The following is a 72,089-nucleotide window of genomic DNA, read 5'->3' as shown; positions in this document are numbered from 1 at the left end:
AAACAAAAAGCAAATATGTATGAATTTGATATACACTATTACAGACGATCTTATAATGTTTATACATATAATGCAAAAGAAATATATAACATGGTTGTGTACTAAACTATAATAAACTATAACTATGCCTTTTTAAAGTGTCATCTTGTGTTTTCTTTTCAAGAAACAAACATCTTGTTATAGTGGGGTATATTACTATATCATGGATGTCACCTATTATTAGAAAGCTACAATTTGCTTTTATGAGAGAGTAGAATTTGTGCCTGGGGCTGTATAGGAATACCAGGATACATGCATTTTTTAAGATTGCCATTTGGTGAAAATAGGGTTCGAAAACAATACATCACATAGTTACCAATGCTCGGAGGAGCACAGGAGTTATAAAGGAACAGCAGAGAGTTACAGCAGGGGAGAAATTGTGAGTTTGGCAGGATTGGATTGGGCTGCAAGGTCTTGAAAGCTGTGTATTTCATAGCAATAATGGAACACATGGTCAAATGTTCTCCATCAGATACAGAAAGCAATAAGATTTTATTGTAGGAGCTATAAGGTATGAATGCCTGAAAGGTTTGTGTTAATCAAGTAACATGACATGAACACTTAAGTGTTAGCTGGGAGAAATCGATTTTTCAATTATGATTGCAAAATCTTAAACTTTTACACCAGAAGTCCCCATTTATAGCTATAGTCATTAGTGTGATTTATTAATACCCCCTAGTCAATTACACTGTCTTGTTGGAATAATTTTTTTAAGTTTCAAACTGATTACATTTGCGAGCTGTGTTATACTCTGTCTTTAGCTGCACTTGTATCCCTGTTATTGTACATGCACAGAGTACATTCACATTCATTCATAACAATTTTAACAAAGCTGTTAGGGACACAGGATAAAGAGTGCTGCTATGACCTGAGTAAAGAGGGTAAAAACCTCTGTGACTACTTGGGATAGGAAGGAAGCATAAGGGCTGATTCCCATGACCATGATCAGCCCAGGAAACATAGTCCAAGTATCGGCCACATTTCCTGTGCTGACCACAGCTCTCCTGACCTAAAATGACTGTATGATAGCAATTTATCTGATTATGGGGCTATTGTACTGTAATAACATGATTGCAATAGCCCCACAATCTGATAGCCTGGCTGTATCATAAATTACTATGAAAGTCGGGTCAGGGGAGCTAGGTTCAGCCTGGGAGATGCAGCCGACACATGGACTGTGTTTCTTGGGCCAATCATGGTCATGTGCATAAACCCTTACTCTGACTATTGGGCAGAAGGTACACTATATTGAGTACTGGGAGAAGAGCTGTGTCCTGTAATTCACAGGAATCTTCAAACATATAATCAGTCAGTTTGCCTATTTAAAGGGTGAATAGTAGTCACTGTGCTGTTGTAACACACTGAACATGGACAAAACAAAACTAAGGAGAGAGTTGTTTTAGTAGATTAGAAAGAAAATGATAGACAAACATGTTAAAGGTAAAGGCTATAGGATCATCTCCAACAGCTTGATGTTCCTGTTACTACAGTCGCACATATTATTCAAAAATGTAAGGTCTACTGGACTGTAGACCACCATGGATGTGGCTGAAGAGGAAAATTGATGACAAATTGAGGAGATATCTAATATGAATGGTAACCAGGGAGCCTTGAAGAAATTTTAAATAGATTAGAGGTGGACTCCAAGGTCAAGGTACACCAGTGTCAGATTGCACCATCCATCGCTGTCTTAGCCAAACGGAAGATGACCAAGGTGGAAAGCAAATCATAAAAAAGCAAGACTGGAATTTGCCAAAATGCATATTGACAAGTGACAAAGCTTCTGGGAGAATGTCCTTTTGACATATGAGACAAAACTGGAGCTTTTTGACAAGACACATCAGCACTATGTTCACAGATGCATCTGGCACAAGGTGTCTTGAATCTGTGCAGGGTACAATGAAATCTCAAGACTATTAAGGCATTCTGGAGTGAAATGTGTTGCCCGATGTGAGAAAGCTTGATCTCAGTCACAGGTCATGGGTCTTCCAACAGGATAATGACCCAAAGAACACAGCTAAAAACATCCGAAAATGGCTAAGAGTAAAGCACTTGACTATCATGAAGTTGCCTTCTATGAACCCTGATCTAAATCCTATTGAACATCTTTAGAAGGAGCTGAAACATGCAGTCTCCCTTCAAACCTGAGACAGCTGGAGCAGTTTGCTTATGAAGAGTGGGCCAGAATACTTGTGGACAAGTACAGAAGTCTCAATGTGAGTTACAGAAATCGGTTGATTGCAGTGATTGCCTCAAAAGGTTGTACAACTAAATTTATTTAAGGGTACCATCATTTTGCCCAGGCCAATTCCATTATTTGTTTCTGTTGAACCACAATTCAAAAGCAATGTCTGTTATACATTAGTTGATTTTCAATACATTTTTATAATGCACTCATAAATTTGGATTAAAAAATATTTTAGAAACTACACAGATAACTGCACATGTGCCCATATCTTGAAATTATTGACTTAATTTAGTGCACAAGCAGACTTGGCTTATAACACATGCAATAAAATGGAATATAAATAGTTGCCCCGGGCTCTAAATGTACAACACATTTAATAGATCAGTGCAGTGTTCCATGGGTAAGATTTCCCTTACCATCTTCATCTGGCATTCCTAGCTCTGACCCCTACTGCACTAATTGCACACTAATCACAGCACTCCAAGGGGGGAATTTATCATGAGGGGAACTTTAGAAGGCAGTTTTGCTTAAGTTTGTGTTGGAGTACTTTTTACCACATTTATTAAATGTCCCTTGTCTGATAAATGTGTCTCATCCTTAAACCTAACACTTTTGTCTAGAAATACTACTTTAATTTTTCTACTCCACCATCCTTCTGGCTTGAGATTGTGACTTTTTGAAAAATCTGGAGTGAAACTCATTAACATAGCTAATAACACCTACTTTTCAACCCATACTTCAAAACTGAAGTAAGGGCTCTTTCACACTTGCGTTGTCCAGATCCGGCGTGTACTCCATTTGCCGGAATTACACGCCGGATCCGGAAAAACGCAAGTGAACTGAAAGCATTTGAAGACGGATCCGTCTTCAAAATGCGTTCAGTGTTACAATGGCAGCCAGGACGCTATTAAAGTCCTGGCTGCCATAGTAGTAGTGGGGAGCGGAGGAGCAGTATACTTACAGTCCGTGCGGCTCCCGGGGTGCTCCAGAATGATGTCAGAGCGCCCCATGCGCATGGATGACGTGTCCATGTGATCACGTCATCCCTGCGCGTGGGGCGCCCTGACGTCACTCTGGAGCGCCCGGGGAGCCGCACGGACGGTAAGTATACTGCTCCCCCGCTCCCCACTACACTTTACCATGGCTGCCAGGACTTTAGCGTCCCGGCAGCCATGGTAACCACTCTGAAAAAGCTAAACGTCGGATCCGGCTATGCGCCGAAACGACGTTTAGCTTAAGGCCGGATCCGGATTAATGCCTTTCAATGGGCATTAATTCCGGATCCGGCCTTGCGGCAAGTGTTCAGGATTTTTGGCCGGAGCAAAAAACGCAGCATGCTGCGGTATTTTGTCCGGCCAAAAAACTTTCCGTTCCGGAACTGAAGACATCCTGATGCATCCTGAACGGATTTCTCTCCATTCAGAATGCATGGGGATAATCCTGATCAGGATTCTTCCGGCATAGAGCCCCGACGACGGAACTCTGTGCCGGAAGAAAAGAACGCAAGTGTGAAAGGGCCCTAAGTGGTGTAAAAATGCAAAAAGTTGAAAAAAAGTTTGCACAACTGGACCCAAAAAGTCACAAAAGCCCCATTTTGCGATTTTTTTTATTTTATTTTATATATATATATATATATATATATATATAAAAAAAAAGAAAAACAATGGCGGCACCGGAAGAACAACACAGAAAGGGTGCTATGTCCAGGGATGTAGCAGCTTACCCCGTCAATAGTAGATGAAAAACGGACAGCACTCCAGGTAAAAGTAGATGGTGTTTATTCACCCATGTGGATGGCAACGTTTCAGCTCATACAAGAGCCTTTGTCAAGCAATGAACACAATACAAAAGGGGGTATATATAGGCCAACCCCTATGACATCACAATGTGATCAATTATCAGCCAAATACAATAAAGTGCAAATAGTGCATATGTGATACATAAAAACATAAGTATATCAGTGTACAATATGTCAATAAATCAGTGGTATATGTCAAATACATTATAAAATCAATGCGTAAACGCAATAAAGTGCATAAAGGTAAATTGACGAATCAATAAACATCAGGTGTATCCTGGAATATATAATAAGTGGGAAGGACAAAACGATGCTGCCAAAGGGAGGAGGAGCAATGACCTACCCGATGTCGCTCGATGCCACACATGTCAATAGCCGCCACGTCCGGCGTTCAGGTGGATACAATGCGCAGGCGCCAAGTCGCGTGAGGAATAAGATGTAACTTCCTCAAGTGACGTAACCGGCGCATGCGCATGAGTATCAAAAGCTGTGTCGGCCATTTTCAAGATGTCATTGCTCCACCGTAGAACCAACTGTGTCCAGAATCAACAAAACCAGAGCTCAGACCAGCAAATTTTTTCGCAGAATCAAGTTAAAAGTATGGTTCAACACTAGGGCACGGATCGCGGCGCCTGAGGCTAGCGAGTTCTCCCTGAGACGCCTCGATCTGTCCATTAAGAGCCATTTTTCCCCCATTGTCAATGAGGCCTCTGTTGATGCATTTATTTCTGCTGTCACTGCTGACATTAACGTGTATAAATTGAGTTGTAAGGATCATGTTTTTAAACATCCTAATGTCTCTAAGGTGGAGATTGAAGCACTTGACCAACTCAGACAGGACCCTTCTTTGACAATTAAACCTGCGGATAAGGGTGGCGCTGTCGTCGTCATGGACACCAGTAAATATATCAGTGAGATTCTACGTCAGCTGGATGACAAGGATGTTTATTCGGTCCTTCAGGCTGACCCCAAATTTGGCATAGCTAGACTTATCAAGGAATGTTTGGCTGAGGCCAGATTGGCTGGCACTATTGATGAGGACTTGTGCACTTTTCTTACTGTTGACCATCCGGTCACACCTGTTTTTTATATTCTTCCTAAAGTGCACAAGTCGCTTGTTGATCCACCCGGACGCCCGATTGTGTCCAGTTCGGACTCCATCTTTAGTTGCATTGCCATCCTTCTTGATAAGGTCTTGCATGATTTTGCTACAGGGGCGGAGTCGTATATACAGGATACGACTGATTTCCTGTGTAGGCTGGATAATATTGATTTTACTGGTGTCCATGAGGTCCACCTGGCATCTTTCGATGTCACCTCATTATATACCTCGATTGATCATGATTTGGGTATTGGTGCCATTGAACGTATGTTAGGTTCTTCATCTTATTCCACGGCGGCTAGACAGTTTATCATTGATCTACTACAGATCATTTTAAGATACAACTATTTCCTTTTCCAGGACACGTTTTTTCAACAACAAAGGGGCGTGGCTATGTGATCTAACGTAGCACCTACGTATGCGAATATCTTTATGAGGTGCTTTGAGGAGGATGTCGTCCTTGTATCACACCACCGCAGCCATTTGCTGCGGTGGTGGAGATACATCGACGACATCTTCCTCATATGGACAGGCAGTGTTGCCCAACTTGATGATTTTCATCTATTTCTCAACAGTGTCAATAGGGACCTTCAATTCACCTTGGTACACTCTGAGACTGAATTGCAGTTCCTGGATACCACGGTCATTTTCAATCAGGGCAAGCTACATACACGGTTATACACCAAGCCCACAGATAAAAACACCCTTCTTTGTTTTAACAGTGGGCATCCCCGGAGTATGCTTAAAAGTTTGCCTTTTTCTCAATTTCTCAGAGTTAAACGCATTGTTTCTGAACCTGAACAGATTGATCTGGCCTTGGACAACATGTCCAAGAAATTTCAGAATAGGGGGTATCCCACCCAGCTCCTGGAGTCTCACATACAAAAGGTCCGTGGTGTAGACAGGAGCAGCACTTTGGAGAGGAGGGTGTCCGATAGGTCCGTCAGTCGGATACCCTTCATCTCCAAATATACGGAGCAAAGTGAGGCCATCAATCGCATTATCAAGCGCCATTGGGGTATTCTGGGTGGGTGTCACAGTGAGATCGTAGAATTTAGATCCCCTCCCCTCTTCTCTTTCTGTCGATCTAGGAATCTACGTGATCAACTTGTCAGAGCGGACATTGGGCCTAGGTCCAAGTCTGTTCAAACTTCTTTAACTACACATGGCAAGGGTAGTTTCCCTTGCTTGTGTTGCATTGATTGCAAATACATGGGTAGGGGTTCTACCTTTGTCCATCCTATCACTGTAGTTTCTTACCCTATCCGATTTCACCTTACATGCAATTCAAACTATGTAATTTACGTTTTGATCTGTCCGTGTAAATTATTATATGTGGGTGAAGCGTCGACGGATCTCAGAACGCGGTTGAATAATCATCGATTGTCAATACGCAAAAAAAGAAAGGACCTCCCTGTTGCCAAACATTTTACGGAGCTTCAACACTCCGAAAGAGATCTCAAATGTTGGGTCATTGACCACATTCCCATGCCCAGACGTGGGGGTAACAGGGTGTTGATCCTGAGAAAAAGAGAGCTCTTTTGGATTTATACCCTCAACAGCTTGAGACCTAATGGTCTCAATGCGGATTACAATCCGGGGTTATATGTTTAGTGGAGTAGTTTGCCCCACAATTGTTATATATGCGATATGTGTCTTTTTGAGGGTATTTAGTGTATTTTGAACACCATTAAGCCAGTTTCTTATTTTTCTTCTTTTATACACAGACAAGAATGATGCTGCAGGTTGGAGAAGTGAGACGTACCCGAGATGCTCTGTATTTGCCTACATGTTTTCATATAGAGTTTTTGTTGTTTTTTGCTGTGATTATACTTTTTTTAGATTCTTACAAAATTGGTATATTGCGTTGTACACTGTGTGTCCTTCATGACATGTGTGTCCATGGGGAACCGTGGGCTTTTTTGTGGCATGCCCGCAGCATGATTGCTGCTGGGTGTATTGCTTCAGATGGCTCACTTGGGGAAGCATGTTGCATTTTCTCATGCACTTGTTTCTCTCTGTTCCTTATGGATACACAATTAGGTGAACGGCACTGTTTCCGTTTTGCGCTATTCTGTTCATTGTCAGGCTATGCGCACACACAGTGATCATCACTAGTTACCTTTTTTCTATTTGATTTAAGTAGTGTCATTTTGCGCATGCTCCCACTGTGACTTGTGAGGAGATCACATTATATCGCGTTCTTGTTGCGGTCTATTGCTTGCGTTTCTTCCCATGTGTGGTTTTTACCACTTTCAAGATGGCCGACACAGCTTTTGATACTCATGCGCATGCGCCGGTTACGTCACTTGAGGAAGTTACATCTTATTCCTCACGCGACTTGGCGCCTGCGCATTGTATCCACCTGAACGCCGGACGTGGCGGCTATTGACATGTGTGGCATCGAGCGACATCGGGTATGTCATTGCTCCTCCTCCCTTTGGCAGCATCGTTTTGTCCTTCCCACTTATTATATATTCCAGGATACACCTGATGTTTATTGATTCGTCAATTTACCTTTATGCACTTTATTGCGTTTACGCATTGATTTTATAATGTATTTGACATATACCACTGATTTATTGACATATTGTACACTGATATACTTATGTTTTTATGTATCACATATGCACTATTTGCACTTTATTGTATTTGGCTGATAATTGATCACATTGTGATGTCATAGGGGTTGGCCTATATATACCCCCTTTTGTATTGTGTTCATTGCTTGACAAAGGCTCTTGTATGAGCTGAAACGTTGCCATCCACATGGGTGAATAAACACCATCTACTTTTACCTGGAGTGCTGTCCGTTTTTCATCTACTATATATATATATATATATAGATAAAGAAAGACACCGCGGCACATCCGTTTAGTGAAAAGAGTGAGACCCTTTATTCACCCATGCGACGTTTCGGTCCGCTTGCTGGGACCATTTTCAAGCAATACAATACTGTGAGAATTCTGGGTATTTATGCAGTCATAATCAGTGCACATTCATAATTGACAATTAGCAAAACTTTACAAAAAACAAAGTATCAATACATATCATAAATATAGAAATGTGTTCAGCCCGGAGGGAAGCAAGAATCAAAACCATAATCGATATATGCAAAACCTCCAGGTACGTATAAATATTAATATTACAGTGAAAAACATAAGTGGCAATCAATAGTGAATCAATATCACCTGTACATATGTGAGGATAACAGGACCGAGCATGGAATCAGGCGTGCTCAATGGAGGGAGGAAACAGTGTAGCGAGTTGCTCCACATGGAAGCGGCGTCCCGGAACTGCGGGTGCGCATGTCCGTGACGTCACTGGAACGTCTCACGTGACTTCTCGGAGAGGCGTCACATGACAAGCGGCAGGATGTTACAATATCATACAGAAAAGTATAAGGACAAGCGTCCTAACAGTAAATTCAACAAGTAATACAGCGATTCAAGGATAAAACACCCAGGGTATGATGTCAGGTGGCGTGCTATCATGCGATGCACCGTCACTGGATATCTACGGGCAAAAAGAGGGAGGGGACAGCGGCAGCCATCACCCTCCCACAATGCTCGTCACAATTTAACCCTTTGACAGGTGAAAAAAATCCTCCACAGTAGCAAATGCGCTTGTTGCAGTAATAAATGTGTGTGATAATAGGCAGTAATCAGGGAATAAGCCGCACCAATCCAAACAGTGAGCATCTCGCCTCCCGTTGAGCTAAGCCCATCCAGCAAAGGGTCCTGAAAGTGAAATAATAAAAGAAATATATTATCCAAATATTTTCATTAAAAACAGAACAATTTTTTTTCAACACGTACACCGACAGGAACAGAACCGGGGGAAGTCATATGAAGAGCCATGGCCTGTATTCTACATTCAAGCCCATCGGTCGAATGGTTTGTAGCTTAAAAATCCATTCAGACTCTCGTTTTTTAAGCATTTTGATGCGGTCACCACCAGTTCGCGGTAACGGAACATGATCAAGGATCATAAACTTAAGATCACCCTCTACATGGTCCTTGTCCGCGAAGTGGTGTGAAACAGGCAGGTCCTTACGCTTTTTGCGTATGGAAAACCTGTGTTGATTGAACCGTGACTTAAAGTCACAGGTGGTTTCACCAACGTATAAAAGTTTACAGGGGCACCATAAAACATAAATCACAAAACACGAGTCACAGGTCAAATAAAATTTCAGTGGGTAAGAGATCCCAGTTTGAGGGTGGATAAATTCACGTCCCTTCACCATGTATTTACAGTTCACACAGTGAAGGCACGGATAACTGCCACAATTTTTAGGTGCCAAAAGTAATTGACGGGTGCTTTTTTGTGAGCCTATATCGTTTTTGACTAATTTGTCTTTTATGTTACGAGCTCTCTTGTAGGAGATGAGCGGCCTACTGCAGAATTCAGAGATATTTTTGTGTTCCGTTTTGAGAACTGGCCAGTGTTTATTGAGAATCTTATTGACAAATGGACTCGCTTCACAAAAAGTAGACACAAAGGGTATTCTCTGGAATTGCTTCCGTTGTGTACCCTGAAATAATTCGCTTCTTTCTTTTTGTTTAATGCGTTCTAGTTGTTGCTGCAATACAGCGGCTGGATAATGTTTTTGTCTAAAGCTTTGTGTCATAGTTTCCAATGTAGTATTAAGCAATGTGGTATCACTGACTATACGTTTAGCTCTGATGAACTGGCTATAAGGTAATGACCGCACCATCGTCCGGGGATGAGCACTGTCAAACCTCAGGACGGTGTTGCGGTCAGTAGGCTTAGTATAGACCTCAGTGCTAAGTGCACCGCCAGTGCATCGTACATTGACATCTAAAAAGTGTAACGTATGGGTAGAGAATTCCAAGGTGAATTGTATGTCAGGAATAAGGCTATTTAAATAGTCATGAAACAGGTGTAGCTCAGGGGCGGTGCCCGTCCAGATAACAAAAATATCGTCTATGTATCTCCACCACCCCAGCACATGGCTGAAGTGGTGGGACACATAGACGTGCTGTTCCTCCAAATGGGAGACGACCATGTTGGCGTAAGTGGGGGCCACATTCGTCCCCATGGCCGTCCCTCTGATTTGCATATAATAATCATCTCCAAAGAGAAAATAATTATTATATAAAATCATACGTAATAAAGCCAAGAAAAAAGTTTGCGCTTCAATGGTGTAATTAGAGTTAGCTAGAGCGGATTCCACAACAGACATCCCTAAATTATGTTGTATAGAAGTATACAGACTGACGATGTCGAAGGAGGCCAATATGGCGTCCTCCGGCATCGTCACGTCTGATAACTTAGATAGAAAATCAGTGGTGTCACTTAAATATGATCTGGAGTTGATCACATATGTCTGCAAAATCTTGTCTAAAAAAATGGAAGCATTGCTGAGTAAGGAGCCACGGCCAGAAACTATAGGTCGGCCGGGCGGGCATTGCAGGTTTTTATGGATTTTAGGCAATAAATAAAATAAAGGGGTGACTGGATGTTCTATCTGAAGGAACTCGCTCAATTGCTCGTCAATGAGGCCAATTTGTGTATAGGTGTTAACTAATGACTTAAATTCACGTTGTATGTCAAATCTGGGATCCCTTTGGAGTTTAACATAAACTGCAGAGTCAGATAACTGGCGGGCTGCCTCTGTCAAATACATAGCAGTATCCATGACCACTACCGCACCACCCTTGTCAGCAGACTTGATGGTGAGGGAGTGGTCATGGATTAACTGTTCAAGTGCCTGTAGTTCCTGTTTAGAAATATTGGGGTGCTGGATGTGATCCAGGAGCCCTGATTGTTTTAGCTCCTGTATATCACCCAGCACCGCATCTGCGAAAACATCAAAAGCCTTGGAGGCTATTTGAGGAGAGAAGTCCCTCTTGATCCTCAATCCCCAGTCGGATAAACGCAATTCATGCATAGCCTGAGTGGCAGAGCTGTGTGCATTATGGAAATGGATCTTAAGTTTGATTAATCTAAAGAAGTACAATAAATCAGCTTCCAACTCATACCAGTTGGTGACACTAGCTGGACAAAAACTTAAACCCTTTTCAAGTAACTGTAATTGTACCGGAGTCAATATATGAGATGATATATTTACCACCGTTTTTTCAGTCAGGCGTTGGTCTTTCTCAGCATCTTTTGGCTTCTTGTTTTTACGGTATCGGTTTCTATTTCTACCGCCCCTTCTTGTAGCTTTTTTCCGTGGACTGGTGGAGGCCCTAAAAAAATAGCTGGATTATTGGTATTGGAATCCTCACGTTTTTTCGTTTTTTTCTGACTCAGGTTCGGATTTGGTCGATTATTTTCATTCCAATTATAGACGTGACCCGTGGTGTAATCCGTTGTGTCCCTTTGCCATTTGCCTCGCTTGGTCTCTTGAATATCATTTTTGAGTTTGTTGAGATGGGGTTGAAGCTTATTGTAGTAGTCGTCAAAGTCCTGTGGGGACAAGGTTGCCCTTAATGAGGCCTCATCTGCGGTCTTGTTAGCTGCTGTTGAAAATAAATCTTTGCGCATAAACTCAATGTTTAGAAGCATCAGATCTAAAGAATATTTGTTGGAAATTTGTTCATATTTCGACCGGAATTCTAGGTCATTGGAGTACATGGAGGATCTTGGTTGTACACGCATCCCCCTGGGTATACGATTGGTTTTAATGTATTCCACTAGAGTGGTAGAATGTAATTCCAAGGTGAGGCATTTTTTTGTATCACGTTCATACCTTTTTTTAATATCAAGCAGCGAAGGAACCGTAAGAAAGTCCACATTACCTCCACATGCTCCCACGATTCTGTCCCTGTCGGCTTCAGTGTATGAAAAAGTAGCCGGTGAAGGCTGATTTAACAGCGGATCCATTAATGCGTATAAAGTAGATGTTGCTTACTCTCAAAGGGTTAAATTGTGACGAGCATTGTGGGAGGGTGATGGCTGCCGCTGTCCCCTCCCTCTTTTTGCCCGTAGATATCCAGTGACGGTGCATCGCATGATAGCACGCCACCTGACATCATACCCTGGGTGTTTTATCCTTGAATCGCTGTATTACTTGTTGAATTTACTGTTAGGACGCTTGTCCTTATACTTTTCTGTATGATATTGTAACATCCTGCCGCTTGTCATGTGACGCCTCTCCGAGAAGTCACGTGAGACGTTCCAGTGACGTCACGGACATGCGCACCCGCAGTTCCGGGACGCCGCTTCCATGTGGAGCAACTCGCTACACTGTTTCCTCCCTCCATTGAGCACGCCTGATTCCATGCTCGGTCCTGTTATCCTCACATATGTACAGGTGATATTGATTCACTATTGATTGCCACTTATGTTTTTCACTGTAATATTAATATTTATACGTACCTGGAGGTTTTGCATATATCGATTATGGTTTTGATTCTTGCTTCCCTCCGGGCTGAACACATTTCTATATTTATGATATGTATTGATACTTTGTTTTTTGTAAAGTTTTGCTAATTGTCAATTATGAATGTGCACTGATTATGACTGCATAAATACCCAGAATTCTCACAGTATTGTATTGCTTGAAAATGGTCCCAGCAAGCGGACCGAAACGTCGCATGGGTGAATAAAGGGTCTCACTCTTTTCACTAAACGGATGTGCCGCGGTGTCTTTCTTTATCTACATTGTACACCTTGGTAAGGTGTTTCCACTGCTGGCACCCCAACTTCTTATACTGAGGAGTGCTGCCTTGAACTTTCCTTTCTATATATATATATATATATATATATATATATATATATATATATATATAAAGACAGAATTCTGGAGTGAAGGCATGATAAATCAGGGCCTATGTCTTTTTCAAAGAAATGGGTGATATTTTACCCATTTCTTTAAAAAAGACATGATGTGCTGTGGTGTTTCTTACCACTATTCCATTAAAAATGCAGGTCCATTAATAAATATTTGTGTTTACCAAAATCCTTTTATCCTTCTCAGATTTCCCTGGGTATCTCACATTCCCTCCAGGATTTCTTCTGTTACAAGCTCACAATATATTAAGGGTAAGTAGTATTCATAGGAAATTAAATTTGCAACTAAAGATTAATGAACTAATTTGCCAAGTTTCTTCTTTCTTTTACACAACAGACGAACAGCATATAATTAAAGACATTGCTATTGTTTCATGGTATCCTAGTTGCTTTATTGTTACTTAAATTAGTGTTAATTGTTCATCTTTGATGGTTTTTTTTACATGTAGATATGCTACTTTAGAGAATTGTTGTTTGGCTTCATATTTTTAAATATCTCTAAAGCTATGGCTACTCATAGACATGTTGCTATTGCACATGATAGTACACTGATGGCAAAAAAAGACACACTTCCAAATAGTATAAACATATAGGTGCATCATTATTATATATCCAATTAATAAAAGACTAGAATATATCAGATAATCATCAGACACACACCCATACTAAAAGTGCTATAATGTAAGGATAATGTAATTATATGGAATGCTCAGTATATACACATCTGTAATTCTAGATTTCCTATTTAATGACCATACCAGTGCTTTTTAAGATCTTTCACACACTTACTGTTTTGCACCCTTATTCAAGGTCAATATCTCTACTACCATGCCAGTTAAATGGATCTCCTACAGACTCTTTGCACCCATCCTCCTAGTGTGATACCACACAATACATCTCCTTCTGACCCTGTACATGATTTACCAACAGACACCTAGTAATCCATAATTGTATATAAATGGATAAATATGTGCGAAATCCCTATTGGGGTGTAGTCCAACTGTGCAGTTAATGCCAGAGGAAGCGACTGTGAAAGACATGTAGGAGCTGCTTGGTGCCATCTATTGGTCAGTAATACTGTACTGTGTCTATGTATGTTGATGATTGTCCTTACTGATACATTTTGCACTAGCTATTTGACTGTGTTACAGTACGACCACATGGTCAAGTTTCCAGATGCAGATTTGGAAGCCAAAATAAGGAGTGGATCATAAAAAGAGAGAAAGTACTGTATATAAGACAGATACAACATCTGGCATTGGTTTCACTCCTGGCATTGGCTTTCAAAGCTGCATCAAGAAACCTAGCCATGTCAGCAGTCTTTCCCATGATTGTGTGGCCACCTGAACCCGACTGAGGGACCATTTAAAGTTTTAGGAAACCTTTGCAGGTGTTTTGTGTTTATTAGCTGCTGAGTGTGACTTCATGAGAATACAATATTGAACATTTTCACAATATTCTAATTTTGATGCTAACTTTTGGGTTTGCATTAGCTATATGCCATAATTGTCAACATTAAAAGAAATAAACCCTTGTAATAGATCACTCTGTGTGTAATGATAATGAATGTATAGACTATGTGAGTTTCACTTATTCAATTCAAATACTTAAATAAATTAACTTTTTGATATTCCTATTTATTGAGATGCATCTGTACTGTATAAAGGAATGATATTGAATTCTTCCTGTATCCATTTCTGGCTTTGGCTTAAAAAACTGTATAAAAAACTTCCACTTGACACCACCTTAAGGCTACCTGCATATGAAATAGATTTATATGTAGAAAATCTGCCTGAAATCCACACCAAAACCACATAAAAACACATAAATATGCACTATTCATTGTGTTTTTGGAGCATTTTTGTGTGTTTTTATAATGTTTTTGTTGTGGATTTTGGTACAGATTTTCTGTTTATGTTAACAACTAGAGATGAGTGAAGTTATGAAAAATTCTATTCAGCTGCTTCACTGAATTTCATTTGTGGTGAATTACTTAGTCATGAAGCACATTCTTCTGTATGTAGTGGGCGCAATGAGACGGAATGGTGATCACGCCACCGCCTGTCATTGAACCCCTCAGATGCCACATTCATCAATTATTGCCACATCTGAGGCTACCATTTAAGCCTTTCAGGGGTTAATCAGGGTAAAAATAAAAATTCCTTATCCATTTGCTCGCGTAGAGTCAGTTGTGGAAATCTTGATTGAAGACACCATGCAAAATCTAGTGCAGTGACATGATGACGTCATTAAGCTGGTCGGACGTGATGAGATCATCACTGATAACATCAGTGCTCCCAGCCAGTGGTGACGTCATACATCACCCCACGTGAGATTTCACATTGCATGTGACGGCCTCTTCGCATGCAAATGGATGAGGTGTATATGGGTTTTTTACTGCCATTTGAGGGGAAATTGATTTGTTACCACAAAGTGCGAGGAAATTCGGCTTTGTGACAAATCTAATTTGTCCTGAAATTCAGATCAAAGTCATTTTGTTTGACTTCAATTTGCTCAACAGTATTAACAACCCCATTAAAGTCGATGGGGAAAACCTCTACATAAGGTGTGGAATCAAACAAACAATTGACATGTTGCAGATTTCAAAATCTAACCAGAAGTTCAATCACTGCACAGAAGTAAAAAGAAAAGTGTACATGAGTAGAGTTGAGCGAACACCTGGATGTTCGGGTTCGAGAAGTTCGGCCGAACTTCCCGGAAATGTTCGGGTTCGGGATCCGAACCCGACCTGAACTTCATCCCGAACCCCATTGAAGTCAATGGGGACCCGAACTTTTCGGCACTAAAAAGGCTGTAAAACAGCCCAGGAAAGGGCTAGAGGGCTGCAAAAGGCAGCAAAATGTAGTTAAATCCCCTGCAAACAAATGTGGATAGGGAAATGAATTAAATAAAAATAAAATAACTAAAAATTAACCAATATCAATTGGAGAGAGGTCCCATAGCAGAGAATCAGGCTTCAAGTCAGCAGAGAATCAGTCTTCATGCCATAGCAGAGAATCTGGCTTCACGTCACCCACCACTGTAACAGTCCATTGTCATATATTTAGGCCCCGGCACCCAGGCAGAGGAGAGAGGTCCCATAACATAGAATCTGGCTTCATGTCAGCAGAGAATCAGTCTGCATGTCATAGCAGAGAATCAGGCTTCACGTCACCCACCACTGTAACAGTCCATTGTCAGATATTTAGGCCCCGGCTCCCAGACAGAGGAGAGAGGTCCCATAACAGAGATTCAGGCTTCATGTCTGCAGAGAATCAGTCTTCATGTCATAGCAGAGAATCAGGCTTCACGTCACCCAACACTGGAACAGTCCATTGTCAGATATTTAGGCCCAGGCACCCAGGCAGAAGAGAGAGGTCCCGTAACAGAGAATCTGGCTTCATGTCAGCAGAGAATCAGTCTTCATGTCATAGCAGAGAATCAGGCTTCACGTCACCCAACACTGGAACAGTCCATTGTCAGATATTTAGGCCCAGGCACCCAGGCAGAGGAGAGAGGTCCCGTAACAGAGAATCTGGCTTCATGTAAGCAGAGAATCAGTCTGCATGTCATAGCAGAGAATCAGGCTTCACGTCACCCACCACTGTAACAGTCCATTGTCATATATTTAGGCCCAGGCACCCTGGCAGAGGAGAGAGGTCCCGTAACAGAGAATCTGGCTTCATGTCAGCAGAGAATCAGTCTGCATGTCATAGCAGAGAATCAGGCTTCACGTCACCCACCACTGGAACAGTCTATTGTCAGATATTTAGGCCCAGGCACCCAGGCAGAGGAGAGAGGTCCCGTAACAGAGAATCTGGCTTCATGTCAGCAGAGAATCAGTCTTCATGTCATAGCAGAGAATCAGGCTTCACGTCACCCAACACTGGAACAGTCCATTGTCAGATATTTAGGCCCAGGCACCCAGGCAGAGGAGAGAGGTCCCGTAACAGAGAATCTGGCTTCATGTCAGCAGAGAATTAGTCTGCATGTCATAGCAGAGAATCAGGCTTCACGTCACCCACCACTGTAACAGTCCATTGTCATATATTTAGGCCCAGGCACCCAGGCAGAGGAGAGAGGTCCCGTAACAGAGAATCTGGCTTCATGTCAGCAGAGAATCAGTCTTCATGTCATAGCAGAGAATCAGGCTTCACGTCACCCACCACTGTAACAGTCCATTGTCAGATATTTAGGCCCAGGCACCCAGGCAGAGGAGAGAGGTCCCATAACAGAGAATCTGGCTTCATGTCAGCAGAGAATCAGTCTGCATGTCATAGCAGAGAATCAGGCTTCACGTCACCCACCACTGGAACAGTCCATTGTCATATATTTAGGCCCAGGCACCCAGGCAGAGGAGAGAGGTCCCGTAACAGAGAATCTGGCTTCATGTCAGCAGAAAATTAGTCTGCATGTCATAGCAGAGAATCAGGCTTCACGTCACCCACCACTGTAACAGTCCATTGTCATATATTTAGGCCCAGGCACCCAGGCAGAGGAGAGAGGTCCCGTAACAGAGAATCTGGCTTCATGTCAGCAGAGAATCAGTCTTCATGTCATAGCAGAGAATCAGGCTTCACGTCACCCACCACTGGAACAGGCCACTGTCAGATATTTTTAGGCCCCGGCACCCAGACAGAGGAGAGAGGTCCCATAACAGAGATTCAGGCTTCATGTCAGCAGAGAATCAGTCTTTATGTCATAGCAGAGAATCAGGCTTCACGTAACCCACCACTGGAACAGGCCACTGTCAGATATTTTTAGGACCCGGCACCCAGACAGAGGAGAGGTTCTTTCAACTTTGGGTTGCCCCGCAATATAATGGTAAAATGAAAATAAAAATAGGATTGAATGAGGAAGTGCCCTGGAGTACAATAATATATTGTTAAGGGGAGGTAGTTAATGTCTAATCTGCACAAGGGATGGACAGGTCCTGTGGGATCCATGCCTGGTTCATTTTTATGAACGTCAGCTTGTCCACATTGGCTGTAGACAGGCGGATTCGTTTGTCTGTAATGACGCCGCCTGCCGTGCTGAATACACGTTCAGACAAAACGCTGGCCGCCGGGCAGGCCAGCACCTCCAAGGCATAAAAGGCTAGCTCTGGCCACGTGGACAATTTGGAGACCCAGAAGTTGAATGGGGCCGAACCATCAGTCAGTACGTGGAGGGGTGTGCACAGGTACTGTTCCACCATGTTATTGAAATGTTGCCTCCTGCTAACACATTCCGTATCAGGTGGTGGTGCAGTTAGCTGTGGCGTGGTGACAAAACTTTTCCACATCTCTGCCATGCTAACCCTGCCCTCAGAGGAGCTGGCCGTGACACAGCTGCGTTGGCGACCTCTTGCTCCTCCTCTGCCTTGGGCTTCCACTTGTTCCCCTGTGACATTTGGGAATGCTCTCAGTAGCGCGACTACCAACGTGCGCTTGTACTCGCGCATCTTACTATCACGCTCCAGTGCATGAAGTAAGGTGGGCACATTGTCTTTGTACCGTGGATCCAGCAGGGTGGCAACCCAGTAGTCCGCACACGTTAAAATGTGGGCAACTCTGCTGTCGTTGCGCAGGCACTGCAGCATGTAGTCGCTCATGTGTGCCAGGCTGCCCATAAGTAAGGACAAGCTGTCCTCTGTGGGAGGCGTATCGTCATCGTCCTGCATTTCCCCCCAGCCACGCACCAGTGATGGGCCCGAGCTGCGTTGGGTGCCAGCCCGCTGTGAACCTGCTTCATCCTCATCCTCCTCCACCTCCTCCTCATCCTCGTCCTCCTCATCCTCCAGTAGTGGGCCCTGTCTGGCCACATTTGTACCTGGCCTCTGCTGTTGCAAAAAACCTCCCTCTGAGTCACTTCGAAGAGACTGGCCTGAAAGTGCTAAAAATGACCCCTCTTCCTCCTCCTCCTCCTCCTGGGCCACCTCCTCTTCCATCATCGCCCTAAGTGTTTTCTCAAGGAGACATAGAAGTGGTATTGTAACGCTGATAACGGCGTCATCGCCACTGGCCATGTTGGTGGAGTACTCGAAACAGCGCAACAGGGCACACAGGTCTCGCATGGAGGCCCAGTCATTGGTGGTGAAGTGGGGCTGATCCGCAGTGCGACTGACCCGTGCGTGCTGCAGCTGAAACTCCACTATGGCCTGCTGCTGCTCGCACAGTCTGTCCAGCATGTGCAAGGTGGAGTTCCACCTGGTGGGAACGTCGCATATGAGCCGGTGAGCGGGAAGGCCGAAGTTACGCTGTAGCGCAGACAGGCGAGCAGCGGCAGGATGTGAACGCCGGAAGCGCGAACAGACGGCCCGCACTTTATGCAGCAGCTCTGACATGTCGGGGTAGTTGTGAATGAACTTCTGCACCACCAAATTCAGCACATGCGCCAGGCAAGGGATGTGTGTCAAACCGGCTAGTCCAAGAGCTGCAACGAGATTTCGCCCATTATTGCACACCACCAGGCCGGGCTTGAGGCTCACCGGCAGCAACCACTCGTCGGTCTGTTGTTCTATACCCCGCCACAACTCCTGTGCGGTGTGGGGCCTGTCCCCCAAACATATGAGTTTCAGAACGGCCTGCTGACGTTTACCCGGGCTGTGCTGAAGTTGGTGGTGAAGGTGTGTGGCTGACTGGATGAGCAGGTGGAAGAAGAGGAGGAGGAAGCTGAGTAGGAGGAGGAGGAGACAGGCGGCAAAGAATGTTGCCCTGCGATCCTTGGCGGCGGAAGGACGTGCGCCAAACAGCTCTCCGCCTGGGGCCCAGCCGCCACTACATTTACCCAGTGTGCCGTTAGGGAGATATAGCGTCCCTGGCCGTGCTTACTGGTCCACGTATCTGTGGTTAGGTGGACCTTGCCACAGATGGCGTTGCGCAGTGCACACTTGATTTTATCGGATACTTGCTTGTGCAGGGAAGGCACAGCTCTCTTGGAGAAATAGTGCCGGCTGGGAACAACATACTGTGGGACAGCAAGCGACATGAGCTGTTTGAAGCTGTCTGTGTCCACCAACCTAAATGACAGCATTTCATAGGCCAGTAGTTTAGAAATTCTGGCATTCAGGGCCAGGGATCGAGGGTGGCTAGGTGGGAATTTACGCTTTCTCTCAAATGTTTGTGAGATGGAGAGCTGAACGCTGCCGTGTGACATGGTTGAGATGCTTGGTGACGCAGGTGGTGGTGTTGGTGGTACATCTGCTGGGCGGCAGGTGCCAACGTTCCTCCAGAGGCGGAGGAAGAGGCCGAGGCGGCGGCAGCAGCAGAAGAGGCCGAGGCGGCAGCAGCAGAAGAGGTAGCAGGGGGAGCCTGAGTTCCTTGTTTTTAAGGTGTTTACTCCACTGCAGTTCATGCTTTGCATGCAGGTGCCTGGTCATGCAGGTTGTGCTAAGGTTCAGAACGTTAATGCCTCGCTTCAGGCTCTGATGGCACAGCGTGCAAACCACTCGGGTCTTGTCGTCAGCACATTGTTTGAAGAAGTGCCATGCCAGGGAATTCCTTGAAGCTGCCTTTGGGGTGCTCGGTCCCAGATGGCGGCGGTCAGTAGCAGGCGGAGTCTCTTGGCGGCGGGTGTTCTGCTTTTGCCCACTGCTCCCTCTTTGTCTTTTGCTACGCTGTTGGCTCGGTCTCACCACTGCCTCTTCCTCCGAACTGTGAAAGTCAGTGGCACGACCTTCATTCCATGTGGGGTCTAGGACCTCATCGTCCCCTGCATCGTCTTCATCCCTGACCTCCTGTTCAGTCTGCACAGTGCAGAAAGATGCAGCAGTTGGCACCTGTGTTTCGTCATCATCAGAGACGTGCTGAGGTGGTATTCCCATGTCCTCATCATCAGGAAACATAAGTGGTTGTGCGTTAGTGCATTCTATCTCTTCCACCCCTGGGGAAGGGCTAGGTGGATGCCCTTGGGAAACCCTGCCAGCAGAGTCTTCAAACAGCATAAGAGACTGCTGCATAACTTGAGGCTCAGACAGTTTCCCTGATATGCATGGGGGTGATGTGACAGACTGATGGGCTTGGTTTTCATGCGCCATCTGTGCGCTTTCTGCAGAAGACTGGGCGGGAGATAATGTGAACGTGCTGGATGCACTGTCGGCCACCCAATTGACTAATGCCTGTACCTGCTCAGGCCTTACCATCCTTAGAACGGCATTGGGCCCCACCAAATATGGCTGTAAATTCTGGCGGCTACTGGGACCTGAGGTAGTTGGTACACTAGGATGTGTGGCTGTGGCAGAACGGCCACGTCCTCTCCCAGCACCAGAGGGTCCACTAACACCACCACGACCATGTCCGCGTCCGCGTCCCTTACTAGATGTTTTCCTCATTGTTACCGTTCACCACAATAAGAAAAATATTATTCGGGCTAATGTATTGAATTAAAATTCAGGCCTTTTTTTACAGACACCTAACACTATCTGGCTATCTATTTAGGTACCGTATTACACTAATACAGGCACACCAGTAATGACAGATTTAGCTGAATATAAATTTGAGACCTATTATTTAGGCGCTGGGTGACAGGTATACGTTTACGGACAGAATTAGACTTGGATCTGCACTGTAGCGTGTGTGTGAAGTTCTTGAGAATTACCCTATCAGCACCTTGAATCTAATATACCCTTTTAGGGATAGATTTAAAGTAGGCCTGATACAGCAGAAACCACTAATTTTGAGAATTGCTAAATTGGGAATTGTTTTTCAACCCAGAACAAAAACTGTGCTTTGACGGACACTAAAAATAACTTGACCAGCTAAAACAGTAATGACAGATTTGGATGAATATAAATGTGAGGCCTATAGGCGCTGGGTGACAGGTATATGTTTAATCACAGAATTAGACTTGGATCTGCACTGTAGCGTGTGTGTGAAGTTCTTAAGAATTACCCTATCAGCACCTTGAATCTAATATACCCTTTTAGGGATAGATTTAAAGTAGGCCTGATACAGCAGAAACCACTAATTTTGAGAATTGCAAATTTGGGAATTGTTTTTCAACCCAGAACAAAAACTGTGCTTTGACGGACACTAAAAATAACTTGACCAGCTAAAACAGTACAGATTTGGATGAATATAAATGTGAGGCCTATTTTTTAGGCGCTGGGTGACAGGTATACGTTTAATCACAGAATTAGACTTGGATCTGCACTGTAGCGTGTGTGTGAAGTTCTTGAGAATTTCCCTATCAGCACCTTGAATCTAATATACCCTTTTAGGGATAGATTTAAAGTAGGCCTGATACAGCAGAAACCACTAATTATGAGAATTGCAAATTTGGGAATTGTTTTTCAACCCAGAACAAAAATTGTGCTTTGACGGACACTAAATAACTTGACCAGCTAAAGCAGTAATGACAGATTTGGATGAATATAAATGTGAGGCCTATTTTTTAGGCGCTGGGTGACAGGCTCAACTTGCCCCTGATGTAGTATATGGCCAAAAAATAACCACACTATTGATGGTTAAATGCACTTGGGTGACAAGGTCAGCTTGCCCCTGATGTAGTATATGGCCAAAAAATAACCACACTATTGATGGTTAAATGCACTTGATGAATGCTTGACCCTGATGTAGGATATAGCAAAAAATAACCACACTATTGATGGTTAAATGGACTTGGTGGTAGCTTGTGCTGGCACACCACAAGCCACAAAATGGCCGCCAATCACCCCAGAAAAAAGTGACTGAAAAACGCTCTGGGCAGCCTAAAAACACTGAGCAATTGAATAGCAGCAGTTCAATGATCCACAGCTGTAGATCGGTCACTGAATGAAGTCTTTTGGAGGAGTTAATCACTGCCTAATCTCGCCCTAACGTCGCAGCTGCAACCTCTCCCTACACTTGTATCAGCAGAGTGACGTGCAGCGCTACGTGACCCAAGCTTATATAGAGGCTGGGTCACATGCTGCACTGGCCAATCACAGCCATGCCAATAGTAGGCATGGCTGTGATGGCCTCTTGGGGCAAGTAGTATGATGCTTGTTGATTGGCTGCTTTGCAGCCTTTCAAAAAGAGCCAAGAAAGCGCCGAACACCGAACTCGAACCCAGACTTTTATGAAAATGTTCGGGTTCGGGTCCGTGTCACGGACACCCCAAAATTCGGTACGAACCCGAACTATACAGTTCGGGTTCGCTTATCCCTATACATGAGATTTGTCAAATCTCATTCACTTTTCTGGTATTGTATTATGCTGTGGTTTTTATGCATGGAAATATGTGTGGATAAAAATGTGCGGAATCCTCAACGTGTTCAGGTATCTTAAGGATGCCTTTGCTGCGCTGCACTACTATGGTAGTGGTACACTGTAAACAGGTTAAAATGTGCTCTTATGTAATGTATGCTTTTCATACATTTTAGAGTGAACAAGTACTTAATAGGTCTTAATTACTGTCACTAGATGGGGCTGTCAGAGGATACAGACAGTGTCTAGACAGTGAGGAGTGCAGATATAGCTGAACACTGCTCTGGTTCACAATACCAGCCACAGAGAAGCAAACAGAAAAAAGTTAAATATATATTTGAAGAGCATTTCCAGTGTTGAGAGGCGGTGCATGTAGAAACTCTGTGGATAGAAGCTGTCTGAAAGGATTATATAAGCTCTACAGCGTGCTTGTTCAGGAAATCTAAGTCTTATGGTGCATGAACATATATTAGAAACAGCCTGGCTATCTGTAAGAAGAATACCACATCCCACATAGTGGACATAGTGGAAATTATAATTGTGAGTACGACAACCTGTGAAAAAGATACAGAGCAGAACTTAGTCTGACATTGGCGGCTGCCCTGTGGTTGCATAGGGAGAAGTGTTAGACCCCTATTTCTGGATGCTCATGCTAAAGTCAGCTAGGGAAATACAGTGTGAGACAAATTTCTTCATAGGGACATCTTAGCCTATTAACTACTTCTGCAGCCACATAACCTGTGAGATCTGTGAAATTGCAAAGCTGTTTATGGGGGGGGTACTATCTCTCCTTGGGGAGAGAGCGCATTAATCGGTGTAAGGAAGCTTATAGGCCATTCATGCTCCTCTGGAATTCTGGAAAGATAGGGATGCAAATGAGCTCTTAACAAGCTCTGCCTCTACTCACGCTGATTAACCACTTAAGGACCACAGGTTTATACCCCCCTAAAGACCAGGCCCTTTTTTACAAATCGGCACTCCACAACTTTAGTGGTTTATTGCTCGGTCATGCAACTTACCACCCAAATGAATTTTACCTCCTTTTCTTCTCACTAATAGAGCTTTCATTTGGTGGTATTTCATTGCTGCTGACATTTTTACTTTTTTTGTTATTAATCAAAATTTAACGATTTTTTTGCAAAAAAATGACATTTTTCACTTTCAGTTGTAAAATTTTGCAAAAAAAAACGACATCCATATATAAATTTTGCTCTAAATTTATTGTTCTACATGTCTTTGATAAAAAAAAAATGTTTGGGTAAAAAAAAAAAATGGTTTGGGTAAAAGTTATAGCGTTTACAAACTATGGTACAAAAATGTGAATTTCCGCTATTTGAAGCAGCTCTGACTTTCTGAGCACCTGTCATGTTTCCTGAGGTTCTACAATGGCCAGACAGTACAAACACCCCACAAATGACCCCATTTCGGAAAGTAGACACCCTAAGGTATTCGCTGATGGGCATAGTGAGTTCATAGAGCTTTTTATTTTTTGTCACAAGTTAGTGGAAAATGATGATTTTTATTTTTTATTTATTTTTCTTACAAAGTCTCATATTCCACTAACTTGTGACAAAAAATAAAAACTTCTATGAACTCACTATGCCCATCAGCGAATACCTTGGGGTGTCTTCTTTCCAAAATGGGGTCACTTGTGGGGTAGTTATACTGCCCTGGCATTCTAGGGGCCCAAATGTGTGGTAAGTAGTTTGAAATCAAAATGTGTAAAAAATGACCGGTGAAATCCGAAAGGTGCTCTTTGGAATGTGGGCCCCTTTGCCCACCTAGGCTGCAAAAAAGTGCCACACATGTGGTATCACCATACTCAGGAGAAGTTGGGGAATGTGTTTTGGGGTGTCATTTTACATATACCCATGCTGGGTGAGATAAATATCTTGGTCAAATGCCAACTTTGTATAAAAAAATGGGAAAAGTTGTCTTTTGCCAAGATATTTCTCTCACCCAGCATGGGTATATGTAAAATGACACCCCAAAACACATTCCCCAACTTCTCCTGAATACGGAGATACCACATGTGTGACACTTTTTTGCAGCCTAGGTGGGCAAAGGGGCCCATATTCCAAAGAGCACCTTTCGGATTTCACCGGTCATTTTTTACACATTTTGATTTCAAACTTCTTACCACACATTTGGGCCTCTAGAATGCCAGGGCAGTATAACTACCCCACAAGTGACCCCATTTTGGAAAGAAGACACCCCCAGGTATTTCGTGATGGGCATAGTGAGTTCATGGAAGTTTTTATTTTTTGTCACAAGTTAGTGGAATATGAGACTTTGTAAAGGGAAAAAAAAATAAAAAATCATCATTTTCCGCTAACTTGTGACAAAAAATTTAAAATTCTAAGAACTCGCCATGCCCCTCACGGAATACCTTGGGGTGTCTTATTTCCAAAATGGGGTCACTTGTGGGGTAGTTATACTGCCCTGGCATTTTCCAGGGGCCCTAATGTGTGGTAAGTAGGTAAATGACCTGTGAAATATGTAAGGTGCTCTTTGGAATGTGGGCCCCTTTGCCCACCTAGGCTGCAAAAAAGTGCCACACATGTGGTATCGCCGTACTCAGGAGAAGTTGGGGAATGTGTTTTGGGGTGTCATTTTACATATACCCATGCTGGTGAGATAAATATCTTGGTCAAATCCCAACTTTGTATAAAAAAATGGGAAAAGTTGTCTTTTGCCAAGATATTTCTCTCACCCAGCATGGGTATATGTAAAAAGACACCCCAAAACACATTTCCCAACTTCTCCTGAGTACGGAGATACCACATGTGTGACACTTTTTTGCAGCCTAGGTGCGCAAAGGGGCCCACATTCCAAAGAGCACCTTTCGGATTTCACCGGCCATTTTTTACAGATTTTGATTTCAAACCACTTCTCACGCATTCGGCCCCTAAAATGCCAGGGCAGTATAACTACCCCACAAGTGACCCCATTTTGGAAAGAAGACACCCCAAGGTATTTCGTGATGGGCATAGTGAGTTCATGGAAGTTTTTATTTTTTGTCACAAGTTAGTGGAATATGAGACTTTGTAAGGAAAAAAATTAATAAAAAATAAATCATCATTTTCCGCTAACTTGTGACAAAAAATATAAAATTCTAGGAACTCGCCATGCCCCTCACGGAATACCTCGGGGTGTCTTCTTTCCAAAATGGGGTCACTTGTGGGGTAGTTATACTGCCCTGGCATTTTCCAGGGGCCCTAATGTGTGGTAAGTAGGTAAATGAACTGTGAAATCCTAAAGGTGCTCTTTGGAATGTGGGCACCTTTGCCCACCTAGGCTGCAAAAAAGTGTCACACATGTGGTATCGCCGTATTCAGGAGAAGTTGGGCAATGTGTTTTGGGGTGTCTTTTTACATATACTCATGCTGGGTGAGAGAAATATCTCGGCAAAAGACAACTTTTCCCATTTTTTTATACAAAGTTGGCATTTGACCAAGATATTTATTTCACCCAGCATGGTTATATGTAAAATGACACCCCAAAACACATTGCCCAACTTCTCCTGAGTACGGCGATACCAGATGTGTGACACTTTTTTGCAGCCTAGATGCGCAAAGGGGCCCACATTCCTTTTATGAGGGCATTTTTAGACATTTGGATCCCAGACTTCTTCTCACGCTTTAGGGCCCCTAAAATGCCAGGGCAGTATAAATACCCCACATGTGACCCCATTTTGGAAAGAAGACACCCCAAGGTATTCAATGAGGGGCATGGCGAGTTCATAGAAATTTATTTTTTTGGCACAAGTTAGCGGAAATTGATTTTATTAATTTTTTTCTCACAAAGTCTCCCTTTCCGCTAACTTGGGACAAAAATTTCAATCTTTCATGGACTCAATATGCCCCTCACGGAATACCTGGGGGTGTCTTCTTTCCGAAATGGGGTCACATGTGGGGTATTTATACTGCCCTGGCATTCTAGGGGCCCTAAAGCGTGAGAAGAAGTCTGGAATATAAATGTCAAAAAAAATTTACGCATTTGGATTCCGTGAGGGGTATGGTGAGTTCATGTGAGATTTAATTTTTGGACACAAGTTAGTGGAATATGAGACTTTGTAAGAAAAAAATAATAATTCCGCTAACTTGGGCCAAAAAAATGTCTGAATGGAGCCTTACAGAGGGGTGATCAATGACAGGGGGGTGATCAATGACAGGGGGGTGATCAATGACAGGGGGGTGATCAGGGAGTCTATATGGGGTGATCACCCTCCTGTCATTGATCACCCCCCTATAAGGCTCCATTCAGATGTCCGTATGTGTTTTGCGGATCCGATCCATGTATCCGTGGATCCGTAAAAATCATACGGACATCTGAATGCAGCCTGACAGGGGGGGTGATCAATGACAGGGGGGGTGAACAATGACAGGGGGGTGATCAGGGAGTCTATATGGGGTGATCACCCCCCCTGGAAGGCTCCAGGGAGACGCCTGTATGTGTTTTGCGGATCCGATCCATCTATCAGTGGATCCGTAAAAATAATGCGGACGTCTGAATGGAGCTTTACAGGGGGGTGATCAATGACAGGGGGGTAATCAATGACAGGGGGGTGATCAGGGAGTCTATATGGGGTGATCATCACAGTCATTGATCACGCCCCTGTAAGGCTCCATTCAGACGTCCGTATGCGTTTTGCGGATCCGATCCATCTATCAGTGGATCCGTAAAAATCATGTGGACATCTGAATGGAGCTTTACAGGGGGGTGATCAATGACAGGGGGGTGATCAGGGAGTCTATATGGGGTGATCACCACAGTCATTGATCACGCCCCTGTAAGGCTCCATTCAGACGTCCGTATGCGTTTTGCGGATCCGATCCATCTATCAGTGGATCCGTAAAAATCATGCGGATATCTGAATGGAGCTTTACAGGGGGGTGATCAATGACAGGGGGGTAATCAATGACAGGGGGGTGATCAGGGAATCTATATGGGGTGATCACCACAGTCATTGATCACGCCCCTGTAAGGCTCCATTCAGACGTCCGTATGCGTTTTGCGGATCCGATCCATCTATCAGTGGATCCGTAAAAATCATGCGGACATCTGAATGGAGCTTTACAGGGGGGTGATCAATGACAGGGGGTAATCAATGACAGGGGGGTGATCAGGGAGTCTATATGGGGTGATCAGGGGTGATCAAGGGTGAATAAGGGGTTAATAAGTGACAGGGGGGGGTGTAGTGTAGTGGTGCTTGGTGCAACATATTACTGAGCTACCTGTGTCCTCTGGTGGTTGATCCAAGCAAAGGGGACCACCAGAGGATCAGGTAGCAGTTATATTAGACGCTGTTATCAAAACAGCGTCTAATATACCTGTTAGGGGTTAAAAAAATCACATCTCCAGCCTGCCAGCGAACGATCGCCGCTGGCAGGCTGGAGATCCACTCTCTTACCTTCCGTTCCTGTGAGCGCGCGCGCCTGTGTGCGCGCGTTCACAGGAAATCTCGGCTCACGCGAGATGACGCCAATCGGCGTTAGTGTGACCTGGGAGCGCCGCAGAGATGACGCCTTTCGGCGTTAGTGTGACGGTAAGTGGTTAAGGCGTACCCCCCAAACCCTGACAGGCCTCTCACCCAGTTAAGCCTGTACTCTTTGCTCTGCACTCATGAGGGGCAATCACCCTGAAACAGTTATCTTCAGATGAGGTGCTGGCTTATTTAATATCCTTAATATCCAAGTCATGTCTCAAGGCTTATTTAAAGAGCTGAACACTGACTGATAGGATAGCTGCCTTACATCTGGTGGCATTAGAGGCAGAGCTTGTTAAGAGCTCATTTGCATCCCTTTCTTCCCAAAGATGTGCAAAACAGCATCATCGTTGTCTCCACTGCAGGGGACCCTGCCTTGCACCTCCCAATTCATCACCTTCAAGGGTACCCTGAACCAACATTAGGCAGGAGAAACCCAACACCAGGTTATGCCCTAAAGGGAAGAATGGTGCTCCTTCACATCACTTCATAGCCCAGGGGAGAGTCAGAGTGAATAACAACTGCAACAAATGTTCTTGCTTCTGTCACTTTTATTTCCTCTCCTCTAATGGGCTCACTGAACAGCCACACATGGCAGATTTTGTTGCAGAAACTTTCTGCAACCAAAATTAATTTCATACTTCTGAATGGGGCTTGCAGTAACCCATGTTAGACCACATCAAAACCGCACCAGACCAACCCCATTCAGCTGAATTCAACAGTTTTTATGTTGCTGACAATGTCTACAACAAAATCTGCTTAATGTGAAGGCATCCTAAAAGCAACATTCAACTGTCTGTGATTCCTCCACACCCACCTGTTTCACTTTATCTCCATTTCTCTGATATTCTTCTTCTTTTGGTTTTCCTGTCATTTATCAAGGCAATAAAATGTTAGTTTTTCTGTTGTGAATAGATCAGCACAATTTATTATTTATGTTCCCTTTCCCCCTTCATTATGCCATTTTTCTGTCACTTTTAGTTGACTATTATGCTGTCATGCTCATTCATGTATAGGATTGTATTTTTGCACTTGTTACGCCGCTTTTGCTTTGTTTTCTTGTTTTGACCAATAACAGAAATTTAGGCTGGGCCCTGCACTGCTGCCAAAAACAGTTTCTAGATATCAAATTACAAAGTTGATTCATACCAGAAATTTACTGAAATATCACTTATGTGAGCAAAGCTGTCTGCAAGCCAATTGCAAAAAGGGTTGGAAGACAGTATCAAGAAACCAGGTGGTCTTTCAGGTCCTGTAGATACAAAAAAATTGCTAACAACATGGGCTACTGCAAACTTATAAAAGTAACCTTTGATTTGCTAACTGTAGATATAGTCCAAGCTGAGTTAAATAAGGTAAATGTGAACAAGGTAGTAGGTCCATATGGATTACACACAAGAATTATCAAAGAACTCAGTTCAGTTATTGCTGTACCCCATTCATAATTTTTTGAGATTCTCTAGGTCAGGGATGCTCAACCTGCGTCCCTCCAGCTGTTGTAAAACTACAACTTGGGAGTTGTAGTTTTGCAACAGCTGGAGGGCCGCAGGTTGATCATGCCTGCTCTAGGTACTGGTACAGTGCCAAGTGCCCAGTGCAAGGCAAATGTGGTGCCCATATCTAAAAACAGCTTTAGGTCTTTCATAGGTAGTTATAGAGCAGTAAGCTTACCTTCTGTTGTGGGAAAAATGTTTGAAGGACTCTTAAGGGACTATATACAGGAGTATGTGACTGTTAATAGTATCATAAGTGATAGCACGGATTTACCAAGGACAGAACTTGTCAGACTAACCTGATTTGTTTTTATTAAGGGGTGAGTAGAAGCCTGGACAGAGGGGTGGCTGTGGATATAGTGTTCTTGAGTTTTGCAAAGATATTTTATAATGTCCCTCATAGATATTTAAAAGGTAAAATAATGTATATAGGCTTAGAAAGTATAGTTTGTAATTGGATTGAAAACTGGCTAAAGGACTGTGTCCAGAGAGTTATTCAATGATTCCTATTCTGAATTGTCCATGGTTATAAGTAGTGTACCCCAAGGTTCAATGCTGGGTCCCCTATTATTTAACTTACTTATTAATGATATCACGAATGGTATTAATAGAACTGTTTCTATTTTTTCAGATCACACCAAGCTATGTAGTACTGTGCAGTCTATGGAAGATGTCCATAAATTACAAGCAGACTTGGACACTGAGTGTTTGCGCATCAACTTGACAAATGAGCTTCAATATGGATAAATGTAAAGTTATGCATCTGGGTAGTAATAATCTATGTGCATCATATGTCCTAGGGCAAGTAATACTATGAGAGTCAGTTGTAGAGAAGGGTTTGGGTGAGCATAAATTAAATAACAGCATGCAATGTAAATCAGCTCCTTCAAAGGCTAGCAAGATGTCATATATTTTTAAAAAGGCATGGACTTGCGGAACAGGGATGTAATATTACCACTTTCCAAAGAGTTGGTGCGGCCTGATCTTAAATATGCAGTTTAGTTCTGGTCACTAGGGATAAGCGAACCCAAACTGTATTTTGGGGTGTTCGTGACACGGACCCGAACCTGGACATTTTCGTAAAAGTCTGGGTTCGGGTTCGGTGTTCGGCGCTTTCTTGGCGCTTTTTGAAAGGCTGCAAAGCAGCCAATCAACAAGCGTCATACTACTTGCCCCAAGAGGACATCACAGCCATGCCTACTATTGGCATGGCTGTGATTGGCCAGTGCAGCATGTGACCCAGCCTCTATTTAAGCTGGAGTCACGTAGCGCCGCACGTCACTCTGCTCTGATCAGTGTAGGGATAGGATGCAGCTGCTGCTGTTAGGGCCAGATTAGGCAGTGATTTACTTACTGAAGTGATCGATGTACAGCTGTGTATCATTCAACCTCTGCTATTTAATTGCTCACTGTTTTAAGGCTGCCCAGAGCGTTTTTCAGTCACTTTTTTCTGGGGTGATCGGCGGCCATTTTGTGTCTTGTGGTGCGCCAGCAAGTCCATTTAACCATCAATAGTGTGTTTTTTTTTTTGCTATATCCTACATCAGGGGCTTGGCTGTGCTTGCTATTTTATTGAGGGGTGAAATACAATTGCCAAAATAGCAGTACCCTAAATCTGGTGTTTCAGCTGTTGCTAGCCAATTGTAATACTGTCTGCTGTCTGGCAAAGGATATATTTTTTTCTGGGTTGAAATACAATTCCCTAAATCAGTGGTTTCTGCTGTATCAGGCCAAGTTTAAATCTATCCATAAAAGGGTATATTAGATTGAAGGTGCGGATAGGGTCATTCTCAATAACTTCAAATGCTACCATGCATCTCCAAGTCTAATTCTGTCCGTAAACGTATACCTGTCATCCAGCGCCTAAATACTAGGCCTACAATTTATATTCAGCTAAATCTGTGTTTACTGCTGTGGCTGATAAATTTATTTAGTGTCCGCCAAAGCACAGTTTTTGTTTTGTGTTGAAATACAATTCCCAACTTAGCAATTCCCTAAATCAGTGGTTTCTGCTGTATCAGGCCAAGTTTTAATCTATCCATAAAAGGGTATATTAGATTGAAGGTGCGGATAGGGTCATTCTCAATAACTTCAAACGCTACCGTGCATCTCCAAGTCTAATTCTGTCCGTAAACGTATACCTGTCATCCACCGCCTAAATACTAGGCTTCCAATTTATATTCAGCTAAATCTGTGGTTACTGCTGTGCCTGTATTAGTGTAATACGGTACCTAAGTAGATAGCCAGATAGTGTTAGGTGCCTGTAAAAAAAAAAGCCTGAATTTGAATTCAATAAATTGGGCCAAATAATTGTTTTCTTATTGTGGTGAACGGTAACAATGAGGAAAACATCTAGTAAGGGACGCGGACATGGTCGTGGTGGTGTTAGTGGACCCTCTGGTGCTGGGAGAGGACGTGGCCGTTCTGCCACAGCCACACGTCCTAGTGTACCAACTACTTCAGGTCCCAGTAGCCGCCAGAATTTACAGGGATATTTGGTGGGGCCCAATGCCGTTCTAAGGATGGTAAGGCCTGAGCAGGTACAGGCATTAGTCAATTGGGTGGCCGACAGTGGATCCAGCACGTTCACATTATCTCCCACCCAGTCTTCTACAGAAAGAGCACAGATGGCGCCTGAAAACCAAGCCCATCAGTCTGTCACATCACCCCCATGCATATCAGGGAAACTGTCTGAGCCTCAACTTATGCAGCAGTCTCTTATGCTGTTTGAAGACTCTGCTGGCAGGGTTTCCCAAGGGCATCCAACTAGCCCTTCCCCAGCGGTGGAAGACATAGAATGCACTGACGCACAACCACTTATGTTTCCTGATGATGAGGACATGGGAATGCAACCTCAGCACGTCTCTGATGATGAAACACAGGTGCCAACTAGTGTGTCTTTCTGCAGTGTGAAGACTGAACAGGAGGTCAGGGAGGAAGACTGGGTGGAAGACGATGCAGGGGACGGTGAGGTCCTAGACCCCACAGGGAATGAAGGTCGCGCCACTGACTTTCAGAGTTAGGAGGAAGAGGCAGTGGTGAGACCAAGCCAACAGCGTAGCAAAAGAGGGAGCAGTGGGCAAAAGCAGAACACCCACCGCCAAGAGAGTCCGCCTGCTACTGGCCACCGCCATCTGGGACCGAGCACCCCAAAGGCAGCTTCAAGGAGTTCCCTGGCGTGGCAGTTCTTCAAACAATGTGCCGATGACAAGACCCGAGTGGTTTGCACGCTGTGCCATCAGAGCCTGAAGCGAGGCATTAACGTTCTGAACCTTAGCACAACCTGCATGACCAGGCACCTGCATGCAAAGCATGAACTGCAGTGGAGTAAACACCTTAAAAACAAGGAACTCACTCAGGCTCCCCCTGCTACCTCTTCTGCTGCTGCCTCGACCTCTTCCTCCGCCTCTGGAGGAACGTTGGCACCTGCCGCCCAGCAAACAGAGGATGTACCACCAACACCACCACCTCCATCACCAAGCATCTCAACCATGTCACACGGCAGCGTTCAGCTCTCCATCTCACAAACATTTGAGAGAAAGCGTAAATTCCCACCTAGCCACCCTCGATCACTGGCCCTGAATGCCAGCATTTCTAAACTACTGGCCTATGAAAGGCTGTAATTCAGGCTGGTGGACACAGACAGCTTCAAACAGCTCATGTCGCTTGCTGTCCCACAGTATGTTGTTCCCAGCCGCCACTACTTCTCCAAGAGAGCCGTGCCTTCCCTGCACAGCCAAGTATCCGATAAAATCAAGTGTGCACTGCGCAACGCCATCTGTGGCAAGGTCCACCTAACCACAGATACGTGGACCAGTAAGCACGGCCAGGGATGCTATATCTCCCTAACTGCACAGTGGTTAAATGTAGTGGCGGCTGGGCCCCAGGCGGAGAGCTGTTTGGCGCACGTCCTTCCGCCGCCAAGGATCACAGGGCAACATTCTTTGCCTCCTGTAGCCTCCTCCTCCTACTCAGCTTCCTCCTCCTCTTCTTCCACCTGCTCATCCAGTCAGCCACACACCTTCACCACCAACTTCAGCACAGCCCGGGGTAAACGTCAGCAGGCCATTCTGAAACTCATATGTTTGGGGGACAGGCCCCACACCGCGCAGGAGTTGTGGCGGGGTATTGAACAACAGACCGACGAGTGGTTGCTGCCGGTGAGCCTCAAGCCCGGCCTGGTGGTGTGCGATAATGGGCGAAATCGCGTCGCAGCTCTGGGACTAGCCGGTTTGACTCACATTCCTTGCCTGGCGCATGTGCTGAATTTGGTGGTGCAGAAGTTCATATACAACTACCCCGACATGTCAGAGCTGCTGCATAAAGTGCGATCCGTCTGTGCGCGCTTCCGGCGTTCACATCCTGCCGCTGTTCGCCTGTCTGCGCTACAGCGTAACTTCGGCCTTCCCGCTCACCGCCTCATATGCGACATGCTGGACAGACTGTGCGAGCAGCAGCAGGCCATAGTGGAGTTTCAGCTGCAGCACGCACGGTTCAGTGACACTGCGGAACAGCACCACTTCACCACCAATGACTGGGCCTCCATTCGAGACCTGTGTGCCCTGTTGCGCTGTTTCGAGTACTCCACCAACATGGCCAGTGGCGATGACGCCGTTATCAGCGTTACAATACCACTTCTATGTCTCCTTGAGAAAACACTTAAGGCGATGATGGAAGAGGAGGTGGCCCAGGAGGAGGAGGAGGAAGAGGGGTCATTTTTAGCACTTTCAGGCCAGTCTCTTAGAAGTGACTCAGAGGGAGGTTTTTTGCAACAGCAGAGGCCAGGTACAAATGTGGCCAGACAAGGCCCACTACTGGAGGACGAGGAGGATGAGGAGGAGGTGGAGGAGGATGAGGATGAAGCATGTTCACAGCGGGGTGGCACCCAACGCAGCTCGGGCCCATCACTGGTGCGTGGCTGGGGGGAAACGCAGGACGATGACGATACGCTTCCCACAGAGGACAGCTTGTCCTTACCTCTGGGCAGCCTGGCACACATGAGCGACTACATGCTGCAGTGCCTGCGCAACGACAGCAGAGTTGCTCACATTTTAACGTGTGCGGACTACTGGGTTGCCACCCTGCTGGATCCCCGGTACAAAGACAATGTGCTCACCTTACTTCCTGCACTGGAGCGTGATAGGAAGATGCGCGAGTACAAGCGCACGTTGGTAGACGCGCTACTGAGAGTATTCCCAAATGTCACAGGGGAACAAGTGGAAGCCTAAGGCGAAGGCAGAGGAGGAGCAAGAGGTCGCCAACGCAGCTGTGTCACGGCCAGCTCCTCTGAGGGCAGGGTTAGCATGGCAGAGATGTGGAAAAGTTTTGTCACCACGCCACAGCTAACTGCACCACCACCTGATACGGAACGTGTTAGCAGAAGGCAACATTTCACTAACATGGTGGAACAGTACGTGTGCACACCCCTCCATGTACTGACTGATGGTTCGGCCCCATTCAACTTCTGGGTCTCCAAATTGTCCACGTGGCCAGAGCTAGCCTTTTATGCCTTGGAGGTGCTGGCCTGCCCGGCGGCCAGCGTTTTGTCTGAACGTGTATTCAGCACGGCAGGGGGCGTCATTACAGACAAACGCAGCCGCCTGTCTACAGCCAATGTGGACAAGCTGACGTTCATAAAAATGAACCAGGCATGGATCCCACAGGACCTGTCCATCCCTTGTGCAGATTAGACATTTATAACTACCTCCCCTTAACAATATATTATTGTAAACCAGGGCACTTCCTCATTCAATCCTCTTTTTATTTTCATTTTACCATTATATTGCGGGGCAACCCAAAATTGAATGAACCTCTCCTCTGTCTGGGTGCCGGGGCCTAAAAATATCTGACAGTGGCCTGTTCCAGTGTTGGGTGACATGAAGCATGATTCTCTGCTATGACATGAAGCCTGATTCTCTGCTATGGGACCTCTCTCCTCTGTCTGGGTGCCGGGGCCTAAACATATCTGACAGTGGCCTGTTCCAGTGTTGGGTGACATGAAGCATGATTCTCTGCTATGACATGAAGCCTGATTTTCTGCTATGGGACCTCTCTCCTCTGTCTGGGTGCCGGGGCCTAAACATATCTGACAGTGGACTGTTCCAGTGTTGGGTGACATGAAGCCTGATTCTCTGCTATGACATGAAGCCTGATTCTCTGCTATGGCACCTCTCTCTGTCTGGGTGCCGGGGCCTAAACATATCTGACAGTGGCCTGTTCCAGTGTTGGGTGACATGAAGCATGATTCTCTGCTATGACATGAAGCCTGATTCTCTGCTATGGGACCTCTCTCCTCTGTCTGGGTGCTGGGGCCTAAAAATATCTGACAATGGCCTGTTCCAGTGGTGGGTGACATGAAGCCTGATTCTCTGCTATGACATGAAGCCTGATTCTCTGCTATGGGACCTCTCTCCTCTGTCTTGGTGCCGGGGCCTAAACATATCTGACAGTGGCCTGTTCCAGTGTTGGGTGACATGAAGCATGATTCTCTGCTATGACATGAAGCCTGATTCTCTGCTATGGGACCTCTCTCCTCTGTCTGGGTGCCGGGGCCTAAAAATATCTGACAGTGGCCTGTTCCAGTATTGGGTGACATGAAGCATGATTCTCTGCTATGACAAGAAGCCTGATTCTCTGCTATGGGACCTCTCTCCTATGTCTGGGTGCCAGGGCCTAAAAATATCTGACAGTGGCCTGTTCCAGTGTTGGGTGACATGAAGCATGATTCTCTGCTATGACATGAAGCCTGATGAAGCATGATTCTCTGCTATGGGACCTCTCTCCAATTGATTTTGGTTAATTTTTATTTATTTTATTTTTATTTTAATTCATTTCCCTATCCACATTTGTTAGCAAGGGATTTACCTACATTTTGCTGCCTTTTGCAGCCCTCTAGCCCTTTCCTGGGCTGTTTTACAGCCTTTTTAGTGCCGAAAAGTTTGGGTCCCCATTGACTTCAATGGGGTTCGGATCCCGAACCCGAACATTCCCGGGAAGTTCGGCCGAACTTTTCGAACCCGAACATCAAGGTGTTTGCTCAACTCTACTGGTCACCAGTCCATAGAAAGGATGCCCTAGAGCTGGAAAAAGTACAAAGGAGAGCGATTAAGCTGATAAGGAGCATGGAGGGGCCTAGTTATGAGGACAGACTAAAATAATTAAATGTATTTAGTCTTGAGAAGAGGTATCTAAGGGGTGACATGATTAACCTATACAAATTGGCAGTACAAAAATATATGGTGAAAAGCTGTTCCATGTAAAATTCCCTCAAAAGACCAGGGGGCACTGCCTCTATATGGAGAAGAAAATGTTCAGTCTTCAGAGGTGAATCTGTGGAATAGTCTACCTCAGAACACGATCGCAGCAGGAACAGGCTTAGATTAATTTTTTTAATTAAACTTTTAAATAACTTTAATACTTATGAAAATATGTAGAAGTCTGGGTCTCACTCCCCTTTTCTAAAATTCACATCCTCACCTATTCCTTGGTTGGACTTGATAGACATGTTGTTTTCCAACTGTATTAACTATATAACTATAACTCCAATTCCAAAAATGTTGGGCCACTGTGTAAAATGTAAATAAAAACAGAATGCAGTGATTTGTAAATCTCATAGACTCATATTTTATTCACAGTAGAGCATAAAAGATATATCAGATGTTGGAAGTGAGATATTTCACTATTTCAAGAAAAAAATGAACTCACTTAGAGCTTGATGGCAGCGATGCATCGTGAGCTGGAAAAGTAAGCGGTACTAATAAAAACAGCTAGAATTGCTACTAAGTCATATGACTGGTTATAAAAAGAGAGGCAGAGTGTCTCAGAAGCAAAGATGGACAGAGGTTCACCAATCTGCGAAAATCTGCATCTAAAAATTGTGGAACAGTGTCAGAAAAATGTTGCTCAACGTAGCATTGTGAAGACTTTGAATATCCTACCATCTACAATTCATAATAACATCAAATTATTCGGAGAATATGGAGAAATCCATGTGGGCAAGGGATAATGTTGATGTACAATATTGGATGCCCGTAGCCCTCAGGTGCCATTGCATTAAAAATAGCCATGATTCTGTACTGAAAATCACAGAAACTCTTCCAGAAATCGCTATCTGAGAACACAGTTCACCATGCAATCCACAAATGCAAGTTAAAGCTGCATCATGCAAAGAAGAAGCCATGTGTCAATACCATCCAGAAACATTGTCGTCTTCTCTGGGTCAAAGCTCATTAAGATGGACAGAGGCAAATTTGAAATTCTTTTGGGGAATTACAGATGCTATGTTCTGCAAAATCATGAGGAGAGGAACCATCCAGCTTGTTATGAGCACACAGTTCAAAAGCCTGTATTTATGATGGTATAGGATTGCATAAATGTCTTTGGCATGGGCAGCTTAAACATCTGGAAAGGCACTATCAAGGCTAAATAATATATAGAGGTTTTAGAACACCATATGCTTCTATCCAGACATCTTTCAGGAAAAGCCTGTTATACTTCAGCAAGACAATGCTAAACCACATTCTTCATTCATTAGAACAGCATGGCTTCACGGAAGAATAGTCTGGGTGCTGAACTGGCATAAACTGACCTTTTACCAATAGAACATATTTGGCATCATGACGCAAAAAATCCAAAAGCAAAAAGAAGACCAAGGACTGTTGAGCAGCTAGGATCCTACATCATATAGGAATGGGACAACAACAGTGTCGGACTGGGGTACTTAGGTCCCACCAGTGTAACTGATTCTGGGGGCCCACCTTAGGGCTCCTGCACACAAACTTATTTTTTTTTCCATGTCAGTACCGTTCTCTTCACTTCAATGGGGGCCGCAAAAAAAATGACTCCGTGTGCATTCTGTGTCTGTATGTCCGCATGGCCGTTCTGCAAAATGATAGAACATGTCCTATTATTGTCCACATTACAGACAAGGATAGGACTGTTCTATTAGAGGCCGGCTGTTCTGTTCCGCATAATGTGGAATGCACACACCCGGTATCCATGTTTTGCGGATCCGCAATTTGCGGACTCCAAAACATCCAACGGTCGTGTTCATGAGCACTTATAGTGATAACAGAAATACACTGCTCAAAAAAATAAAGGGAACACAAAAATAACACATCCTAGATCTGAATTAATTAAATATTCTTCTGAAATACTTTACTCTTTACATAGTTGAATGTGCTGACAACAAAATCACACAAAAATAAAATAATGGAAATCAAATTTTTGAACCCATGGAGGTCTGGATTTGGAGTCACACTCAAAATTAAAGTGGAAAAACACACTACAGGCTGAGCCAACTTTGATGTAATGTCCTTAAAACAAGTCAAAATGAGGCTCAGTAGTGTGTGTGGCCTCCATGTGCCTGTATGACCTCCCTACAACGCCTGTACATGCTCCTGATGAGGTGGCGGACGGTCTCCTGAGGGATCTCCTCCTAGACCTGGACTAAAGCATCTGCCAACTCCTGGACAGTCTGTGGTGCAACGTGACGTTGGTGGATAGAGCGAGACATGATGTCCCAGATGTGCTCAATTGGATTCAGGTCTGGGGAACGGGCGGGCCAGTCCATAACATCAATGCCTTCGTCTTGCAGGAACTGCTGACACACTCCAGCCACATGAGGTCTAGCATTATCTTGCATTAGGAGGAACCCAGGGCCAACCGCACCAGCATATGGTCTCACAAGGGGTCTGAGGATCTCATCTCGGTACCTAATGGCAGTCAGGCTACCTCTGGCGAGCACATGGAGGGCTGTGCGGACCTCCAAAGAAATGCCACCCCACACCATTACTGACCCAATGCCAAACCGGTCATGCTGGAGGATGTTGCAGGCAGCAGAACGTTCTCCACGGCGTCTCAAGACTCTGTCACGTCTGTCACATGTGCTCAGTGTGAACCTGCTTTCATCTGTGAAGAGCACAGGGCGCCAGTGGCGAATTTGCCAATCTTCTTGTTCTCTGGCAAATGCCAAACGTTCTGCACGGTGTTGGGCTGTAAGCACAACCCCCACCTGTGGACATCGGGCCCTCATATCACCTTCATGGAGTCTGTTTCTGACCGTTTGAGCAGACACATGCACATTTGTGGCCTGCTGGAGGTCATTTTGCAGGGCTCTGGCAGTGCTCCTCCTGTTCCTCCTTGCACAAAGGCGGAGGTAGCGGTCCTGCTGCTGGGTTGTTGCCCTCCTACGGCCTCCTCCACGTCTCCTGATGTACTGGCCTGTCTCCTGGTAGCACCTCCATGCTCTGGACACTACGCTGACAGACACAGCAAACCTTCTTGCCACAGCTCGCATTGATGTGCCATCCTGGATAAGCTGCACTACCTGAGCCACTTGTGTGGGTTGTAGACTCCGTCTCATGCTACCACTAGAGTGAAAGCACCGTCAGCATTCAAAAGTGACCAAAACATCAGCCAGGAAGCATAAGAACTGAGAAGTGGTCTGTGGTGACCACCTGCAGAACCACTCCTTTATTGGGGGTGTCTTGCTAATTGCCTATAATTTCCACCTGTTGTCTATCCCATTTGCACAACAGCATGTGAAATTGATTGTCACTCAGTGTTGCTTTCTAAGTAGACAGTTTGATTTCACAGAAGTGTGATTGACTTGGAGTTACATTGTGTTGTTTAAGTGTTCCCTTTATTTTTTGAGCAGTGTATTAAAGATGAAGTACAGTGCCTTGCAAAAGTATTCACCCCGCTTGACTTTTTTCGTATTTTGGTGCCTCACAACCTGGAATTAACATGGATTGTTTGAAGATTTGCATAATTTATTTTACAGAAAATGCCCACAACTTTGAAGATGTTTTTTTTTATTTTTATTGTGAAGCCAACAACAAATAGGACAAAATACCAGAAAAAGTCAATGTGCACAACTATTCACCCCCCTAAAGTCAATACTTTGTAGAGCCACCTTCTGCAGCAATCACAGCTCCAAGTCACTTTGGATAAGTCTCTATGAGCTTGCCACATCTTACCACTGAGATTTTTGCCCATTCCTCCTTGCAAAACTGCTCCAGCTCCTTCAAGTTGGATGGTTTGGGCTTGTGAACAGCAATCTTTAAGTCTGACCACAGATTTTTTATTGGATTGAGATCTGGGCTTTGACTAGGCCATTCCAACACATTTACATGTTTCCCCTTAAACCAGTCAAGTGTTGCTTTAGCATTGTGCTTTCAGGTCATTGCCCTGCTGGAAGGTGAACCTCCGTCCTAGCCTCAAATCACGCACAGAGTGGTACAGGTTTTGCTCCAGTATATCCCTGTATTTAGCACCATCCATCTTTCCCTCAACTCTGACCAGTTTCCCAGTCCCGGCTTCTGAAAAACATCTCCACAGCATGATGCTGCTACCATCATGTTTCACTGTGGGGATGGTGGTCTTTGGGTGATGTGATGTGTTGGGTTCGCTCCAGACATAGCGTTTTCTTTGATGGCTGAAAAGTTCAATTTTAGTCTCATCAAACCAGAACACCTTCCTTCATAAATTTTAGGAGTCTCCCACATGGCTTTTCGCAAACTCACAACGTGCCTTTTTTTTTTTTAGCTGAAAGTAATAGCTTTCTTCTGACCACTCTGTGATAAAGCCCAACTCTATGGAGCATACCGCTTATTGTCATCCTATGTACAGATACTCCAGTCTCTGCTGTGGAACTCTGCAGTTCCTCCAGGGTTACCTTAGGTCTCTGAGCTGCCTGTCTAATTAATGCCCTCCTTGCACGGTCTGTGAGTTTTGCTGGGCGGCCGTATCTTGGCAGGTTTGCTGTTGTGCCATGTTCTTTCCATTTGCTTATGATAGATTCGATGGTGCTCCTGGGGATCATCAAAGATTTGGATATTTTTTTATAACCTAACCCTGACTTGTACTTATCAACAACATTGTCCCTTACTTGTTTGGAGAGTTCCTTGGTCTTCATGGCAGTGTTTGGTTAGTGACGCCTCTTGCTTAGGTGTTACAGCCTCCGGGGCCTTTCAAAAAAGGTGTGTTATGTAATAACAGATCATGTGACACTTGGATTGCATACAGGTGGACATCATTTCACTAATTATGTGATTTCTGAAAGTAATGAGTTGCACCAGAGCTTTGTATAAGCTTCCTAACAAAGGGGGTGAATACATACGCACATGCCAATTTTTTGTTCTCTTTTTCTGAGCAATAGTTTTATTTATATTTTTTTCTCATTTCACTTAACCAACTTAGACTATTGTGCTCTGATCCATCACATGAAATTTAGATTAACAAAACATTGAACTTAAGGCTGTAATAAAACAAAATACGAAAAAAGGCTGGGGGGTGAATACTTTTGCAAGGCACTCTATGATGGCAAGCATTCACAGCAAAATGCACAAACAGACTTGTGGCAGAATTTACACATATATGGATATCCTGCTCTTAAGTTAGTCAGAAACAAGGCACATGCAGTGTACACCAATCACTCATTGGACAGATGTGGGACATCAGACACTTATACATGGGTCACATGCCACTAATGCATACAGTACAGACCAAAAGTTTGGACACACTGTCATAACCAGACAGCTGAGAAGCTCTGACAGAAGCCTTTCAGAACCTCCTCCTTGAGTTTTCTTTGTTTTGGTTTTCAGTTCCTCATCTCGTTAGCCTCTCTCAGCTGTCATGTGTTTGGACTGATTGCATCCCTTTAAATTCCTCCCCATAATGCAATAGTGTGCGGCTTATACAACTTCCTGGAGTGTGTGTGCATGCTGTTCCTATTGCCCAGTCTTCTACATAGATAAGTGCTGTACTTTTATTTGTGATTTTCTGTTTGCTGGATCTCAGTTGACCCTGACTCCCTCCGTGTCTAGTGTAGGGAGCCGGTGGTCGTGTCCCCTCACTATTGTAGGGTGTTCAGGTGGTAGATAGTCGAGGTACGTGGATATGCGACCATCCACCTTTGGGGTGTTCGCATAGGCTGAGCAGTCAGGGAGAGTGACAGGTCTTATGCAGGGGTCTCCCTTTTGTTCCTTAGTTTTGGATCCAGTGAGTCATAGATTCTTTTGCTTTGTCTTGTTTCCTGTACACCATCCGTGACACACACCTTTTCATTCAAAGAGTTTTCTTTATTTTCATGACTATGAAGGCATCAAAACTATGAATTAACACATGTGGAATTATATACATAACAAACAAGTGTGAAACAACTGAAAATATGTCATATTCTAGGTTCTTCAAAGTAGCCACCTTTTGCTTTGATTACTGCTTTGCACACTCTTGGCATTCTCTTGATGAGCTTCAAGAGGTAGTCCCCTGAAATGGTCTTCCAACAGTCTTGAAGGAGTTCCCATAGATGCTTAGCACTAGTTGGCCCTTTTGCCTTCACTCTGCGGTCCAGCTCACCCCAAACCATCTCGATTGGGTTCAGGTCCGGTGACTGTGGAGGCCAGGTCATCTGGCGCAGCACCCCATCACTCTCCTTCATGGTCAAATAGCCCTTACTTTCAAAGTTTTCCCAATTTTTCGGCTGACTGACTGACATTCATTTCTTAACAACCTCAGCCCCCATTGCTTAAACACCCTGAAAGACCAGGCCACTTTTTACACTTCTGACCTACACTACTTTCACCGTTTATTGCTCGGTCATGCAACTTACCACCCAAATGAATTTTACCTCCTTTTCTTCTCACTAATAGAGCTTTCATTTGGTGGTATTTCATTGCTGCTGACATTTTTACTTTTTTTGTTATTAATCGAAATTTAACGATTTTTTTGCAAAAAAATGACATTTTTCACTTTCAGTTGTAAAATTTTGCAAAAAAAAACGAGATCCATATATAAATTTTGCTCTAAATTTATTATTCTACATGTCTTTGATAAAAAAAAAAATGTTTGGGTAAAAAAAAAAATGGTTTGGGTAAAAGTTATAGCGTTTACAAACTATGGTACAAAAATGTGAATTTCCGCTTTTTGAAGCAGCTCTGACTTTCTGAGCACCTGTCATGTTTCCTGAGGTTCTACAATGGCCAGACAGTACAAATACCCCACAAATGACCCTATTTCGGAAAGTAGACACCCTAAGGTATTCGCTGATGGGCATAGTGAGTTCATAGAACTTTTTATTTTTTGTCACAAGTTAGCGGAAAATGATGATTTTTATTTTATTTTATTTTTTTCTTACAAAGTCTCATATTCCACTAACTTGTGACAAAAAATAAAAACTTCCATGAACTTACTATGCCCATCAGCGAATACCTTGGGGTGTCTTCTTTCCAAAATGGGGTCACTTGTGGGGTAGTTATACTGCCCTGGCATTCTAGGGGCCCAAATGTGTGGTAAGGAGTTTGAAATCAAATTCTGTAATAAATGGCCGGTGAAATCCGAAAGGTGCTCTTTGGAATGTGGGCCCCTTTGCCCACCTAGGCTGCAAAAAAGTGTCACACATGTGGTATCTCCGTATTCAGGAGAAGTTGGGGAATGTGTTTTGGGGTGTCATTTTACATATACCCATGCTGGGTGAGATAAATATCTTGGTCAAATGCCAACTTTGTATAAAAAAATGGGAAAAGTTGTCTTTTGCCAAGATATTTCTCTCACCCAGCATGGGTATATGTAAAATGACACCCCAAAACACATTCCCCAACTTCTCCTGAATACGGAGATACCACATGTGTGACACTTTTTTGCAGCCTAGGTGGGCAAAGGGGCCCACATTCCAAAGAGCACCTTTCGGATTTCACCGGCCATTTATTACAGAATTTGATTTCAAACTCCTTACCACACATTTGGGCCCCTAGAATGCCAGGGCAGTATAACTACCCCACAAGTGACCCCATTTTGGAAAGAAGACACCCCAAGGTATTTCGTGATGGACATAGTGAGTTCATGGAAGTTTTTTTTTTTGTCACAAGTTAGCAGAAATTGATATTTCAATGTGAAATCCTAAAGGTGCTCTTTGGAATGTGGGCCCCTTTGCCCACCTAGGCTGCAAAAAAGTGTCACACATGTGGTATCGCCGTATTCAGGAGAAGTTGGGCAATATGTTTTGGGGTGTCTTTTTACATATACTCATGCTGGGTGAAAGAAATATCTCGGCAAAAGACAACTTTTCCCATTTTTTTTATACAAAGTTGGCATTTGACCAAGATATTTATCTCACCCAGCATGGGTATATGTAAAATGACACCCCAAAACACATTGCCCAACTTCTCCTGAGTACGGCGATACCACATGTGTGACACTTTTTTGCAGCCTAGATGCGCAAAGGGGCCCACATTCATTTTATGAGGGCATTTTTAGATATTTGGATCCCAGACTTCTTCTCACGCTTTAGGACCCCTAGAATGCCAGGGCAGTATAAATACCCCACATGTGACCCCATTTTGGAAAGAAGACACCCCAAGGTATTCAATGAGGGGCATGGCGAGTTCATAGAAATTTTTTTTTTTTGGCACAAGTTAGCAGAAATTGATATTTTATTTTTTTCTCACAAAGTCTCCCTTTCCACTAACTTGGGACAAAAATTTAAATCTTTCATGGACTCAATATGCCCCTCACGGAATACCTGGGGGTGTCTTCTTTCGGAAATGGGGTCACATGTGGGGTATTTATACTGCCCTGGCATTCTAGGGGCCCTAAAGCGTGAGAAGAAGTCTGGAATATAAATGTCTAAAAAATTTTACGCATTTGGATTCCGTGAGGGGTATGGTGAGTTCATGTGAGATTTTATTTTTTGACACAAGTTAGTGGAATATGAGACTTTGTAAGGAAAAAAAAAAAATTTCCGCTAACTTGGGCCAAAAAAATGTCTGAATGGAGCCTTACAGGGGGGTGATCAATGACAGGGGGGTGATCAGAGAGTCTATATGGGGTGATTACCCCCCTGTCATTGATCACCCCCCTGTAAGGCTCCATTCAGATGTCCGTATGTGTTTTGCGGATCCGATCCATGTATCCGTGGATCCGTAAAAATCATACAGACATCTGAATGCAGCCTGACAGGGGGGTGATAAATGACAGGGGGGGTGATCAATGACAGGGGGGGTGATCAATGACAGGGGGGGTGATCAATGACAGGGGGGTGATCAGGGAGTCTATATGGGGTGATCACCCCCCCTGGAAGGCTCCAGGGAGACGCCTGTATGTGTTTTGCGGATCCGATCCATCTATCAGTGGATCCGTAAAAATCATGCGGATGTCTGAATGGAGCTTTACAGGGGGTTATCAATGACAGGGGGGTAATCAATGACAGGGGGGTGATCAGTGAGTCTATATGGGGTGATCACCACAGTCATTGATCACGCCCCTGTAAGGCTCCATTCAGACGTCCGTATGCGTTTTGCGGATCCGATCCATCTATCACTGGATCCGTAAAAATCATGCGGACATCTGAATGGAGCTTTACAGGGGGGTGATCAATGACAGGGGGGTAATCAATGACAGGGGGGTGATGAGGGAGTCTATATGGGGTGATCACCACAGTCATTGATCACGCCCCTGTAAGGCTCCATTCAGACGTCCGTATGCGTTTTGCGGATCCGATCCATCTATCAGTGGATCCGTAAAAATCATGCGGACATCTGAATGGAGCTTTACAGGGGGGTGATCAATGACAGGGGGGTAATCAATGACAAGGGGGTGATGAGGGAGTCTATATGGGGTGATCACCACAGTCATTGATCACGCCCCTGTAAGGCTCCATTCAGACGTCCGTATGCGTTTTGCGGATCCGATCCATCTATCAGTGGATCCGTAAAAATCATGCGGACATCTGAATGGAGCTTTACAGGGGGGTGATCAATGACAGGGGGGTAATCAATGACAGGGGGGTGATCAGGGAGTCTATATGGGGTGATCAGGGGTGATCAAGGGTGATCAAGGGGTTAATAAGTGACAGGGGGGGGGTGTAGTGTAGTGGTGCTTGGTGCAACATATTACTGAGCTAACCTGTGTCCTCTGGTGGTCAATCCAAACAAAGGGGACCACCAGAGGACCAGGTAGCAGGTAAATTAGACGCTGTTATCAAAACAGCGTCTAATATACCTGTTAGGGGTTAAAAAAATCACATCTCCAGCCTGCCAGCGAACGATCGCCGCTGGCAGGCTGGAGATCCACTCTCTTACCTTCCGTTCCTGTGAACGCGCGCGCCTGTGTGCGCGCGTTCACAGGAGATCTCACGTCTCGCGAGAGGACGCGCCGGCGCGTCCACCCAGAAGAGCAGGGCCGCCGCAAAGACGCAATCCTGCGTACGGCGGTCCTGAGAAGGTTAAATCTACGCCAGATCCCTTGCTGGCATATATTTAAAGTGTAACTGTCATTCTTTTTTATTTTTGTAATGTGTATGGGTAGTGATACTAATCATTTTTGTAATATACTTTAATTACTGTAATAGTAAATTTATATGACAAAAATAGCTGTAAAGTGACCCATTTTGAGCCCTAGCAACGCTCCACTGTCTTCTGTTTACATAACAGTCAATGTTGAGCAAGTCTCCAATGTTATGTAAACAGAAGACAGAGGAGTGTTGCGAAGGCTCAAAATGGGTCACTTTAGAGCTATTTTTGTAATAGAAATCTACTATTTCAGTAATTTAAGTATATTACAAAAATGGTTAGTATCACTCCCCCTAAACATTACAAAAATAAAAAAAATAATGACAGTTACACTTCAAGTCATTTTCTACACCAAAAACAGGCATAAAAAATTACGAATCAGACAGGCCTTCCGGCCCGCCCCCTTCCCTGCCCACACCATGTCACCTTTTTCTCAGAGCTGTTGAAAAAAGGAGTAAGTGATCGTACACAGGGAAAAAGAAGCATATCTTGCTGCAAAATACCTTTGCGACAAAATCTGCACCTTAAATACGCCAAAAAGTGGGGTATATGTTTTAATAAATGACCCCTATAGTGCTGCTTATCACTTATACACATGACACATGCCGCACACATGCAACTGATGCATGGTCTCATACTGCACACACATCACTATATGTATATTGTACACATGCATACACTATAGCACTCACATGTCTTCTTCACCCTAAGTTCAGACGTATTGGATGAACATAATATTGATTTTATAATCCACAGTGCTGTCATTTTTGTACGTTTTGTTGCTACAAAGGAGTTTTGTGAATGGCGATGGACAGTGGCATACATAGGGAACTAAGAGCCCCATAGCAAGGATCAAACCAGGCCCCACACAGAACAGCAACACCATTGGGCCATTTTTCCACTGCCTCATTTTCTAAAAGTTGTTCCTTTAGAGCAGGGGTGCACAACCTTTTTTGGCCGCATTGTCACATGGCTCTATTTCAAGGGGCCGCAAATTAAAAAAAAAGTTAATCGGCGCTCATCTGCCTATTAAATAAGCCAGTGCAAAGTGACTGGGGAGGAGCAGTGGCGTGCCTAGGGTTTTTGGCACCCCCCTCAATACTTAAAAAAAATTGTACCCCCTCACAGTAGTATTCCCCTCATTGTACAACCTTCACAGTAGTTTTGTATAGATGTGTGCCCTCTCACAGTAGTTATGCCCACATTGTGCCCCCCTCACAGTAGTTATGCCATCTCTGTGTCCCTTTCACATTTGTAATGCCCTCTTTGTGCCCCTTCACAGTAATAATCCTCATTGTACCCCCTTCACAGTAATAGTCCCCTTATGTCCCCTTCATAGTAATAATCCCCATTGTGTCACCTTTATAGTAATAATCCCCATTGTGCTCCCTTTATAGTAAAAATGCCCACTGTGCCTCTTCATGGTAATAATGCCCATTGTGCCCCCTTCACAGTAATAATGCCCACTGTGCCCCCTTAATAGTAGTAATGCCCACTGTGCTAGTAATGCCCTCTGTGCCCCCTCCATAGTAGAAATGCCCATTGTGCTTCCTTCACAGTAATAATGCCCACTGTGCCCCTTCACATTAGTAATGCCCTCCATGCCCCCTCCATAGTAATAAAGCCCTTTGTGCCCCCTCCATAGTAATTAAGCCCTTTGTGCCCCCTCCATAGTAATAAAGTCCTCTGTCTGTGCCCCCTCCATAGTAATATAGCCCTCTGTGCCCCGTGTATTAAAAAACCCCCACAGTAACTACTCACCTTGTCGCGTTCCTGAAGCTCACATACCTCTCTTCCCTGCAGACACAGATCGCTCTGCAGCACTGCGTGGGCGGAGCTTATGCAGATTATCGGGCTGCAGGCTCCACCCACACAGGCCGGCAGTGCGATTCGTGCCTGCAGGCTAATTGGTGGAGTAGGGAGAAGTCTTCACCATTCAGAAGGGGAGGAGCTCCTTAGTCTTTAACCCCTTAAGGACCCAGGACGTACCGGTACACCCTATTTCCCGAGTCCTTAAAGTAATGATGGCCACTCGTTTTTCTTTACTTAGCTGCTTTTTTCTTACCATAATACAAATTCTAACAGCAACAAAGCAAAAGGTGGCTACTTTGAAGAACCTAGAATATGACATATTTTCAGTTGTTTCACACTTGTTTGCTATGTATATAATTCCACATGTGTTAATTCATAGTTTTGATGCCTTCAGTGTGAATCTACAATTTTCATAGTCATGAAAATAAAGAAAACTCTTTGAATGAGAAGGTGTGTCCAAACTTTTGGTCTGTACTGTATGTCACATACTGCACATACACCAACGATACATAGATCAATGCACACACCACCAAGACATTTATGCCTAACCCTATTAAGTGTAGCACAATTAAGGGGTTGTCTCACTTCAGCAATTGGCCTTTATCATGTAGAGAAAGTTAATATAAGGCACTTACTACAATGTATTGTGATTGTCCATATTGCCTCCTTTCCATCACATTATACACAGCACGTATCCGTGGTTATTACCACCGTGTAATCCAGCAGCGGTGGCCGTGCTTGCACACTATAGGTAAAGGTGTTGGCCTATGCGCACTTCCAGCCTTTCCCTATAGTGTGTAAGCACGGCCACCACTGCTGGATTACGTGGTGATAATAACCACGGATATGTGCTGTGTATAATGTGATGGAAAGGAGGCAATATGGCGTATTACAATACATTAGTAAGTGCCTTGTATTAACTGCATGATAAATGTCATTTACTTAAGTGAGACAAACCCTTTAACCCCTTTAAGCATTAATGTCTGGCATAAAATTTACCAAATCGTGTCCTCCTCAGATTGCTCATAATCTACAGTATATTTAAAAGGGTTGTCCTACCATAATGACCTATTGCCTATCTACAGGATAGGTGATAAATATCAGATTGCTGGGGTCTGACTGTTGGAACACCCACTGATCATGAAAAAAGGGGTCCTGAGACATTCAATTACATTACCACCAATCTATGTACACAAGTCGTAAGACCACGTTCCCTTGATCATGGGGGTCCCAGCAGTCAGACCCCCATCAATCAGACACTTATCACCTGTCGTGTCATAGCTTTTGGACCTTTTTCAAAGGTTTTCTTTGAGTGTAAAAAAAATAAAATAAAAATAAAATAAATAAATAAATAAATTAAATCTGGCCCAAAATATGTGTCAAACTAAAATAGAAATGCTCACCTGTTAAAGGGCCTGTGTCCACTTTGTTAGTTATCCTCTATCCACAGGATCAGGGATAACTAAGTGATCCGTGGGGGTCTGAAAACTGGAGCCCCCACTGATCCCCCTTCTTGATTGAGTGGCATGGGGTCACTGGAGATGGCAGAGTACAGCGCTGGCTATTTCTAGTGGTCCCATAGAGAATAAATTGGGCAGCAGGGCATATGTGTCACCTGCCACACCATCAAAAAGGGGGAACAGGATCTGTTCCTGGAATCAGTGGGGGGTCGCAGAATCAGACCCCACTAATCATATAGTTATGTCCTATAGTGTGGAGAGTATAACTTGAAAACCTGGACAACCCCTTTAAATCCTCCACCACTTTACCAGTATATTTTTATATGGCAGCAGTGATGCCTGTAAATACGGAATATCATTACTACCACAATGTAAACCATTTGTGTCAATACTGGAGAATGTGACGCACTGTGCAGAATTTTTCAGTCATAAGTCCAACCCCCTTTGCAGGTCATAACCTTTAACAAAGCGCAAGCAAAGGTGCTAGAGGAGCAATGTGAGGAAAGGGCACAAACGGAGGGTCATAACTGAAACAGAGGCATTAGGGTCGCCTGAGGCAGGGTAGTAGAAGTAGTGTGGATGCTGGAGCAGGGTTAACCGGAGAAGAGGCAATATTAGCAGTGAATTTAGAGAGAGGGTGCCTGGAGCTGGGGCACTAATGGGGGTGCACCTAAAGAAGAGGCATTGGGGTTGTCTGAGGCAGGGTAGATCACTGATGACAAAAGTAAATATATTTGCTGTACCGACAAAACACTAATTCACTGAGTAGGATTGGACGGCATAAAATAAAAAACTATTCTTTATTAGTATATTAAGTTAAAATTAATCCTCTTACAGAAACAAAAAAAGGCTACAATAGGTTTCCCATCTATGCTGTGGACATGCATTCAATTGTACAAATAGTGTACAATGAACCAACTATCGTCCACAGGACAGCGGTATCACCACTAATGTGATATTTGTGAACAGGCTAGGGCTATTATATTGTGCAGTTCCAGTTTCCTAACCAAATCAAAAAGTAATGCGGAGTCCCTATCTTCACTAGGAAAGATCTGTGATACTAAGACCCCTAGGGACCCTGCCTCAGCTAAACTGCGATTTGGCTAACTATGATAGCCCTGCTCGACGCTTTTCAAAAATTCCTGTAGCGGGTTCTTTCATCAGGATCAAGCAGAGAGAACTGGCGTTCGCTGCACGTGAGTCGCGCAGCAGCACCGGCGCTAGTATGGCCATGCGCATGCGCTCCTCCCTGCTGATTAAATAGGGTGAATAATCAAACAGAAGGGAGGCTTGGTCGATATAACCAATCGGCTGGAGAGGGGTGTGGCGCAACCGCGTGCGACGTCCCAGGTCTCAGTGACTTACTTCATATTATTCTGTAAAGCGTCCCTCTTGAAAAAGGTAGGAAGGGGGGGAAAATAAGTGGCCACATTAGATTGCTGGTGAAAATGAGGTAGCACATAGGGGCATAGAGGCTGCAAAGAAAAGTATATAAGACAGACAAAAAGACTAAGTCAATTAGAAATAATGATATATCTATGATAAAGTCAAAACTATAATAGATGCATACACATCACCACAGAGTATGGGATATCAGACAAATACATGTAGGGCTATATGGAATAAATCCTATAAGGAACCAAACTACATTAATTTGGAGCAGAAGAAAAATATAGGGTATTATGTATATATTTCATGCACCTATGAGGGACTGAAGTTGTTATGAAAGGGTCCCCAAGGCACGAAAAGGGGCTAGGCTATAGTCATATAAAGCATGCATAGCTACTCCTTTCATTCAAGCTTCTCGGTTTTTCGGTACATAACCGAAAAATCCATTCCAGCTCTTTACAAAGTAGTTTTTTGTTCAAGTCCTCCCCCCCCCCCCCCCCCCCCCCCCTGGCTGATTGGGCAATACGTTCGATTCCCTGAAAGGTTATAGTGTCTACATTTCCGTCATGTAGTTCGACAAAGTGTCTAGCAATCGTGGAATCTCGTTTGTTCCTGATGTCACCTATATGTTCTCCGACTCCACGTCTGAACATCCGGATCATTTTTCCTACATATTGCAGGCCACAGGAACACATGGCCAAATAAATGTCTCCTGCGGTCCTGCAATTAATGTGTGTCCTGATGTCATAAACTTGGGAAGTGACGATACTTGTAAAGTGCTTCCCCACGTTAATGGATTTACAGGCAATACATCCACTACACCTGAAACAGCCTTTGATGTTGGATGATAGCCAGGTATGTGGCTGTCACTGTTTCCTAAAGCTGTGTACCAACCGATCTTTTAAATTTCGTCCCCTCCAAAACGTGATTGAGGGGGAGGTCCCCACCAAGTCAACTATATCGTGGTCTGTTTTAAGAATGCACCAATGGTGATTGAGGAGCTCCCTTACCCTGTGGTGTCCTGCATCATACATCCCAATGTTTCTGGGAGTCTCTTCATTCGTGTCTCTCTTGTTAGGGACAAAGAGATTTTTCCTCTCCTCACAGCGGGCATGATGGTATGCCTGATTGAGGACTATGTCCGGTACCCTCGTGATCTAAATCTATGCCTTAGATTGTCGGCAATAAGCTTAAATTCAGAGGTACTTTCATAATTGATCCTTGCCCTCAAATACTGGCCCTTGGGGATGCCCTTCCACAGAGCCCATGGAGTGCCCCCTAAAAAAAACAAAAACGTTTGCCTCGAGTATTACCCCTACTTCTGTTGGTTCTAACCCGTCCTCTGTTAGTTTGTGTGTTATGAGTGGATCTATTCCTCTTGGAGTCTGTTTCACTTTCACACTCAGAGGAGGAGTGTTCCAAATCTGTCCCTGGAGTTTTGCTTTTTCTACCTCCAAAATAAAAAATTATACCCTCTTTTAAAATCTTGCGTATCCCTGGGGTATTGGGAATGTTTTTTATCTTTGATAAAGAGGGTGAATTCTTTGCCAAGTGGGAAAACGAATCAATCAAATCCTCTCTTCGACTGATGCGATTGCTTCTTGAAGAGGAAAGGGCTTTAATATCCAGAACTGACAGGGAATTAATGGAGAGTATTGATCAAGCAAAAAAATTCAGTAATAATCCAGACTTCAGTAAGAAAGAGAACACCTTACAATTAGCAGTGGAGAAATTTACCCTCTTTATCAAAGATAAAAAAAAATCCCAATACATAAGAGATACGCAAGATTTTAAAGGAGGTAGAAAAAGCAAAACTCCAGGGACAGATACGGAACACTCCTCCCTTGAGTGTGAGAGTGAGACAGACTCCAACAGGAATAGATCCGCTCACAACACACAAACTAACAGAGGACGGGTTAGAACCAACAGAGGTAGTGGTAATACTCGAGGCAAAAGTAGTGTTTTTTTAGGGGACACTCCACCAGTCTCAGAGTATCTCCTGAGAGGCAGGACAAATCAATAAAAATGTGTCTCTCAAATCGTATAGAACCTGATAGTCTCCAAGTCATCAATCGCTCCACACGCAACCTCATTTGCCCTCTTGCAACGTGGTCTGTCATTTGTGCCCACGCAGAAGTTCAAAGCGTTTGAGTGGGTTAAGGATATTAACCTGTTTGTACGCAAACTTAAATGGAAGAAGTTCTTCCGTAATCACGATGCAAGACAATGTACTGAGTTGGGCATTACCCCGGAAGATCTGCAAGATCTACAATTGTTGGCCGATCTTTGGGAGGAAGGACAGAGAAATGAGGGTGAAGGTCCCTTTACGATCTTGAGGGTACCTTTCACCAAATCCCCACCAGTAAATGATAATTCCCCTCTAGATACATTTCTTGAGGTGATGACGCAGGAACTATGCCAGCTTGAGGGCAATGTTTCATATCAACCTAACATGCAAGCATATTAACTTGAGGGATTACTAGCTCTAGAGAAGGATGAAGACATTAGTAATAAACCCACCGATAAAGGGGGAAATATTGTCATCCTTGATAAACAGAAATACCTCACCATGTGTGATAACATTCTCTCTGATATGCAATGCTATGAAATTCTACGTACCAACCCATCCGATCAATATCGTGCTCATGTGACCACAATTGTGAAAATTTCCTTTTCCGATCACTTTATTAATAAAAGTGAATTGGACTTCTTGCTACCTCTACATCTAGTTATGGCGTGCTTTTATAGCATACCAAAAGTACATAAGGGTACTAACCCCCTCAAGGGAAGGTTCATTGTTTCAGGGGTTGGCAGCCTCACACAAAATATAAGTACATTTGTGGACACCATTTTGCATCCATTTGTTGTCTCGCTGCCGTCCTATGTACGTGACATGGATGTCCTGAATTGGTTGAATGATGTCATCATTGAGAAGGATGTATTTTTGGCCAGCCTGGATGTGGAGGTCCTTTATAATTCGATCCCACATAATAAGGGATTGGAAAAAATAAGGGTCTCTCAGCGAGAGGGGCACAAATTTTGTAGGCCATAATGAGTTTGTGATGTCCCTACTGGACTTTATCCTCCAGCATAACATCTTCCTCTTCAATGGCAAAATCTTCCGCAAGCTCAGGGGAGTGGCAATGGGAAGTCCTTGTGCTCCGACTATTGCCAATCTCTACCTGGGCTGGTGGGAGAAGGAGGTGGTTTTTGGTGAGGAATGTGAGGAGTGGTCATCGTGTATCCAGTTTTGGCTAAGATACATCGATGACGTGCCGATCATGTGGAAGGGGATGTTAAACAATTCAACTCCTTCGTGGCACAACTTATCATCAATGATTGGGGGTTATTTTTTGCCTCCTTGATCGACTACCACTTCATGACCTTCCTTGATATAACAAGGGGGGCAGGTAATCATCTAACCACTTGCCTATATCGGAAACCTACTGCTACTAATAATCTTCTGCAGTGGGGAAGCTGGCATCCATGGGCTTTGCGGAAGAGCATCCCCAAGGGCCAGAATTTGAGGGCGAGGCGCAATTGTTCAAGTACCTCTGAATTTGAGCTACCTGTATTTTTCGCTTTATAAGACGCACCTGATGATAAGACGCACCTAGATTTTTGAGGAGGAAAATAAGGGAAAAAAAATTGAACTAAAAGGTGTGCTTTTGGAGGGGTTTTGAACTAATGGTGGTCTGTGGATGACACACTGTTATGGGGGGACCTGTGGATGACACACTGTTATGGGGGGACCTGTGGGGGGACCTGTTATGGGGGACCTGTGGATGACGCACTGTTATGGGGGGACCTGTGGATGACACTGTTATGGGGGGACCTGTGGATGACACTGTTATGGGGGGACCTGTGGATGACGCACTGTTATGGGGGATCTGTGGATGACGCACTGTTATGAGGGGGATGTGTGGATGATACACTACTACGGGGGATGTAGCATCATATATAGCATCTTATGTAATGGGGGTCACTATTCACACAGGGACAATATACTTTGACACATATGATACTGTGACCAGCATAAGATGATCTTATGCTGGTCACAGTATCATATGTGTCACAGTATATTGTCCCTGTGCGAATAGTGACCCCCATTACACCACAGGGCACACAGTAGACTTTATATGTAAAATCTTTTAATGGCTCTGCTTTCTTCTATAACAGTACTCACTATAAAAGCAGCAGTCTGGCCAGCACGTGACGTCACTCACTCAGTCAGTCACGCTCCTGCCAGCTTCATTAATGAAGTGGGAGGAGCATGACCGAGTGAGTGACGTCACGCGCCAGCTGGACCGCTGCTTTCATAGTGAGTACTGTTATAGAAGAAAGCAGAGTATAATCAAGCAGTTTTCATATGTACAGTCTATAATCTTCAAGCAGTATCTCTGCTTTAAACTAGGGCAATCCTCTGTAGTAGTACAACTCACTATGAAAGTGGCAGGCAGGGCGGCAGCGTAACCTTGCGATTCTCACTCATTCACGCTCCTCCCACTTCCTTCCCATGAATGAAGTGGGAGGAGCGTGAATGAGTGAGAATCGCGAGGTTACGCTGCCGCCCTGCCTGCCGCTTTCATAGTGAGTTGTACTACTACAGAGGATTGCCCTAGTTTAAAGCAGAGATACTGCTTGAAGATTATAGACTGTACATGTGATAATTGCCTTGAGCGGGGCCCGATGTATTACAGTACAGTGACTGCACCGGGCCCCGCCGCGAGTGTTGCAAGCCTCCATCCCTTCTTCCCACCCCTCTGATACATCGCGGCTTGCGATGTATCAGCGTCACCAAAGTAAACATGGCAGTGTTCGCTTTATAAGACGCACTGCCATTTCCCCCCTACTTTTGGGGGGGAAAAAGTGCGTCTTATAAAGCGAAAAATACGGTAATTGCCAACCACTGGGTAAGGGAGCTTATTAATCACCATTGGGGCATTCTTAAAACAGACCCCGATATAGACGACTTGGTGGGGACCTCCCCCTCAATCACGTTTCGGAGGGGAGGAAATTTAAAAGATCGGTTGGTACACAGCTTTATGAAACAGTCACAGCCACATACCTGGCTATCATCCAACATCAAAGGCTGTTTCAGGTGTAGTGGATGTATTGCATGTAAATCCATTAAAGTAGGAAAAGCACTTTACAAGTACCGTCACTTCCCATGTTTATGGCATCAGGACACACATTAATTGCAGGACCGCAGGAGACATTTATTTGGCCATGTGTTCCTGTGACCTGCAATATGTAGGAAAAACGATCCACGAGTTTAGACGTGGAGAACATATGGGTGGCAACAGGAACAAAAGAGATACCACTCTTGTTAGACACGTTGTCGAACTACATGACTGCAATGCAGACACTATAACCTTTCAGGGAATCGAATGTATTGCCCACAGGGCCAGTGCAAGGATTTTTGCCGCCCTAGGCAAAGATCCATTTTGCTGCCCCCTCATGTCACTCACTCACTGACAGACACACACACACACTGACAGACAGACATGCACTCAGACACTCACTGAATGACATACACAGAAACTCACTGACAGACACACATACACTCACTGACAGACAGACATACACTCAATGACAGACAGACACACACTCACACACTTACTGAATGACGTACACAGAAACTCACTGACAGACATACTCACTGACAGACACACATACACTCACTGACAGACAGACACACACACACTCACTCACAGACACTCACTCACTGACAGACATACACCTACCCACTGAAACACACACACACAGAGAAACTCACTGACAGACACTCACTCACTGGCAGACAAACACACACATATACTCACTGACAAACATACACATACTCACTGACAAACACACAGACACTTACTGACGATAGACATCCACACTCACTGACATACACTCACTCACTGACATACACACAAAGACACTCAATGACAGACACAGATACATTTACTGACAGAAAGACAGACATACACTCACTCACTGACATAAATACACAGGCAGACACTCACTCAATCAAACACTTAAACACTCACCTCCCTGGGGTCCAGTGTGGTGCAGCTCCTCAGTCCTCCAGTGCGCCGTTTAGTATGCCGGGGCTGGAATGACATCATATTCCGGCATCACAGAGGGCGCACAAGGGAGGAGTGGGGAGCTGCTAGAACAGCTTCCCTTGCCGCCCGCCTCCTCTCCTCCTGTAATTTACTGGCAGAGCAGGCAGCTGCCATCAGGGTAAGCAGATGCCTGCTCTGCCATATTTAAGAAAGATCTCCACCTCCTGGCCCCCCTGTAATGGCGCTGGGGGCGGCTCAAGAGCCGCTCACCCAGGGCTGCAGCCCCAGTCAGGGGGAGCCCACCAGGGCACCCCCAACAGGCCGGCGCCCTAGGCGAACGCCTAGTTCGCCTATATGGTTGCACCGGCCCTGATTGCCCAATTACCCGGGGGGGTGACTTGGACAAAAAACTACTTTGTAAAGTATCGTGTGATACCGGCCTGGATTTCTTCTGAGTGCAGGAGTGCACAGCGTCATTGGTTGCTATGATGCCGTGCGCTTCCTGCTGCCGCGGCAGTACAGTAGTACACTGGTATGACGTATGCATGAGGCTTTATGTACCTAAAAATCGAGAAGCTTGAATGAAAGGAGTAGCTATGCATGCTTTATCTGACTATAGCCTAGCCCCTTTTCATGCCTTAGGGACCCTTTCAGAACAACTTCAGTCCCTCATAGGTGCATGAACTATATACATAATACCCTATATTTTTCCGCTGCTCCAAATGAATGCAGTTTGGTTCCTTATAGAATTTATTCCATATAGCCCTGCATGTATTTGTCCGATATCCCACACTGTGGTGATGTGATAGCAACGTGGTATGCATCTATTATAGTTTTGACTTTATCATAGATATATAATTATTTCTAATTGAATTAGTCTTTTTGTCTGTCTTATATACCTTTCTTTGCAGCTTCTATGCCCCTATGTGCTACCTCATCTTCACCAGCAATCTAATGTGGCCGTCTATTTTTCCCCCTTCCTACCTTTTACAAGAGGGACGCTTTACAGCATAATATGAAGTAAGTCACTGAGACCTGGGACGTGCACTACGCCCCTCTCCAGGCAATTGGTTACTTCGACCAAGCCTCCCTCCTGTTTGATTATTCACCCTATTTAATCAGCAGGGAGGAGCGCATGCGCACAGTCCTAACCAGCGCCGCTGCTGCTGCGCGACTCCTGATAAAAAAAAAACACTACAGGGATTTTAGAAACGTGTCAAGCAGGGCTATCATAGTTAGCCAAATCACAGTTTAGCAGAGGTAGGGTCCCTAGGGGTCTTAGTATCACAGATCTTTCCTAGTGAAGAAAGGGACCCCGCATTGCTTTTAGATGCGGTTAGGAAACTGGGACTGCACAATATAATAGCCCCAGCCTGTGCACAAATATCACATTAGTGGTGATACCACTGTCTTGTGGACGATAGTTGGTTCATTGTACACCATCAGTACAATTGAATGCACGTCCACAGCACGGATGGGACACCTATTGTAGCCTTTTATTGTTTCTGTAAGGGGATTAATTTTAACTTAATATACTAATAAAGAATTGTTTTTTTTATTTTAAGCCGTCCAATCCTACTCAGTGAATTACTTGCCTGAGTCAGGGTAATAGTGGTGATCCTAGAGCAGAGGTTTAGGGAGGCAACTGGAAAAGATACAATATTAGGGGTGCATTTAGAGTAGGGGCATTGAGGGGCATCTGGAGCTGGGGCACTTATGAGGGTGCACCTAAAGCAGAGGCTTTGTGGACCTAGGGCATAGTCCCCCCAATGCCACTCTGAACTCTGCAGAGAGCAGCACACATTTATAGATCTGTGTCTGCTATAAACAAATCTCCTATTCCCCCCTTACAGTCTCCTACAGCTCACTACTTCCACACACCTGAGAAATCTGCCTCAGCTCCATAGAGGAGTCCTTTCTCCAGCAGCAAGTTTTCTGACAGCAGGGAGGGCAGGAGGATGGCCAGACATGTTCTCTCCTCCTTCATTGCCAGCAGCCGGGAAGTTTAGAAGATACTGCGGGGCCTCCTGTACAATTTACACCAGTAGGAGGCTGCATTGCTGTGCGATACTGCCACCTAGTGGCTACAATAATTATCTCTCCTGAGAAACAAGAGAAGTAATTACTCCTCCGTCTCATCTCTGGGCGCAGGAGACTGGGGGCCCACTGAGGAATTTTCCGCCTCCCCGGTGGGCCAGTCCGAACCTGGACAACAATCCTCTCCCAATACGCCAGCAATTGATCTCCTCACTTCCCAGACTGTTGTTAAAAGAAGACGGGATGCTGCACAATGGTAGATATGGCCCTCTCCCAACTTTTTGGAGATGTGTTGCTGCTCAATTTCAAAATTAGTAAATTTTGTCATGAAATTGTAAAATGTCTCAATTTTAACATCTGATATATGTTCTATGATATATTTATCTTTTCTATTTATGGGTCTATGAGATTTGAAAATCATTGCATTATGTTAAAATTTACATTTATTTACATTTTACAAAGCTTTTCTGGAATTTGAATTGTAAAACTTGATCATCCCAGTTCCCCAGAATCCAAGTTCCTTTTCCATCGTGTGATAAATTTGCGTGAACAATGATAAAAACTTGACCATACACATAAAATAGCTGTCAGACAAAATTGCATGTTTATTTCAATGGGGAGAAGGAACAAAGGATCAGACATATTGGATTTAACCCTTTCTCCTGCAATATCTGATGGTGAACGATGTCTACATAAGATCATTAGCCAATTGTGTCACAATCATCAAGTTCAGACAGCTTTTACCTAATGTGTCTAGCCAATTGTAAGATTAAATGGGGGCAATCTAGGTAGGTATATTTCATAAATTACTAACTCATTGTAGAGATTATTCGAGACAACATGACTTTACCTCTGATAAGTTATACATCGTTTACAATTTACAGTCCTTATTTAAAAAATATTATTTTATATGTTTCATAGGTATTGAAGTTCTGTCCTTGTCACTTTGATGTTGTAGAACATATGAAACTATGTTTTGTGTAATACATATTTAGCTAATCCATTACTTTTAAATATCTATTTTCTTTCTTTCAGAAAGTCTAATTTAGGTTCATAAATACAAGCAATATCCTTCCCATCTGCACCAAGAGGAAATTAGCAGTCTTATATCACCATTATATCAGCTCATAAAAATAGCAATCCTTTTGTTAGATAATTACTGTTCAACCTTTCCATACACAAAATATCCAATTCCAGCATTCCTTTTAGCAAACTGTAAATTAATGATCATAAATAAAGCAGAGGGAAATTTTATGAGAAATTGAATGAGTTTTTTTTACCTTCAAATGTAACTCTATTTTTTTCTTACAAACAATATTATTTGTATAAAAAGGAGCCAAATGGAGGCTGCTTGTCTCCTTTAGGGGAAAACATATGGGAGCTGCAGCACCATGGTCTGCTGTCATCCACTTTCCCCTTTAGGCTTACATCTCTCATTAGGTGTCCCAGACCAGTTGCTGTCACGGCTGAGGATGGGGGAAATCCTCAGCCGTGCGGTGATGGAAGATGTCCAGTCGCTACTCGCCAGGAACACAGAATCAGGGAGCAGGTCACCTCCTGTTGCGTCCCTAACGCTGACCCTGTCTCCTACCTGCATGGGCCGACCTTGATGGTAGGAGGACCCATGCGCAGGAACCTCGGATCCCTGACTTACCCTCCGACCGGTCCCTGGGCAAAGGAGCAGGGTAAGACAACCCACTCCTCCTAGGCACGGAGGAGCAGGAGTCTCACTGGGCAAGCAGCATGAAGAAGGGGGTACATAAACAGGACTATGGATAAGACAGGTGAACCAAACAGTTCCACACAAACCTGTCTCAGCCTTGCTGACTGGAACCCGTGCTAAGGAAAGGCTGTCCACACAGACAAAGGTAAACAGCACACACATGAAGACACACAGGGACCAGGACATCCATAGCTGCACAAAACACAGAGACACAAGACATCAACAACACATCACGGTATTAGAACTTATGACCGGAAGGGTGGCCCTTACAAGAAGATGGAAATCACAGGAGGCTGCAACAGCAAAGCATGACTGAAGCAACCTACTGAGCCATGCCAAAGTGAGAGGCTTTATAGGCCTAAGAGGCTACACCCAACGGTCAGACACACCCAGTGACATCACACACACTGGGAAGGGAGTTAACCCTTCCAGCACCACAGGAAAGGGAAAACACCAACTTAAAGGGGAAGTGTCCAACACAACAAACACACTGTGGTTGTTGCCGCAGGCAACGACATGGGTGGCAACCGTGTCCTGGGAGTCAGGCCCAAGGCCGGGACACTGCCACCACATGTACACAACGACAAACGTTGCCACGGGCAACCACAGTGCAGGAAAGGTGTCCGTGCACACCACACACTACACAGAGTGCACACAGACAAACGACAGTGCATACATACACGCACACAAACTCCAAAGGGACCGCACACATACCTGTTGTCCGCGGCAAGCGCACTTGAGGCAAACAACATCAAGCCTCAAGCTGCGGTTGAAACAACAACCCAAACCGCGGGCAACTGTATGCTGCTCCCAAGGAGTCACGGCCAAAACCGTGGCCGTGACAGTTGCCCATCTAACCCATATACAGTACTTACTGAGTTGAATAGCTGTTCATTCAGATCAGTCAGGTGTTCTAGCATTTGCAGGTAATGAGTTTATGGTGACTGGCTAGCCTTTTCCTACTTGTTTTTTGGGGGGCAGCAGCCAGTCAGGAAAAGCAGAAGGTCCCCACTCATTGCACCCTTCCTTTTTGTCATGAGGCACTTATTAAGTCGTTTGGTCACCCAATAGGGGTGGCTTATGATATATTTGTGATTTATCTATTGAGTAAGAGCCCTTGAACATAGGCCGATAGAGTAGTAAATGATTGGAAATAAACTTTCAAAGGAAACATTTATTCCCATTCTTTTTCTGCTCATTAGCTGCATTTACATTTGGTAATTATGAATGTTGTATGGGTATGAACAATCATTACTGTGATTGTTTGTCCCGTAACGATTTATTGTTTCTCAGCAGGGATGAGCGAACTTCAAGTTCTGAAGTTCGGTTTTGGGTATATGCTGAAATGTGTTATGGATTTCATGATGGAATGCATAATGGAATGCCTTTAGAGGCGTTCCGTTATGCATTCCGTCATAATAAAAGTCTATGGCCTGCATAACTGATCCGTCCAGTTTCTATTATGCAGGAGTCCTGAGTAAGACTTGGGGCTTCAGAGCAACTCAATCCGTAAATTATCACCTCAGTCCGTGTATTCTTAACTCAGTCTGTATAGAATTACTGCAGTCTATATATGATCTCTTCAGTCTTTATATTATCACTTCAGTCCGTATATTATCACCTCCGTCCATATGTAAAATTTAATCACCTTAGTCCATACAGGTCTCTTTTTCAGCCTTTGGCATTGTGTGGCCCCAAACGGCTGCAGTTATTGAGGCTTCAGTTCTAGACTAGCCAGGGCCCAGGGACAGTGTCCAGAAGTTACAGCACTCCTGTTTCCTCCTTGCCAGCGATATGGTGTCCATCATTGGTGGAGTGGGTGTGACTGAGCAGATCAAGGGGCAGTATTTCTCACTGCTGCTCCACCAATCATCTTAAAACTTAGCACCACAGTTAGGGTGGCCCCTTGCATAACCCCAAAAATGAGGACATCACACCGCCAAAAGGAGGACATCCTACCCAGGTCTGTGGGTGACAATATACTACAACACACATAATGGAAACCATAATCTATGTAACAGCATCATCCAAATTAAACTAGAACCCCATAGCATAAATTATTGCTTTACTCACCAAACTTGGTGCCCACTTGCAATATTTGACTTGCCTTGCTGCCTTTAAGAGTTTGCTTTTGAACATTACAGAGAGTAGGTTAAGAGAGAACTACAACTCGCAGCATATCCAGGCTGATATTATATGATATGAGAGGACATTACATGGAAGAGGTATAAGAAGAGAGGTGAACAGGTCCTGATCAGTAGTCACTGTTGTTATGTCTGAAGCCCCCCTCCGAGTGATGAAGCAATTTAGAAATTTGCTAATTACACCAGTCTATATAAAATTAAATGCTGTGAAAGCACAGTGACTCTTAAAAATAAAAGAATAATTACTTAGAATGTGTCCAGTAACATAAATATCTAGGTATTGGCAAAGGAGTCAACTTTCATTCCGGAAATCAGAGTTAATCTAATGTCAAAGATTTCACCAGTGTGACCTTCTCACATGTATCTGTTATATAGCCGAACATCACTTTGTCTTCATTTCCTCTTTAATTGCCATATATTTATGCTGGCCACTCACTTAATTTGCATATCGAAAGAACGCGCTTATTATAGCTTGACTGGACAACCCTCTTAGGGTAGGTTTATATGTGAGCTAAAGGTAAAGTAATCTGGTAGTGTGTTCCTGCAGAAGAACAGACTACAGAAGTTTCCGTATCTGGTATAGTTGGATTCCGCTGAACACCTCTGGACATCCGTCGATGCCCATTGACTATAATAAAATCCAACAGGGATCTGGAGGCTTTCCTGCATAAATACCAGACAAATACTGCTGCATAACACCAATATATTCTCTTGATAAAAAAATAAAATGAAAATAATAATAATTAACACACAATATAATTAATTCTTTATTATATGAATCCCGAATTTAAAACTATTAAAAGCTATGTAAGAAATATTTATGTATCGGCACATGGACTTAATTTCATCATGTTTTTATATTTTTTTATTTATTATATCAAGAGAATATATTGGTGTTGTGTTTCTTTGAGTCTCTTGTAGATTGAAGTATATCTTTTGTATAGGTATTGAAATACTGCTGCATGCAGCCAAGGGAGATAAGGATTGGATTGTTGGACTTGGATTTCAACATGTCCACTCTTTCTATGAAGAAGAAATTCACTCTTGACGTGTGCATATATAGGGGGTCGGGTGGGAAAGCTGTCCGCCAAACAAGCATGTATGTAATGTGCGTGTCCAGTTTCAGTATCTGAAGGGTAAAAGTGCTATATGCCACTTGTTTCATGTCACCTATGTGTTACTATAGTAAACAATGAAGACAAAATAAAAAAATCATCTCAGTTGTCTTTCCAGGTCAATAGACTGTACAGTGTGTTATCAGCTAATAAGCAACTAATATACAATTTCCAGAATGTTATTTTCAATAAACACATTGTTTTATACAATACAAATTAATAGCAACAGCAAGCAAAAAGAACATTTCAATCTGTTTATTTTATGCACATTAATCAGCATAATTATATTTTTTAGTTTCAAAACAAATATTCAGGTATGCAGTTCTCCTAGACCAGAAGCAAGAGTGAAAAAATAACAGGCAAGAACTTAGAAAAGGCAAGTATAAAAGCATAAAAAAGAAAATATTGTAGGTACACATAAAAGATCCTGTTACTGACAGCACCATATTATCTCAGCTACACTGACTTAGGGCTCTTTCACACTTGCGTTTTTTTCTTCCGGCATAGAGTTCCGTCGTCGGGGCTCTATGCCGGAAGAATCCTGATCAGTTTTATCCTAATGCATTCTGAATAGAGAGAAATCCGTTCAGGATGTCTTCAGTTCCGGACCGGAAAGTTTTTTGGCCGGAGAAAATACCGCAGCATGCTGCGCTTTTTGCTCCGGCCAAAAATCCTGAACACTTGCTGCAAGGCCGGATCCGGAATTAATGCCCATTGAAAGGCATTAATCCGGATCCGGCCTTAAGCTAAACGTCGTTTCGGCGCATAGCCGGATCCGACGTTTAGTTTTTTCTGAATGGTTACCATGGCTGCCAGGACACTAAAGTCCTGTTTGCCATGGTAAAGTGTAGTGGGGAGCGAGGGAGCAGTATACTTACCGGCCGTGCGGCTCCCCGGGCGCTCCAGAGTGACGTCAGGGCGCCCCACATGCATGGATGACGTGATCGCATGGACACGTCATCCATGCGCATGGGGCGCTCTGACGTCATTCTGGAGCGCCCCGGGAGCCGCACAGACTGTAAGTATACTGCTCCCCCGCTCCCCACTACTACTATGGCAACCAGGACTTTAATAGCGTCCTGGCTGCCATAGTAACACTGAACGCATTTTGAAGACGGATCCGTCTTCAAATGCTTTCAGTTCACTTGCGTTTTTCCGGATCCGGCGTGTAATTCCGGCAAATGGAGTACACGCCGGATCCGGACAACGCAAGTGTGAAAGAGCCCTAATACATATGTCACCGAATAAGATGATACATGAAAGACTTAGATGGCTACTCAGTGACTGGCATACTGATGCCCCACCACACTAGGGTCAGGACCATATCTAACCAGAGTTCCGGGATTCTGATCACAATCATAAAGGTACTGTAAAGTTAATTGACTTTCAATGAAATCAGTCTCTAAAGTGGGATTGCCTTAGGTAAGCTACTGCAGCTTGTGTAATGCCCTGGAGTGCCATTACCACTTCTTTTGACACCTCGCTACCATTTCCTATGCGCTAACGTATAATATCAGATGTATTTTGTGTCATCACCTAATAACGTGCATATTTACTCCTGAAACTGTTATGTGTTAAGGCTGGCCGCAGGCTAGCCTGGATTTGTGGGAGGGGCCGGTACCTGTCTCAAGCAGTCTGGCTCTCCCAGGCAGCCTGGATTTGTGGGAGGGGCCGGTACCTGTCTTAAGCAGTCTGGCTCTCCCAGGCAGCACGTCGGCATTCGGACGTCTGCTACTTCCGGGTGTGACGTCATCAGCAAGCGTCCTGCACGAGTCGGATCTCAGAGAAGCCGGGTGTACCTTTCACTTCAGTCTGCAAGCTGTTCAGGTCGTTTTCCATGATAACTGCTTTGTTCGGGGAGCGTGGTAACGTGGAGGAGGGTAGGAGGGGGTGTAGAGAGGGGGAAGTGTGCCAGAGGATCGCTTCTCCTCACTGCGTTCAGGCACATGCAATTCAAGTTTTGGCAGCATTGTCACATAGTTGGAGCTCATTGCCTGTCTCAGCATAACCTGTATCTAAGTTCATACAGGGGCTGCGAGTCATCTGGGCTCAGCAGGTTAAACTCTGGCAGCTGGGTCCTGGTGCCATTACTGAGTTGATTACTTACAAGGTTGCTGCTTGTGCACATGTTTGACACTCATCACATACACTACATACATACCTTAGACACATAGTTCGCACATCAGGCAGTTTGACGGAAAAAAAAAAAAAAAAAAGGGTACAAGTGGATTGTTAAATAAAGAAAAAAAAAGTGGGTTGTTCAAATAAAAAAAAAAAAAAAAAAAAACTTTATCCACCAAGCTTCATCCATACACCTCTAGCATAGGTACATCCGCCAATACAGCTACACGCTCGCACGACATACACACCCCGTTTCATCTCGTAGACTAGTGTCATACGTCATACGGTCTGTTTTACACAAATCCTATACTTACATACATCACCTACCACGTCTGTAGGTTCTTTAGCCCGCAGTATTCGTTTTTAATTAATCTGCCACGTCACAGATTCACACAAACTCGGGCTCGCTTCATACGTCAGTGGAAACGACTATCATACTCCCTGTCAGCCTCGAAGGCTTTTCGTTCAATCGTTTCACGCTGCTGGGGGGGGGGGGGGGGGGGGGAAGGGGAGGGGCTTAGATTCCGTCAGCTGGGTCCTGGTGCCATTACTGAGTTGATTACTTACAAGGTTGCTGCTTGTGCACATGTTTGGCACTCATCACATACACTACATACATACCTTAGACACATAGTTCGCACATCAGGCAGTTTGACGAAAAAAAAAAAAAAAAAAAGGGTACAAGTGGATTGTTAAATAAAGTAAAAAAAAAAAAAAAAAGTGGGTTGTTCAAATAAAGAAAAAAAAAAAAAAAAAAGTGGGTTGTTCAAATAAAGAAAAAAAAAAAAGAAAAAAAAAAACTTTATCCACCAAGCTTCATCCATACACCTCTAGCATAGGTACATCCGCCAATACAGCTACACGCTCGCACGACATACACACCCCGTTTCATCTCGTAGACTAGTGTCATACGTCATACGGTCTGTTTTCCACAAATCCTATACTTACATACATCACCTACCACGTCTGTAGGTTCTTTAGCCCGCAGTATTCGTTTTTAATTAATCTACCACGTCACAGATTCACACAAACTCGGGCTCGCTTCATACGTCGGTGGAAACGACTATCATACTCCCTGTCAGCCTCGAAGGCTTTTCGTTCAATCGTTTCACGCTGCTGGGGGGGGAAGGGGAGGGGCTTAGATTCCGTCATCTTGTTTGTCAGCTTACGGGCAGCAGGTCGTAGGGTTAACAGGTTGTTTTTTTGTTTTGTTTTTTCTCTTTTTCTTTCTTCGTTTTTTTTTTTTTGTTGTTGTTTTGTGGTGTTTGTTGTGTTGTTTGCAGTGGTCTACGCCATCTGCAACTTCAGCCAGTGCAGGCTCCTGCATGTCTGTGCCACATGTTTTAGGGCACATCCGGTCACGGTCTGCACATTGAAGCCGGCGTGACTGAGCCGGGTGAATGTGGAGGCACTAGACCAGCTGCTGCGGCTTCATCCGGTTCAGCCGTTCCGTACATTCCTGGTGGAAGGGTTTTCACGGGGATCTCACACTGGGCTCATCACCTTGCCCCAGCAGACTCATGAATGCCCCAACTTGCAGTCGGCTTCTAAACATGCTGGTCTGGTGGATTCACTCTTGGCAGTTGAGCTGGACAAGGGTTTCATCATTGGTCCTTTCCAGTCCCCTCCTTTCTGCACTTGGAGGGTGAGCCCGGTGGGGGTGGTGCAGGGAAAATATTCCAATAAATTTCGTTTGATTTATGATTTGTCTGCTCCACATTCTTCCCACGTTCCTAGTCTCAACTCGTTGATTCCGTCCGAGGAATTTTCCTTGAAGTATACTTCCGTAGACCAGGCTATCCAGGTCATTCTTCAAGACAGGCATGGGGGCTTGGCTGTCCAAAGCAGATGTCTCTGATGCGTTCAAACTGCTGCCCATTAGCCCATCTCTCTGGCAGTGGCATGGCATCAAATGGAGAGATGCGTACTATTTCGCCACCAAGTTGACGTTTGGTTCCTAGAGCAGCCCCAGTCTGTTTGACAGGTTAGCGCAGGCACTGGAATGGATTTTGTTGGAACAGGGTTGCCAGAATGTCATTCACTACCTGGATGATTTTCTGTTGATCGAAGAACCCTCACAGGCACCTGTTGACTTGCAGGTTCTCTTGCAGGTCTTCAAGGAGTTAAACATTCCAGTGGCCGAACACAAAACAGAAGGGCCTGCGCAGGTTGTCACGTTCTTGGGGATCTCTCTGGGTTCACGTGCCATGTCAGCCAGTCTGCCACAAGACAAACTCGACAGAATCAAATCAGGTGTCCGTTCCTTGCTCATGTCTCAGGTTTGCAAGAGAGAATTGCAGTCTCTGTTGGGCATGTTATACTTTGCCATGAGGATCATTCCTCAGGGTAGAGCATTCATTTCAAGATTGCTAGTCTTTTACAACAGACCAGTGATTTGGACGCATCAGTGCATCTTAATGCGAATGCCCGAGCAGATCTGTTCATGTGGGACAGATTTCTCAGTGGGTGGAACGGCATTTCCATGTTTATTCCGAGGGCCACTTCCGATTCTCCACACGTATTTTCAGACGCGGCTGCCTCGGTAGGTTTCGCGGCCATATTTGGCTCACATTGGTTCGCCGGCTCATGGCCCACACACGTGCTACAGTTGCCGGGGTTTTCTCAGATGTCGGCATTGTTCGAGATCTATCCTATCGTAGCAGCTGCTATAGTCTGGGGGCATAGGTGGTCGGGTCACACGGTGGTTTTCCACACTGACAACATGGCGACCGCAGAGATCATTAACAAGGGCAGATCTAAATCGTTACTCATCATGTCTTTCATGCGTAGATTGACCTGGATAGCTCTGGAACAGGGGTTTCATTTTCATGCCCTGTTTTTGGACGGGGTCAGCAACGTTGCAGCTGATGCTTTATCTCGTTTAGATTTTTCTCGCTTTTTCTTACAGAACCCAGAAGCAGACTCAGTGGGCACCCCGGTACCGGACTGGCGGCTGCTGGTCTTGGATTAGACTCTCTGATGGTGGTCGCCAGTTCACTCATTACCAAGTTTGTCAGCCAGTACGTTGCGGTCGTACCGCCGAGCGTGGGTGGTTTTTTCGAACTTTAAGTTGGCATATCCTAGAGGTGACACAGGTCAGGTCAAGTATATGGTGGCTTTCGTGCCTTATTGTCATTCGGTATTGGCTTTATCCTACAACACCATTAGGCTATATTTGGCTGGGGTGTAGCATTTTTTGGCACTTCAAGAGCCAGACAGACCCTCTATATTTTCAGCTCACCCGATCAAGGCCATCCTCAGAGGCATTCAAAAGAGCCAGGTCACGGTCAAGTCGGTCCGTCGACCTATTAAGGTGGACACGTTTCGTAGCCTGTCGGAAGTTCTCACATTCTCACCATTCAGAGTCCTTCCCAGCCTGGTGATCAAGGCGGCGATGTACTTGGCGTTTACGGGTTTTTAAGACCAGGTGAAGTGACACAGGCCAGACAAGGGGCGGTGGCTCTCCGCAAGGGAGATTTAGTCAGGATGGGCAGTAACTCATTTGCAGTTGCCTCACAACAAAACAAGGCAGGTAGGTCCCGGCCATGTAGTTAAGTTCTTCCAGACCACAAACGCATAGTGTCCAGTGACAGTCTTGGACAACCTCTTGCTGGCCCTTAGTCTTCACAGCCCCACTGACCCATTACTTCCATTCCCTGTTGGTCCACTGACGTCCAGCCAGTTCATCAAACATATTCGCATCCTGTTGACCAGTGTAGGATTGAATCCGGCTCAATTCTCGGGGCATTCTTTCCGCATCGGTGCTGCATCCGCAGCGTCCAAGCATGGAGTCCATGTGCATATCATTAAACACTTGGGGCGCTGGCGCTCGGGGTGCTTTGTACGGTATATCCCGAAGCCACAAGCGGAGCTGGTCCAAGCATTCAGTACATTGGCAGAGTAGCACCTAGCACCTCAGGCCTATCCTTCCCTCACTGGTGGGTTTTGCCCCCTTTTTCAGGCATACCGACCTAGTGAGGCCAAGGCACACCTCAGGCCAATTAGGTAGGGGGGTGGTGGTTGGGCATCTTCCACTCGTTTAGGTCCTGACCACAAGTGTTAAGGCTGGCCGCAGGCTAGCCTGGATTTGTGGGAGGGGCCGGTACCTGTCTCAAGCAGTCTGGCTCTCCCAGGCAGCCTGGATTTGTGGGAGGGGCCGGTACCTGTCTTAAGCAGTCTGGCTCTCCCAGGCAGCACGTCGGCATTCGGACGTCCCCTGCCCACCCATTCCCATTCTTCATTCAGTCATTCAACCATCACATTCAGGGTATGCCCCCTTTTTCAGGCATACCGACCTAGTGAGGCCAAGGCACACCTCAGGCCAATTAGGTAGGGGGGTGGTGGTTGGGCATCTTCCACTCGTTTAGGTCCTGACCACAAGTTCAAGTTTAATAACCTGGTCCACCAACAGATGGCAGCAACATTGGCAGTATTAGCCTCCTGTCACGGCCTTTGGTTCGCGCTGTGACACTGTTGCCACACTTGCGGTTGCCCGCGGCAATGTGTTGCTGTGAGAGCATGCGGTGGCAGTGTCTCGGCCTTCTGGGTGATTGCCGTGACATGGTTGCCACGCATGCTGTTGCTGGTGGTAACGTTTGGCTTTCTTTGCTTGTGTGTGTACTTCCCCTTTAAGTTGTAGCCTTCCCTTGTCTGGTGTTGGAAGGGTTAACTCTCTTCCTAGTGTCTTGTGAATACTGGGTTTTTGTGTGTGTGGGTGTGGCTGCTTGGGCTATTTATTCTCTGCTGGATGCTTGAAGCCCAGTGTTCCTCCAGCCTTGGTGTATGCTGGTGGTTCTCTGTTCCATCTGTCCAGTAAGAGCCACCCTTGTGGTCATCAATGTTATCACGGTGTCTCCTTCCCTTCCTGTCCCTTTGTGTATGGAGTGGGTTTTGATCAGGGTGTTGGTAG

This window comes from Bufo bufo, chromosome 4 (genome assembly GCF_905171765.1).
Source record: "Bufo bufo chromosome 4, aBufBuf1.1, whole genome shotgun sequence".
NCBI classification, from domain to species: Eukaryota; Metazoa; Chordata; class Amphibia; order Anura; family Bufonidae; genus Bufo; species Bufo bufo.
This window is presented reverse-complemented; position numbering follows the sequence as displayed.